The following is a 72,089-nucleotide window of genomic DNA, read 5'->3' on the forward strand; positions in this document are numbered from 1 at the left end:
TTTACGTTTATGCGTGGATTATAGGGCCCTGAATACAATCAGTGAAAGCAACCTATACCCGCTGCCCCTCATGAAAGACATGCTGTCACACCTATCGAAAGGGAAAATTTTTCTAAACTAGACTTAAGGGAAGCTTACTATCGAGTGAGAATCAAGGAAGGGGACGAATGGAAGACTGCATTTAACTGCCCCATGGGGTGCTATCAATTCAAAGTCTTGACATTTGGATTACAAGGGGGCCCTGCAGTCTTTATGCAACTAATCAATGACGTTCTAAGGGAGCACCTGTTTAAGGGGGTCCTTGTTTACTTGGACGACATTCTTATCTTTACCAAAACAAAAGAAGAACACGTCAAACTTGTCAGAGCGGTTTTAAAGAAGCTGCGAGCCGCTCACCTATATGCCAAACTCTCAAAATGCGAATTCCACCAGGAAAGGATAGAATACCTAGGCTATCGCATATCCCCACAGGGCATTGAAATGGACCCAGAGAAGGTCAGAGCAGTATTAGAATGGGCACCACCCCGCACAAGAAAGCAACTACAAAGTTTCCTGGGCTTTGCAAATTTTTACCGCCAATTCATCCCCTCATTTGCACAGATAGCCTTGCCACTCACTAATACTAAAAACGAAGGGAACACCCTCAGAAAACCTAGCCAGCCACTAACATGGACAATGGAGTGCCAAGCAGAGTTTGAGAGACTAAAGAGACTTTTTTCTGCCGAACCAATACTAAGGCACCCAGACATGGACAAGCCCTTCGTAATACAGGCAGATGCAAGTGATGTGGCAGTGGGGGCTGTGCTATTACCAGAAAATGATGATGCAGTATTGCAACCCTGTGCATATACATCCAAGAAACTCACGGAAACAGACCAGCGCTGGCCCGTATGGGAGAAGGAGGCTTATGGGATAAGTTGGGCATTACTCACGTGGCGACAGTTCCTGGAAGGCAACAAAATCCCCTTCCAGGTATGGACTGATCACAAAAATTTAGAAGCCCTGAAAACTTCCAGGAAACTCAACCAAACAAGCCCGCTGGGTCCAGCATTTTCACAATTCCAATTTAAGCTCAAAAATGTACCAGGAAGAAAGAACTCCTGGCAGATGCACTATCTCGCATGCCCCAATATACACAGCGCACGAACCAACAGACTCTAGACCAAATAATGGCAGAGTCCACAACACTGGCAGCGCAGTAACACAAGAACCCCAAGCCAAAATAAAACCACAAGGGACAGCCAAAACTGGGATTGAATTCAGAAAAAGTTTGGAAACAGATGATTGGTTCCAGAAAAACAAACATGTGTGCACAATGAGAGACGGATTGCCTGGGGTAGGGGACAAGTTATATATACCAACAACTCAAAGACTAACTTTCATGCAACTTTGCCATGACACAAAATCAGCAGGGCATTTTGGATTTGTAAAAACTTTACACTTAATTAAACGGCAATTTTGGTGGCAATCAATAAAAAAGGACATAGAAAGTTATGTTGCCAGCTGCCCAACCTGTGCATCAGCAAAGAGGTTGCAAGGGAAATCGCCAGGGCTGTAAACACATGGCAAGTCCCTAGCCCCCTGAGGGAAATAGCCATGGATCTTATAGGGACTGCCTATGGAAAGCAATGGGATACTGTTATCTGGACAGTCAGGAACTATTTTCCAAACAGGTGCCACTTTATCCCTTGCCAAAAAAATTCCCATCGCAAAGGCCTTAGCCAGAACTTTATCTCAGAACATTTACAGATTGCACGGGAACACACAAAGCAATCATCTCTGAGAGGGGAGTGCAATTTACGTCGGCATTTTGGAAGGAATTTTTATCCCTTTTAGGGACCACTCAGGGATTGACATCTAGCCACCACCCTCAAGGAGATGGTCAAGCGGAACGGTGCCAGTCGGTACTTGAGCAATATTTGAGATGTTTTTTAAATTTCCAGAGTGATTGGACGGACTTACTTCCTTTTGCAGAAGTTGCCTACAATAATGCAGTCCACTCCAGCACAGGCTACACTCCTTTTCAAATAGCCAACGGCCAAAGTTTCAACCCTATGCCAGAGTTAACCCCAAAAGAACCAACGATCCCTTCACTGAAAGAATGGATGGAAAACCTACAAAACACCTGGCCAATAGTCAGAAGTTAGAAAAGCACTAGATGAAGCTAGGCAGGCATACAAAGCACAAGCTGATAAAAAAAGGGTTGAGCCTACACCATTCATTATAGGAGAAATGGTGTACTTATCTACAAAATACCTAAAGTCCCTACAGCCCTGTAAAAACTTGGACCAAAATATATAGGACCTTTTCCAATTAAAAGAATCATAAATCCAGTAACAGTAGAATTAGAATTACCCAAAAATCTCAGGCAAATACACCCAATTTTTCATTGCCGCTTGCTGAAAAGAGAGCATCAGTCACCTCTACGGCCAAAATCCCCCCCCACCTCCAATCATGGTGGAGGGGGAACACACTTCGAATCAAAGAGATCCTTGACTCTAGAATATCATGGAACAACTCATTACCTAGTTGCCTGGAAACACCTCCCTGCCTGCCCAAAAATGAGTGGGTACCATAAACGTCACGTCAGAGCCCGAAGCTATTTAAGAGGTTTCAACACAGAGTATCACTAACAAGCCTAACTAAATTTTTTTAACTTGTGTTTTCTTCAGTGGATCTCTCTTATTGTTTAAGAGGGGCCGGATGTCAGAATCCATCATATTTCATCTTTAATGATCAAATATAGAAACTCCCAATTCTGCCTTCTTGATGCTGCCATAAGAGGAGAGAAGGGGGAGAACAAAGGGGCTTTATGGCCCTCACTTCCGTCAGTAGACTTCAAAGAGCTGAATGCTGAATGTGTGTTTATTGTAACCTATTGTAACCTCAAAGCGTTAGCATCCAGAGAACATTAGCATTAACAAAGAAGAGTATTTGCCTTTCATGTAGTTATCTGAAGTATCCATCCAGACGGAAGAAAGAAGAAACGGGGTGGAATTGTGATACTTGAAACTATCACTGGAAGGGGGGTTGATTGGGTGGGACTACTGGGGAACCCCTTAAAACCTTGAATGGGAGAGCTTGGACCCCAAGTCCTGTATAGCATGCCTGGCAACCATTTTCTCTGATAAGGATTCCTGTTGGAAGATTTCCAAGAGTTCTGTCTTCTTAAGTATGCAACGGTGGGGTGGGTCATTTTTCACCAGATATCCAGGAACTCCAATATCTAGTGCGGACCTTGTTCCCGGGCGACGTCCGAGCCGGTATGGCTTTCTGAAATTTACTTCTCACCATATTTTTTATGGGAGAGACACTCTTTGTCTGACTCCTCTGATGAGACCTGTCCAGTATGGTTGAACCTCTGGCATAGCTCTCATCTTCCTCAGAGTACACAAGCCCCACAACCACGTCAAGGTAGTGCCTCACTGGGGGATTATTATTATTATTATTATTATTATTATTATTAAACTAAATTTCATTTTTATGTGCCATTGTGCCCACAGTAAAAAAATGGCAATAAAGATTATCTTATCTTATCTTATCATCTTATTTTATCTTATCTATTATTATTATTATATTATTATTACTATTATTATTATTAAACTAAATTTCATTTTTATGTGCCGTTGTGCCCACAGTAAAAAAATGGCAATAAAGATTATCTTATCTCATCTCACCTCATCTTATCTCATCTCATCTTATCTATTATTATTATTATTATTATTATTATTATTATATTTCCCAAAGTGTCAATCCTCACTTAACAACCAGTTACTTAGCAAACCACTCAAAGTTACAATAGACTCCCCCCCCTTCCAAAAGGTACCTATGATTTGGATTTAAAGGTCTAAAAAGGTCGCCACCTCCTCCATCCCACAGTCATATGATCACATTTCGGGCCCTGGGCAACTGGCCGGCATTGATCTCTGTTTGCAGTGCCCCACAATCACATCAGCACAATTTGCAAGTTAAAAAGAGAATCCGGAGTCCAGCAAGAGACCTTGTCTGCTGTTGCCCCCCCATCCCGTGGAATGCTCTCCCCCCCAGAGGGGAATCAGCCGCCCACTTTCCTAGTCTTTCCAAAATATCTCAAGACTTGGGGCTCACAGACTAGTATGAAACCTTGGGGGTGCATAGCACCCTAAAAGCTCTCCCCCCCCCCAACTGCCTTTTAATGTCACATCTTTAGCTCTAGGTAGTCCTCAACTTAGTGACCATTTGAAGTTACAACGGCACTGGAAAAAAGTGACTTATGACCATTTTCCATGCTTACGGCCCTTGCAACCCCCCCCCCATGGTCACGTGATCAAAATTCAGATGCTCGGCCACTGGCGTGTATTTACGACAGTTGCTGTGCCCCGGGATCATGCGATTCTCTTTTTGTGACGCCCCTGACAAGCAAAGTCAAGGGGGTAGTGGGATTGACTGAACAACCATGTCACTAACTTTTTTCATTATTATTATTAAAAAGTTTTATAAAAATTACAATATAAACCAAAATCAACCCACCCAAACCCCCCCCTCTCCCTCCCCCACTTCCCAGAGCTGAGTACAGGGTTACAAATATGATAATCATAATCTAACTAACATTAACCAACTATATAAATAACCAAGTCCATAATGCGCTTTAACTCCCCTTTAACATAAATATAAACAAATTGAAAATAAACATAATAATAATAAAAACATAAACAAGTTGATATCCTAATTATTAAACAATACAATCTCCAAATTGTTAAACAATACTAATACTAAAAATAATAATATCATAATAATACTCTAAATTCACTCATAGGCTAAAACCGTGTCACTAACTTAACAATTGCAGTGATCCACTTAACAACTGTGGCCAGAAAGGCCGTAAAACAGGGCAAAAGTCGCTTAACAAAAAACCAACCCCTTTTATTCTCACAGACCCGAGTCAATGTCCAAGGCAAACAAACACAGTTCACAGAAACTCGATCCTCAACATGAATAGATTGCCTTCGGCAACCAGCACCTCCCACACCTTCCCTGTTATTATTCAGCCCAGGCGTGGCTTCCTAATGCCTTCTCCTTTGCCTTTGGAGCTGCCCCATTGCATTCCTCTGTCCTACTCGCTTCTCTAGCCTGTGCTTTCGTGCATCTGGGATTTGTTCCAGCTGTTCTTCATCACTGTCCAACTCAGGCTCCCAGCACAGCTGTGTCTCAGCCTGAGCATGAGTAGAGGGGCCAGGCTCCTCGTCTGACTATAAGTCTTGGAGCTCCTCAGAGCCTTCCTCTAACTCTGATGTCACTCCAGGCCCCTCCTCCTCCTCCTCCTCTGATTCCTCAGACTCAGCTGCCGGATCCACTGGCTGGCGAGGAATCACAACACCAGGTTCCCTCTGGAGGAAAGGGAGATTTTGAGCACTTTGAAACATGATCAAGAAAACCCGTGAAATCTCACCTGAGTGTAGGTGCAGTTCTTTTTCTTGCACTTGCCACAAGTGAAAAGGTCTGTCTGGGTCCCTCCAGTTTTGGCCATCTGATGCTCCCGGATGGCTTCCTTAGTCATGGCTTTGCGGATCTCTTTCAGTTCATTGCTGGCCATTTCCTGTCCAGGAAAGAACGCAAAGGGTCACTTCAGTACCCAGCAGGCAAACGGGACAGCCGCCTTTGAAGGTAGAACACAGAAACATTTTAAACATTGAAGGCTCTTCATCCCAAAGTGCATAGCTAAAGGTCTATATGGGGACAAAAAAAACCAATAACTGGCACTTATTATTCCCTTAAGGCAGGGGTCCTCAACCGTGGCCACTTTAAGACTTGTGGACTTCAACTCCCAGAATTCCTGGCTGAGGAATTCTGGTCCACAAGTCTTAAAGTGGCCAAGGTTGAGGACCCCTGCCTTAAGGGAATAATAAAGCGAGTCACAAGGCAGCCGACAGCGACAAGTTCTAACGTAGTGGCCAAAATTGTGGAAACCTTTTGGGAAAAGTGTATTTTTGAGGTCTGATGGCTAATACCTTTTTTTGGGAGTAGTACCATAAAATTATATATCAATGGAAAGATAATTTAATCATGAATGTAATGCAACATAGTGTGTTCAATTATCTGTACTGTGTTCTATGAAAAGTTATAGCCAAATAACCAGAAAAAGGAAGCACAACTTGCTTAGGTTGAGATCAGGTAGCTTTCCTTTACCTGATTGTAGCCAATGAGCATGAGCGTTTGGAGAGCCAATCGGGGGTCATCTTGTTTTGGCAATAAGCCAATCAGATCACAGTAGGATTCAGTTATTGATGTCATGTATTGAAGCTGAGAGGCGGACATTTGTCAGTGTGTTATGTGATCGCTGTCAAGTTGGTTGGGGTTTTTGTGTTCTTTCATTTAGTGAGCTTGTAAAACGTAATAAAATTAAAGTAATGGTGCAAAGAGTTGACTGGTCGCCCAGAAAGCAATGTAAAATAGAATTATTAAGTGAACAAGGCTACAGTTATAAAGAAATTAGAAGAAAAATGGGTGGAAACTTAACCAAAGGTGGCATTTAATACCTCTAATACCATTTTCTTGAACACAGGTTCTCCTCAGGGCTGTGTCTTAAGTCCGCTGCTGTTCACCCTGTTGACCCATGATTGTTGTGCTAGGTTTGCCACCAACCATATTGTGAAGTTTGCAGATGATACAACAGTAGTGGGCCTTATTCAGGATGACAAGGTGGAAGCTTACCGCAAGGAGGTTGAAGGGTTGGTGAACTGGTGTAAGGAAAACAGCCTAGTTCTAAATACTGGAAAAAAAACAACATCATTGTTGATTTCAGAAAAGGCAGGCACAGCCACCCTTCTCTGTGCATTAATGATTCACCTGTGGAGATGGTTACCAGCATCAAATTCCTGGGTGTGCAGCTAACGAGTAGGCTGATTGGTTGCTCAACAGTGAAGCGAGCACAGCAGCACCTGCATTTTCTGCGCCGCATGAAAAAAGCACATCTTCCTTCCCTTGTCTGACCACTTTCTACAGGGGACAATCGAGAGCATCCTGTCATACAGCATCACAGTCTGGTTTGGAGGCATCACTGCTTCAGACAGGAAGGCGGTGCAGAGAGTGGTGAGGACAGCAGAAAAGATCATTGGCTGTTCCCTCCCTTCCATCCAGGACATAGCACAGAAGCGCTGCTTGAGCAGGGTCCGTAAGATTATCTGGGACACTACACATCCTCTTCACGACCTGTTTTCCTTGTTATCTTCTGGGAGGAGGGGGCTTCGTGGCATCCGAAGCAGAACATCCAGATTCAGCCAGAGTTTCGTTCCATACAGTATCCACCTTATGAACTCTGAAGCTTCCTCCTTCCGTTATGTATTCAAGATGGACAGTGATTAATAGTTGTATGTTACTTATAAGTAAGGGTGTAGGTCTATACATATGTTGTATATAGTATGCTTAAATGTGCGTTATGATGTGTACACTTTGAGAGCAAGCAACTAAATTTCATTTTTAAATGTGTGCCGTTGTGCCCACAATCTAAAAATGACAATAAAGGTTATCTTATCTTATCTTATCTTATCTTATCTTATTTCTACTGTACACTTTTCCCAAAAGGTTTCCACAATTTTGGCCACTATTATAGTTTGTGGTTTGAGTACCAAAGAATGTCAATCTACATTGAGCACATTCAACCGTGTTACTAACTGAACCACTGCAGTGTTTCACTTAACACATGTGACAAGAAAAGTCATAAAATGGGACAAAGATTCTCTTAACAACTGTCCCGCTTAGCAACAGGCATTTTGGACTCTGCTGTGGTTGTAAATCAAGGACTACCTGTACTTTTGCTTCTCGGTGAAAACTACCAAGGACTGTAGTAGTCCAGCAATAGATCGAATGGATCCAATACAGATGTTTTAAACCAGTGGTTCTCAATCTTTTCTTTACGGTGGGCCCCCTTGCAATAACCTTTTGTGGCCACGGACCCCCAAGACTTAAATGAGGATTTAAAGCTTAACATTTCTTCAAAGCCTTTGCAGCCCCCCCCCCGTGACACGCAGATGTCCCGCCCCCCCCCCAAGAGGTCCCTAGACCACAGGTTGAGAACCACTGTTTTAGCCTCCCTCCCTCACCTCTGAGGTCATCACTGCAATTTGTTCGGGGGTGATCACTCCACACAAGACATTCTTTCGGAGGTCGGGATTCTTGGAGTCCTTGAGGTTGGAGAGACGGCTCCTGATCCGATTTTTATACTTCAAGTCTGTGTTCTTCACATCTTGGAATATGAGTTCAGGTGCCGTTAAGGATCACCAACACGGAGAGGTTTGTGTTTACTGTAGCTCCAGCCAGAATCTTATCAACACATCAGGAATGTCTGTGGAGGCTAAAACATATAAGGAGCGGTTGCTGGAATTGGGTATGTCTAGTCCAGACATACACAGACATACACATACACAGACATACACAAGGCCCGGGGGCCGGATGCAGCCCGCGAAGTGGTTTCATGTGGCCCGCAAAGCCATCCTGGAAACAGTGAGGGAACGGCCCCCGCTGCCTTGGCCCTGGCCGGCCGGGAGCCAATGTACAATTTTGTGGTGGCCATCAAAGCTGAAACGCTTTCAGTCTTAGCTCCACAAGGCTGTCTGGAAACAGCGAGGAACCAACCCCTGCTGCATTGGCCCTGTCCCCTGGGTGCATGCTGGGAGGTGTCATCCTTTGTGAGGAATGAAGAAATGTACCATCGCCTGGAAGTGGTCAGCAAATGGCCCTCACCTACTTCACATATCCGGCTTGATGGGCTCCGGGGGAGGGGTTTCGGCAGGCAGTGAGGCTCCTCCAGTGGACCATGCCTTGGCGCTTGCCCCGGTCCCACCTCCTTCTGCCAGAGACCCTCAGATCTGTCCCACTCCTGCCCAGGCCCCCACAGGCACCCTTGACACGAACGATGTAGAGATGGCCACGCCCACCCAGTAGGCCACACCCACTCCATCTATGCCCACCCAGTAGGCCACACCCACCCGCCCCCTCCCCAACCACAATATTGATGTGGCCCTCAATGAAATTGAGTTTGACACCCCTGGTCTAGTCTAACGAAAAGAAGGACGAGGGGGGACATGATAGCAGTCTTCCAATCTCTCAGGGGCTGCCCCAAAGAAGAGGGAGTCAAGCTGTTCTCCAAAGCACTTGAAGGCAGGACAAGAAGCAATGGATGGAAACTCATCAAGGAGAGAAGCAACCTAGAACTAAGGAGAAACTTCCTGACAGTTAGAACAATTAACCAGGGGAACCACCTGCCTCCAGAAGCGGTGAATGCTGCAACACTGGAAGTTTTCAAGAAGAGACTGGACAACCATTTGTCTGAAATGATATAGAGTTTTCTGCCTGAGCAGAGGGTTGGACTAGATGACCTCCAAGGTCCCTTCCAACTTGATGATGATGATGATGAACCCACCCAAAGAGACGGTCCTCAAAACCTTCAGGACTGAGATGGACATTTTATCAAGTGTCACCATCAATGGAGAGAACATCTGCTGGAGTTTCCACATGCATGATACCTTTAGAAGCAGCAGGAAATAATAATAATAATAATAATAATAATAATAATAATAATAATAATAATAATAATAATGACATAATCCATATGTCTGAGAAACTGAACAAGACCAACAGAAGAGAATTATTTCTAGCGCAAGAGTAAACAGTGGAGTCCTTGGTGCTCTCCGAGCTCGAGTGTTTTCTTGCAGACGTTTCATGACCCAACTAGGTAACGTCATCAGTGCTAGAAGGGAGTGTTGGGTGGGGTGATGATGATGGTGGTGAGGAGGAGGGGGAGAGGGAGGAGGAGGAGGAGGAGGAAGGGGAGGAGGAGGAGGAATAGGACTGTGGAGTCTTTGGTGCTCTCCGAGCTTGAGTGTTTTCTTGCAGACGTTTCATGTCCCAACTAGGTAACGTCATCAGTGCTAGAAGGGAGTGTGGGGTGGGGTGATAATGGTGGTGATGAGGAGAAGGAGGAGGAGGGGGAGGAGGAGGAGGAGGAATAGGACTGTGGAGTCTTTGGTGCTCTCCGAGCTTGGGTGTTTTCTTTCAGACATTTCATGACCCAACTAGGTAACGTCATCAGTACTACAAGGAAGTGTGGGGTGGGGTGATGATGGTGGTGGTGAGGGGGAGGGGGAGAAGAGGAGGAGGAGGAGGGGGAGGAGGAGGAGGAATAGGACTGTGGAGTCTTTGGTGCTCTCTGAGCTTGGGTGTTTTCTTTCAAACATTTCATGACCCAACTAGGTAACGTCATCAGTGCTACAAGGAAGTGTGGGGTGGGGTGATGATGGTGGTGGTGAGGGGGAGGGGGAGAGGGAGGAGGAGGAGGAGGAGGCCGACTGTGGGGTCCTCCATGGTCTCTGAGCTTAGTTGACTTCTTGCAGAAATGTCATGATCCAACTAACATCAGCAGTGCTAGAAGGAAATGGGGTCTGCTCTCATTTTACGTTTGTTTGGTTGGCCTATGCAGGCAGAGTTGGCTCTCCTCTTCCCTTTGCTAGCACTGATGATGTCACCTAGCTTGGTAATGAAACGTCTGCAAGAAATCAACTAAGCTCAGAGACCACGGAGGACCTCGCCGATAAAAGGACCAATATAAAAACAGTTGAAAACTGAACGAGACTTAGGGTAAATAGAGACTAAAAACCAAGGAGACAGATGGCAAGGGTGGTGCCGTCTTTCTCCCCCCATCGACAGCCTCCAGCAAAAAGTACCCCCAGTTGAGGCCACCAGCCAGCAAGAGACAGGTTTTAAGGCTTTTTTTCCCCCAGAAAGCCAAAAGGATGGAGGAGGAATCTCACTTCTGGCGACAAGATGGAAACCAGAGCAGAAAAGAGTCTTTATGTAGACCCCGCCGGCCGAAATTCATCGGCTGACCGAGTCCGCAGCAAGTGGGATAGACTCTTCTCCTTTGTCCTGTGTGACCTGTTTATCTACTCTATAAAGCAATCCTTTTTGTCCTCTAGATGAGGGACAAAACACCCACATAATTGTGTTTCCTGAGTTTTAAGAGATTATTGTGTCAAAAGGAGCATAGCAGTAATATGGGCCAATCAGATAGGATACTACGGATAATACACTTAAGCTGAATTGATATAGTGCAAGAAATGGTCAATTTTTAAAAGATGCCATTAGGCAAGAAGTAAAGTGCTGGGGAGATATACTGTTGGCTAGTTTTTCTTCATTATACTTTCCTTCCCCCCAGAAATCTTAAAGAGGGAATGATCTAAAAGCAAATAGGCAACCGAGGCATGTGCTGCTCCAGAAGCCTCCAGAACGGTCCGCGCTGCTGCATTCTGTACTGTTGCAGCATCCAACTCTTCAAGGGTAGCCCCATATGCGGCACGTTACAGTAATCTAACCAAAAAATGATCAGGGCGTGTGAGGGATCTATCCTGAAGAATTCTCAGCCCTTTCAAAAATATCACGTCGCTCAGGGGCCCAGGAGAAAACTAGTATACTGCTTTAATAAAGAAAAACAAGAGTTGGAAGGGACCTTGGAGGTCATCTAGTCCAATCCCCTGCTCAAGGCGGGAAACCCTCTACCATTTCAGATAAATGGCTGTCCCATCTCTTCTTAAAGACTTCCAGTGTTGGAGCATTCACCATTTCTGGAGGCAGGTGGTTCCACTGGTTAATTGTTCTCACTGTCAGGAAGTTTCTCCTTAGTTCCAGGTTACTTCTCTCCTTGGTCAGTTTCCATCCATTGCTTCTTGTCCTGCCTTCAGGCGCTTTGGAGAAGAGCTTGACTCCCTCTTCTTTGGGGCAGCCCCTGAGATATTGGAAGACTGCTGTCATGTCATCCCTATTCCTTCTTTTCATGAAACCAGACATATACCCAATTCCAGCAACCGTCCTCCATATGTTTTGGCCTCCAGTCCCCTGATCATCTTTGTTGCTCTTCTCTGCCCTCTTTCCAGAGTCTCAACACCTTTTTTATATCATGGCAAGATATAAAGAGTCTGGGAAAAGGGCCTTAAAAATAATAATTCAGAGATTCCGTTGGAAATAATCTCTGATCAGAATCCTGTATTTTTTTTTTTTTAGGTGATACCCTCAGATGTTTGGGATTCAAGGGTCAAGGCCTTTCACACATCTAATGAGAGTAAGGGGACTGCAGGCCAAAACATCTGGGCAATATCAATCTCTCTTTGGTTTGGTTTCCTGACACCATAAACAACGAAAGGATATATTCTTCAATCTGGGCAGAAAGTTGCTCACAGTCAGCACCAATGGCCATATAGTCATCTGTAAGAAAAAGGAGCATAACAGGAATATTTAAGAGTAGATATTGCACGTAGTGCTCCACTTACGGCCACAATTGAGCCCCCAAATTTCTGTCGCTAAGTGAGATAGTTGTTAAGTGAGTTTTGCCCTATATTACGACCTTTCTTGACACAGTTGTTAAGTGAATCACTGCAGTTGTTAAGTAAATCTGGCTTCCCCATTGACCTTGCTTTGTCAGAAGCTTGCAAAGGTTGATCACACGGCAACCGTCATAAAGATGAGGCAGTGGCCAAGCGTCTGGGGGCGCTGTAAGTCGAGGGCTAGCTGTAATGCCTATTCAAGAAAGCCAAGCTGAGGTCGACAAAAGGGGATCACATGACACCATCATGTCATAAATAGGAGTCGGTTGCCAAGTGTTCCAATTTTGATCACGTGACCCTGGGGATGCTGCAACGGTCGTAAGTGTGAAAAATGGTCATAATTCACTGTTTTCAGTGCTGTTGTAACTTGGAACAGTCACTAAACAAACTATTGCAACTCGAGGACTACCTGTAAATCTACAAATGATGAAATTAGCTAGTTGGGTAATGAAACGTCTGCAACAAAACTATCAGGCTCAGAGAGCGCCAACGATCCCAGAGCTCCTTCTCCTTCTCCTCCTTCTCCTTCTCCTTCCGTTTCTCCTCCTCCTCATCCTCCTCCTCCTCCTCCTCCTTCTCTGCACTCTGCACTCCTTTCTAGCACTAATCATGTTATTTAGTTGGGTAATGAAATGTCTGCAAGAAAGCAGTCAAGCTCAGAGAGCAACAAGGATACCACAGTCCTTCTCCTTTTTCTCCTCCTCCTCCTCCTCCTCCTCCTCCTCCTTCTCCTTCTTTTTCTCCTCCTCCTCCTTCTCCTCTTCCTCCTCCTCCTCTTTCTCCTTCTCCTTCTCTTTCTCCTCCTTCTCTTCCTCCTCCTTCTCCTTCTCTTTCTCATCCTTCTCCTTCTTCTCCTTCTCCTCTTCCTCCTCCTCCTCCTCCTCCTTCTCCTCCTCCTCCTCCTCCTTCTTTTCCTCCTCCTCCTCCTCCTCCTCCTCCTTCTCCCCCCCCCTCCTCATCTGCCGCAAACCAAACTTCCTTCCAGCACTGAAGATGTTACCTAGTTGGGTCGTGAAACATCTGCAAGAAAACCACCAAGTTCAGAGAGCACCAAGGACCCCGTCGTTCAACCCTCAGCTACAAATATCCCCTTGTACAGGTAGCCCTCAACTTACAACCATTCATTAAGTCAAGAGGAGGAGAAAAAGTAGAAGGAAGAGGCAGAGGAGGAGGACAACTGTGGGGTCCTTGGTGCTCCCTGAACGTGGCTTCCTTGCAGACATTTCATGACCCAAGTAGATAACACCATCCATCTCCTTTTACCTAATTGGGTCATGAAACTTCTGCAAGGAAACAGCCAAACTCAAAGAGCACCAAGGAACCCACAATTCGACAGTGAACTAAAGCAGCATATTTATACATATCTCTGTACAAACGTTTAGGAGGCAAACGATTAACTAATTAGTTAAGAGGCACGGTGGCGCAGTGGTTAGACTTCCCACCAGGCTCAAGGTTGACTCAGCCTTCCATCCTTCCGAAGTCGGTAAAATGAGGATCCAGATTGTTGGGGGCAAGAGACTGACTCTTTAAACCACTCAGAGAGGGCTGTCTGACTGTCTGTCTGTCTATCTATCTATATCTATATCTGCCATGGTGGTGCAGTGGTTAGAAGGCAGCATTGCAGGCTAACTCTGCCCATTGCCAGCAGTTCAATCCTGACTGGCTCAAGGTTGACTCAGCCTTCCATCCTTCCGAGATCGGTAAAATGAGGACCCAGATAATTGGGGGGGAGAGCAATAGGCTGACTCTATAAACCACTTAGAGAATCTGCGAAGTGGTATATAAGTCTAAGTCAGTGGTTCTCAACCTTTTTAATGCCGCGACCCCCAACCGGTTGTAAGTTAAGGACTACTCAACCGGTCGTAAGTCAAGGACTACTCAACTGGTGCAGCACCGTTTGCAGACTGGGGCTTTTGGCGGGCTCAGCAGGGCAGAGACAGCCTGGACAATTCCTATTGGCTTTTGAAAGCCAATAGAATTAGACTCTATTCAAGAGAGTCTATTCTATGGCTTTCAAAAGCCAATAGAATAAAAGGGAGTAGCACAGCTAAGGAAAAGGGGGGGAAAAAATGGCGGACTGCGTTGTTTGGCGACCCCCGTGAAATGGTCGTTCGACCCCAAATGGGGTCCCGACCCACAGGTTGAGAACCACTGGTCTAAGTGCTATTGCTATTCGCCCTGAATCCAGCAAGGAACAAGAGAAACATAACAGGTGGCTGTATTTAACAGAGTTTTTAACTATTAGAAGGAAAAAATGGTCTGCAGAAGAGAAAATTAGGAGACAAGGGCCATGCTCATTTCTCCCATGACTTACTGTCCGTCTGGAGAGCAGAAGTTAACATTTCTCGGCATTTGCTCCGGACTGTGTCACACGTGATGGGCACGGGGGGGAAAGTTGTGATTTTGGGCGTGGTGGGACTTTTTATGGACTCCTGCCTTTTGATAGAGCTGAAAGAGAAAAACAAACCTGTCAGAATTTCGAGGTATCATTCTAAATTTCTAGACGTTTTGAAAGCCTCCCTCCTATTTGACCGGGAATATTACTTATTCTTTCCGAGTCTTTGTATAGATTTTATTAGTTTTTATGGGGTTAGGAATAAGGTCGGGTCAGAGTTGGGGTTGGGATTTAGGTTAGGGTTAGGATTAAGGTTAGGATTGGGGTTTTTCCAAATAACATTCTCAATATTTAGCAAACAGCATAATGTCTGGGTTCGTGTGTTTAACAAGCAATAATAGATAATAGTTAATTATCATAAACAATGTTAATTAATCACTCTATAGCCTTCTTCTTGCTAATATTCAAAATTATACATCACATTCCTTTCTCTCTAATTCGTCTTTCTAGCCATTGATAGAAATTATCCCATGTTTTAAAATACACTGAGTCTTCTTTCTCTTTTATCTTTAAAGTCAATCTATCCATTTCTGCACACTCTAGAATTTTCTTAATTAGGACTTCTTCAGTTAGGAAATTTTCATTTTTCCAATGTTGGGCAAATACAATTCTTACTGCCATTAGTCGATGTAGTATTAAGTGTCTGCAATCTTTGTCATAATTAGCTCCTATTATTCCTAATAAAATTAATTCTGGTTTAAAGTCTATTTGTTTTTTAGTCTTCCGAGCCTTTGGAAGATAAAAATTAATTTCCTTATCTTTCTTACCCTGTTCGCCAGATAAGTGGATTACTTCGACTTACCACGGTTCATTTAGTGACCGTTCAATAGTACAACAGCACTGAAAACAGGGACTTACAACCATTTTTTTCACTGCAGTGATTCACTTAACAACCGTGGCAAGAGAGGTGGTAAAACGGGGCAAAACTCACTCGACACGTGTCTCACTTCACAACAGAAATTTGAGGCTCAATTGTGGTCGTACGTCGAGGACTACCTATACATGATTATACTCACTAAAAGATATTAGGTGTATTTAAGAAAAGAGTTTTGGAAATGCAACTGACAAGACAGTGAAAGTATAATCAGGAGCACACTAAGGATTTAAATCAGGGGTCTTCAAACTTGGCCCTTTTATGACTTGTGGACTTCAATTCCCAGAATTCCTCAGCCAGGCACACGTGTGCCTGGCTAAGGAATTCTGGGAGTTGAAGTCCACAAGTCATCAAAGGGCCAAGCTTGAAGACCCCTGGTTTAGAAAATTAAGCACGGTGACGTCCATTTTTATTTTTTTTTAACAAATTGGCAAAAACAGAGGAACTAAAATTTTAAAGAGTTAAAAAAAAAAAAGCCTTTATAGCTACAATCCCTTCTCCTTCTTAGCTTGTAATAGTAATGCCTTTTTTTGCCGTTGTATGTGCTTGGCCCTGATTTGAAGCAGTCCCATTGTAAAATTTACTCAGCAGCTTCCTTATCATTAAAATTCTTGGCTTAAAGGCTGACTTTCACTCAGATTAGGAACATCCATTTTTTCCTGATTCAAAAAATCCAGCTAAGACAGCACCCTGTTCCCACTATGGTCAACGCTATAAAGTAGTCCTCAACTTACGACCACAATGGGGCCCAAAATTTCCACTGCTAAGGGAGACGTTAAGTGAGTTTTGCCCCATTTTGCAACCTTTTTTGATGCAGTTCTTAAGTGAATCACTGCAGTTCTTAATCTAGTAACAAGGTTGTTAAGTGAATCTGGCTTTCCCCATTGGCTTTCCTTGTCGGAAGGTCGTAAAAGGGGATCACATGAGCCCGGGACACTGCAACTGTCATAAATATTAGTCAGTTGTCAAGCCTCTGAATGTGAGGGGAACATCTGGGGCAGGGGTAAGCAACCTTGGCTCTTTTATGACTGGTGGACTTCAACTCCCAGAATTCCTGAGCCAGCCATGCTGAGGGGAAAGGGAGAGGTTCCAAGCTGAGCCAGGCTGGCTCAGGAATTCTGGGAGTTGGAGTCCACACACCTTAAAGTTGTTGAGATGGAGAAATAATGGACTAGACCAGGGGTAGGCAACCTTGGCTCTTTTGTGACTCATGGACTTCACTCCCAGAATTCCTGAGCCAGCCTGGCTCAGCTTGGAAACCTCTCCCTTTCCCCTCAGCGTGGCTGGCTCAGGAATTCTGGGAGTTGAAGTCCACAAGTCATAAAAGAGCCAAGGTTGCTTACCCCTGCCCATGGGGATGCTGCAATGGTCATAACTGTGAAAAACGCTCCTGTCACTTTTTTCAGTGTAGTTGTAACTTCAAATAGTCACTAAATGAATGTGTTTTAAGTCAAGGATTACCTTTATTTCTGGGAAACCTTTAAACAGGACAAGAAGGCTATTGTTCCTGTAAAGGTGGCCTTAGCCTGGAAACCAAGCAAACCAACAGATCCTCTCCATAAAACATTTCTTTAATCCTACGTTAAGCTTTTTTGCCCAGGAGCCATTTTTATGACAAGACATTCCTCAGGTAACACTCCGCGTAAAGAGCTGGTTTTCTTTATCTGGCCTGAGCAATCTTAGACCTAAACTTTAATTCGCAAAGATGTTTTAGAAGGACCATGAAAATAATAAGCCAAATTGTGAATCACGCACTGGGGGAATGCAACACAATTCTTCAGACTGACTCTACGCAACGTCATTGGATCAATGATTAACCCAATATATGGACTGTATGTGCAGACTGCTTTCTTCTGAAAAATATTATGAAAAACAAGGAGGGAGGGAAGAATAGCCAATGATACAATGGCATTAGGGCCCAGTTTCTTTTTTTACGAAACTAAAACGATCCATCAAAGATAATAAAGGGAACGTTTGGACTCTGGTAAACTTCACAATGTGTTTGTGAGCACGAGATCACAACTCCTGTTCATTTCAAATTGTCAAATTATTCAGAAAAGAGATCATAAGGCATGTTGTTTAATAGAATAGTTTAATAAGGCATGTAGTTTAATAGAATAAACTTTCTATAACAGGGGTCTTCAAACTTGGCAACTTTTTAAGACTTGTGGACCAACTCCCAGAATTCCTCAGCCAGCTACGGCTGGCTGAGGAATTCTGGGAGTTGAAGTCCACAAGTCTTAAAGTTGCCAAGTTTGATGACCCGTGTTCTATAACATTGACGTTGGTTGTTCTCGATTTATGACCACAACTGAAACCAGAATTTGCATTGCTAAGCTAGGCAGTTGTTCATACATCCCATTTTCCAGCGTGTTTTGCCATGATGTTAAGCGAATCCCTGAGGTCATTATATGAATCATGTGGTCGTTAAAAGAATCCAGATTCCTCCAATGATTTTGCGTGTCAAAAGCCAGCTGGGAAACTCACCAGTGGTGACCACAGGACCCGGGGACACTGCAACTGTTGTACAGACATGCCAGTTGCCAAGTGCCCCAATTTTGATCATGTGACTGTGGTCATACTGTGACAGTCGTAAGGGCGAAGATCAGTTAGAGGTCGCTTTTTAGTGCCATTGTAACTTTAAACAGTCGCTAAATGAATAGTTGTAAGTTCGAGACTGCCTGTATATCCAAGATTTCACTTCTATCCAGATTGAAAGGGGTCCTTCCAATTACTCTGTGAAGTAGGTCAATTTTATGGGCTTCAGATGCTGGGATGTGCAAGCTTCTTATCTTATGATAAGATAGCAGTTTAGCTTTCCTAAGTAAGGAATCCCCCCCCCCCAAAACAGAACCTGGGCAGTAGATACCTGAAAAGGCAAGTAGGGTGCATAAAACGTATTAACCAACCTGGTGCAGCACCAACCTTGTTGAATTTAATTCACGGCAATGCATATAATGTAATACACCGCTAATACCAATTAGTCTGAGCCTCGGGAGCACTAAATCCTTAACAGACCTCATTTAAGTGGCTTATCTACTTAACCACTTCTGGCTCAAGAGGATATATATAAGTCAGTCTGAACTGTCTTCGACTCAGCAGTACTAACTGTTAATCTCCGGAAGGATCTCTGAGTAACTTCAACACCTGCTGTGCAAAGGCTCTGTTCAGCCTTTAGCCCTGCACATGCTTAAAACTGAGGAAAACGTGTTTATGCTGATAACGAACGGGTCACTTGGAAAGTTAAATCACAACCCTTGTGGGACTTTCCTAGAGTCTAAGGATCTTCAAACCTGGCAACTTTAAGACTTGTGGACTTTAACTCCCAGAATTCCTCAGCCAGCCCTCAGGGCTGGCTGAGGAATTCTGGGAGTTGAAGTCCACAAGTCTTAAAGTTGCCAAGTTTAAAGACCCCTGGCCTAGTCAATCGGACTACAACTCCAGTCACGCCTCAGGCAGGAGGCCCAAAAGCTAAAGCTGGCTAAGAATGATGACAGTCTTAATCTAACACAGATAGTCCTCAACTATCAGTTCATTTGGTGACCAAAGTTACAACAGCACTGAAAAAAAGTGACTTACGACTGGTTTTTTTACATTCCTGATGAGGTTACCTAGTTGGGTAATGAAACGTCTGCCCCTCCCACAAAACCATACCCGCTCCCCCCCCCCCAGTCTCCCTCTGGGCCGTCAACACGGAAAGGTTGAAGAACTCTGCCTGAACCAGCTTGCCCAGACTGAAGATGCTACTTTGGATAAGCAGCAAAATGTTTGGAATCAAACAGAAAAGAAATTCCAGTTGCCAGGACTCAACTCCCAGACACCGTGATGTGATGTTAAGCCATTCCCCCGAGCTTTGTCGTACATTGGTTTGCTTCCGTGAGTGTATCGACTCTTCTCACATTCAGCAATCAAACCAATTCCATATTCACATGAATTACGGTCTGTTTGCTTTATCATACCCTTTCTCTAAAGCCACAGATGTATAACAACCATCTGTCTGTGGAGATTTGTTAGTCCCAAAGGTGCTTTTTTTTTCAAGAGGCAACCGGACTTTTTTGGTTTTTCCTTGAAGACGTTTCGCTTCTCATCCGAGAAGCTTCTTCAGTTCTGACTGAATGGTGGAGGATGGAAGGATTTATATCCCTTGCAGTCATCTGGTCCTTAGCAGTGTTACTGAGACCACTTGGAGGCTTATGGTCTGTGGGTGCTCCGTCAGTGGAAGTTTTTAAGAAGAGATTGGACAGCCATTTGTCTGAAATGGTATAGGGTTTCCTGCCTGAGCAGGGGGTTGGACTAGATGACCTCCAAGGTCCCTTCCAACTCTGTTATTCCGTTACTTGTACTCTGATTCAGGGGGTCCTGACGATACAGGTAAACTTCCAAGTGGCCTCAACGAGTCTCAGAAAGAGCACTAACGACCAGATAATTGTAAAGAATATAAATCCTTCCATTCCTCGCTATTCAGTCAGAGCTGAAGAAGCTTCTTGGATGAAAAGCGAAATGTCTTCAAGGAAGAACAAAGGAAGTCCAGTTGCCTCTTGAAAAAGCACCTTTGGGACAATAAAAATCATTCATAACATCCGAACGTTACAATCGGTCGTGCTTCACTGAGTTACTGAGTATTTGCTCTAGTCACAGGGCTAGGCAACCTTGGCTCTTTTATGACTTGTTGGACTTCAACTCCCAGAATTCCTGAGCCAGCCTGGCTCAGCTTGGAAAGCTCTCCCTTTCCCCTCAGCATGGCTGGCTCAGGAATTCTGGGAGTTGGAATCCACACATCTTAAAGTTGCTGAGGTGGAGAAACAATGGACTAGGCCAGGGGTGGGGAACCTTGGCTCTTTTATGACTCGTGGACTTCAACTCCCAGAATTCCTGAGTCAGCCTGGCTCAGCTTGGAAACCTCTCCCTTTCCCCTCAGCATGGCTGGCTCAGGAATTCTGGGAGTTGAAGTCCACGAGTCATAAAAGAGCCAAATTTGAAGACCCCTGGTTTAAATATTTAATATTTAAATATTCTATTTTATTGTAAGGCTACATCAGGGGGAGGCAACCTTGGCTCTTTTATGACTCGTGGACTTCAATTCCCAGAATTCCTGAGCCAGCCTGGCTCAGCTTGGAAACCTCCCCCTTTCCCCTCAGCATGGCTGGCTCAGGAATTCTGGGAGTTGAAGTCCACAAGTCATAAAAGAGCCAAGGCGGCCTAGCCCTGCATCTAGTGGGATGTGACTCAAGGCTAAATCGAACTGATTATACACACAAGGAATCTGTCTCCGGTACCGAAGCTCTCAGTGTGCAGGTAGTCCTCGACTTACAACAGTTTGTTTAGTCACAGTTCACAGTTACAACAGCGCTGAAAAAAGTGAGTTACGACCATTTTTCAGAGTTATGACGTTTCCAGCATCCTTATGATCTTTTGATCAAAATTCAGATACTTGGCAACTGCTTCATACTTACGACAGTTGCTGAGTCCCAAGGTCATATGGTCCCCTTTTGCGACCTTCTGCAAAGCAAAGCCAGTGGGGGAAGCCAGATTCACTTAACAACCGTGTTACTAACTTATCAACTGCAGTGATTCACTTAACAACCGAGGCAAGAAAGGCTGTAAAATGGGTCAAAATTCACTTAACAACAGAAGATTTGGTCTCAATTGTGGCCGTAAGTCAAAGACTACCTGTACATGCAAAGCAACAGAAAAATGATAATCATAATTTGACACAACTTGAAATTGACTAATCTTAGTCTGAAACAATCTTGTCCACGGAAATTCACAATTAGCCCATTGTCTCATAAAATAATCATACCAATAAGAGGGAGGAGGAAGAAAGATAATAATAATAAGCATAAATATTACTGCAGCCATATTACATGGGAAATACACATGGACATTAGGCAGCACCCTGGGAATTATGTGTTCAGCGGAGTAATGGCCGAACCAACTGGCCAATCACTTCTTAGGTGTTCAGATTATGTAGAATCATTTTTAACATTAAATATCTATGTGTTTCTATCCAGAAAATGCTTCAATCAACATCATGGGAAATTAATAGGACTACTCCGAGCCCTTTGATTGGGAATTGCAAGCCCCTAATTTGAGGTGTTGATTGACACACGCAGAATCGTGGGCGAATCCTACGAAGGAATGTGGAATAAATGTACATTGGTACACTTGGAGGCGAGGAATTGCAAGATTTAGGACAGGTGGCGTTGACAGTAATTTTTTAATCACTGGCCAAAGGATCCTTATCCCTTTGTGTGGCATTGTGAGACTACTTAGTTGAAAGAAATTTATGTACATAAACAGAAAACTGGGTTAATAAAGAAAGAAATAAAAGTACAAATGAAATAAAGCAACAAAAGGAGAAATGGTCTTTATTAATAAAAGGAACAGCGTGAGAAAGAAAGAAGAAAGTTAATCAAATCATAAACAAGAATAAAAAGAAATGCACCAAGTCCACTGTGTTTTGCAGGTGTTTATTTTTTTTTCCATTTGTAACTGTAAGATTCAGAATAGGACATTATAACCTATTTGTCAAAATGGAGCCACCATCGCTTCTCGGGAACCTTTGTCAATAGAGAAGTAACATTTCCCCATTTGAAAAGCTAAGTAGGGAAGCCATATTAATATTAATAATAATAGACATCTGGCTAGAAACTGGGAGGATGTGAGTTCTAGTCCCGCCTTAGGCATGGAAGTCAACTGGGTGACTTTTTGGACAATAACAAGGAAACTGTGAGTTTCTAGTCCTGCCTTAGGCATGAAAGCTGTTGGGTGACTTTGGGCCAATTACCAGGAGATTGGGAGTTCTAGTCCTGCCCTAGGCATGATAACTGGCTGGGTGACTTTGGGCCAATCACTAGGAGATTAGGAGTTCTAGTTCTGCTTTAGGCATGGAAGCTGCTGGGTGACTTTGGGCCAATCACCAGGAGATTAGGAGTTCTAGTTCTGCTTTAGGCATGGAAGCTGCTGGGTGACTTTGGGCCAATCACCAGGAGACTGTGAATTCTAGTCCCACCTTAGGCATGAAAGCCAGCTGGGTAACCTTGGGCCAGTCTCTCTCTCAGCCCGGCCTACTTCACAGGATTGTTATTGTGGGGGGGGGGGAATAGCAGGAAGAAAGAGTATTGGCTATGCCTTGAACTGTTTATAAAACAAATCATAAAGGTGGGAGATGAATTAAATGAACATTTGAAACAAAACTTGGATGGGTTAATTGGGCAACGGGCACAATACCACTATCTCTGGCTAAGAATTACCTTTGGTCTCGCGAATCACCCGTCTGTTTTGAAGAAGACTCTGGCAGCGAATTCTTCTTTTTTGCATCTCTCTTATCTTCGGAGGCATCTGGACAAAGTTAAAGAGGAAGAAGGACAAGCAGTAAAGAATGAACGTCGCCCTAAGGAAGCCTTGTGCCACTAGTCAGCTGCTAGGACGGCCCGTTCCTTGGTCATAAGGTCTTCTTTCAAAGCAGTAGATAACAGCATCATCCACGTTTCTCTGTCTGTTTAACACCTGAGGGGGCTTGGAAGAATATCTGTCATGATGTGGACAATGACGGAGAGGGGATGCTATTTTGGGGGGGGGGGGCAATTAAACGACCGAACAACAAACCAGCTTTCGCCAGGAAAAAGGATCCACTTCTAAACTACATCTTTTTCCTGGAAATTTTTGTTACCGTATATTCCGGCGTATAGGGCGACCCGGCGTGTAAGACGACCCCCGAGTTTGACGCCGGGTCGCAAGACGATCGACGCCGAGTTGCAAGACGATCGACGCTGAATCGCATGCCTAGAAAGTCATCTTATACGCCGGAAACTACCGGTATTTCCGGCGTATAAGATGATCGACGCCGAGTCGCATGCCTAGAAAGTCATCTTATACGCCGGAAACTACGTTATTTCCGGCGTATAAGATGATCGACGCCAAGTCGCATGCCTAGAAAGTCGTTTTATACACCAGAAACTACCTTATTTCCGGCGTATAAGATGACTCAGCGTATAAGACAACCCCCGAGTTCGGAGGCTGTTTCGACGCTCTCAAAAGTCGTCTTATACACCGGAATATACGGTACTTCTCCGAAGAGATACAGCAGGGGGGACGTTCAAGGTTAAGGCTGTGTCTCTCCGTAACTGGAGACTCTTTTTAGTTTGTCCTCTGTTTGGACCTGAAGCGCGTTCCTGTTTGATTGCTTTGACTTTTGGAAGGTGCACAATTGATATTGGTTTCTTTTTACGACCTACAGCAGTGATGGCGAACCTTTTAGAGACCGAGTGCCCAAAAACTGCCCCCCCGTCCCCACTCCGCCCTGCCCAATGGACCACCCACCACCTCCACGGCCCGCCACAGATCACCAGGTAGCCCAGCAGCATCATGGCAGCCATGCCCTCCGTCCATGCCCCGCAGCATCATCTGCGCGCGACGGGGCGCAAGGGTGGAGTCTTGTCCCCGCTGCCCGGCTACCATGTCCTTGGTTGCGCTGCTTTGTGTGGGCCGTGCCCAGGGGCGACTCTCCTCTGAGGGGGGCTGCTGGTGAGGAGGGGGCCGTGGGAGGAGGCAGGGCTGGGGAGACGGTGTGTGTGCCCAAAGAGAGGGCTCCGAGTGCCACCTCTGGCACCTATGCCACAGGTTCGCCACCACTGACAACAAAAATTGAACTAAATTTAATTTGGAAGTAAATATCGTTACAATTTGAGGGTAGATTATCAGAATCCCAGTATTCATGGACTTAGTATGAAGTACAGGTAGTCCTCAATTTGCAACAGGTCATTTAGTGACAGTTCAAAGTTACAACAGCCCTAAAAAAAGTGACTTATGACCGTTTTTCACATCGACCACCACTGTAGCATCCCCATGGTCAGTGGCAACCGACTCATATTTACGACGCTCGCAGTGTCCTGGGGTCATGGGATCCCCTTTTGCGACCTTCTGACAAGCAAAGTCAATGGGGAAGCCAGATTCACTTAACAACCGAGTTGTTAAGTGAATCTGATTCCGTTAAGAAAGGTTGCAGTGATTCAGTTAAGAAAGGTCGTAAAAATGGGGCAAAAATCACTTAACGAATTTCTCACTTAGCTACAATCCATTTTGGGCTCAATTGTGGTCGTTAAGTCGAGGACTAGCTGTAGTGGAATTAGGAATTCATGAACAATACTACCATAGTGCTGTAAGGTTAGTTAGGACTGGGGAATTCTGAGAGTTTACAGCAGTGTTTCCCAACCTGGCAATTTTCAAATGTGTGGACTTCAACTCCCAGAATTCCCTAGCCGGTCTTGCCCTAATTGTTTGCTGGTGGGGGGGGGATTCTGGGAGTTGAAGTCCACATATCTGAAAGTTGCCAAGGCTGAGAAAAACTGGTTTAACGGTTAGGAAGGACCGGCCCCGATGGCTCTAGCACAGTGCTTCTCAACCTTGACAATTTTAAGGCATGTGGACTTCAACTCCCAGAATTCCACAGTCAGCAATGCTGGCTGTGGAATTCTGGGAGTTGAAGTCCACATGCCTTAAAATTGTCAAGGTTGAGAAACACTGTGTCTAGCAGTTAAAAGTGGGCAGACAGGAAATCTGTACCTTCAGACTTGCAAACTTCTGTTAACGTAGCCTTACAATAAAAGCAGATTTAGTTCATCTGGTCAAGTTTCCTCACCGGTTGAACCAAGAAGGCTAACCAGGTTTATGTACATGCAAACAGAAATTAAACTACTTTATTTGGCCAATTTGTTGGAAATGTAAACATAACATAGGCACGTATTATCATATTTGGTGGACATGTGGGAAGGCAAAGGCTTATTGGAAAAATATACATATGTAGTTAGAAAAAATACTGGGCGAACAAGTGGATTTTAAACCTGAACTTTTTCTACTAGGCGTTATGCCTGAAAAGACTAATAAGCAGAAATTATATTTAATGTTACACATTACCACAGCAGCGAGAATAATTTTTGCACAATACTGGAGGAATGAAGGATTGCCATCAGAAGAAATAATCAGGAAAATACTGGAATGTGCAGAGATGGACAGATTAACTATGAGGTTGAAAGACACAAACTACTATCAAATTTGGAATTTATTTTACTCTTGGTTAGAGAAAAGAATGAAGGATTAGGAATTGAACATGTATTAGCTTAGCAAACTCCAGACAACTTAGTTGATTGGAAAAATTAACATATGTTGATGGGGAAAAAAAATAATAAAAAATAAATGAAAAAAAAAAAGAAATTAAACTACTTTATTTGGCCAAGTGTGAATTGGACACACGAGGAATTTGTCTTTCATACAGAAGCTCTCAGGGTCCACGCGAAGCAATAGAACAGTATTTCTCAACCTTGACAATTTTAAGGCATGTGGACTTCAACTCCCAGAATTCCACAGCCAGCAATTCTGGGAGTTGAAGTCCACATGCCTTAAAATTGTCAAAGTTGAGAAACACTGCAATAGAATAATCATCATGGTCATAATAATACCAATAAGAGGGAGGAATAAAGAAGATTGTAAGAAGGGTAAATGATTATGACGGGATTCCTGCCTTCACATTTTGCGTGAGCACGACGTAGCTTAAAACCCAAAGAAGCTGGATCTTGATTTATTCCACAAGGTGTTTTTTTTATTATTATTATTATTTGATTCGCCCATAGTATTGGCTGCTTCTTACCTAGGAGTTTCTTCCAAGCTTTGATAAGCGATTTGGAGAGTGCAATCACTTCCTCATCTGTGCTTTGTTTGCGAAGGGCATTCACCGACATCCCGATTCGGGTAGACTGCAAAATATCAAACAGGGACGGGTTCTCGTTTAAGCAAATCGCTTAAATCAAATTCACTAGCTAGACTAAATTGCCCCAGGCAGGAGAAGAGGTCAAGTTACTTGTCATTATTACCCAAAGGTCAAGTTACTTGTCATTATTTGACAATTTGCACTGATTCCATAATACAGCAACTTTATAATTGCCCAGGTGGTCCTCGACTTACAGCCAGCTGTTCAATTAATGACCGTTCAAAAGTTACAACGGTGCTGAACAAAAAAAGTGACTGATGATTACTTTTCACACTTATAACCGTTCCAGCATCCCCAGGGTCATGTGATCAAATTTGGGGGTGCCTGGCAACCGGCATTTATTTATTATAGTGTCATTTGCAATCTTCTTTAGGAAGCTTCTGATAAACAAAGTCAAGGAGGGGGGGGGAGCCAAATTCGCTTAATGACCACATGATTCACTTAACAGTTGCGGTGATTCACTTAACAATCATGGCAAAAAAAAGGTCAGAAAATGGGGCATCACTCACTTAACAACTGTCTTGCTTAGCAGTGGAAATTTCGGCCTCGTCTGTGGTTGTGAGTCGAAAACTACCTGCATAGTTCTATAAACCTTATCTCCGTCCCATTTTCCCCCCTGCTCCATACAGAAACATTTTTTTTAATTTTTTATTTTTCCAAACTCTCCCCCATACATATACCGTGATATTTATCAGATGTTAACATACATTCTTTTTACGTTCATATATAAGATGCTTTTAATAAAATGAAATAAATACATACCCATGACTTTTGGTGTTGCTCGCCCATTTCCCCTTCCACTGTATTCACACTCCTTCTTCTCTACCTTCTTTCTCCCTTTCTTCTCTTCCCTACTTCCCTCTTCTTCCTCTCCTCTTCTCTTTCCTTCACCGCTCTCCTCCCCTTTCTCCCCACTTCTCCTCTTCTCCTCCAACCTTCCTTCTCCCCTCCTTTACTCTTTTCTCTCTCCTCTCCTTTCTTCCCTCTCATCCTTCTTCAGATACAATTCAGGGGTAATGTCCGAGCAACTCCTCTCTCCAAATTTCCCTGTCTGTATTATATACAATAAGATTAATTTTCTCTTACATTAATACTTCTATTTATCTAACCTCCTCGGTATATACTTCTATAAATATTTATACAACCTCCAGTTATTCAATACTGTGTCACCTGGGTCTCCCTCTTTATCATATACAGAAACATTTTGTTTTCCATGCTGCTGGACACTTAATCGCAACCTGAAATGGATTTTGAAGACCACAGATCTTATATAGTGGAACAAATTAATTAGAAGCATGTATCACAAACTAGGAGAAGGGTAGAAACAGTCAGACAATGCAGGACTTGAATGTACTCATGATCAAGTAAATGTTTTTTTTTTTTCCAAAGTAGTCAAGTCAAACTGAGAATAAGTTAAAAAGAAAAAAAAAGAGTCAGCACCGTGATTTACCTGCAGCAAATGAAGTGTTATCGGCATACTTTTCAGTTCCTTCAGCAAGTCCATTGCCCCTTCCTCGAAAACAAAAGAAATTCCACAAGTTATGAGACATCCAACTTCCAATTGTTTAAATTGTTTTGATGAGGTGATGTATTCCCAAGTCTAAGCAGAAATAGAGGGGCCGTTACCAATCAGACGGGGGTGTACACTATAGGAATGGGAAAAGCTAGTTCAATCAAAATATACAGTATATCTACTGAAATCATATATATGAAACAAAAGAAAAATCAAAATGGGATTGCCTAACACTAAACCTTTCAAATTAGGCAAGATTGTAGGTTTCCGAGGACTTTTAATCGGTGGGATCCTTAACACGCTCTGAGCTGGGTTGTTTTCTTGCAGACGTTTCATGACCCAACTTGGTAACATCATCAGTGCTAGAAGGGAATGGAGTTGGTGGTTTCTTCGAAACAGTTCAGAAATAGCCCTTGACTTACAACCATTTGTTTAACGACCACTGGAAGTTACAACAGCAGGGGGAAAAGTGATTTATGGCGTGTCCTCACCCTTGCAACAGTCACACTATGTCCAAAGTCAAGTGATCAAAATTCAGCGGCTTGGCAACCAGCATGCATTTATCACAGCTGCAGTATCCCAGGTCACATGTGACCTTCCCAGCTGGCTTCCAACAAGCAAAATCAAGAGCGGGACTCCGCCTTGCTTAGTGACTGTGGGATGAGCCAAGGTGGCGCAGCAGTTCGAGTGCAGTACTGCAGGCCACTTTAGCTGACTGTGTTTAGCAAGTCAGCGGTTCAAATCTCACCGGCTCAAGGTTGACTCAGCCTTCCATCCTTCCGGGGTAGGTCAAATGAGGACCCAGATTGTTGGGGGCAATGTAAAATATATATATATATAATATATATATATATATATATATATATATATATATATATATACACATTGCTTACTGGTGTACACCGCTTAGAGAGTGCTTGCACTTAAAGCGGTATATAAGTCTCGTAAATAAATAAATAAATAAATAATAAATAAATAAATAAATTCACGTAATAATTGCCGTGGATTTTGCAAGGATTTATACTCCTTGCCGGGAGAAACATCAACAAGCTAAGATATGCAGATGATACCACTCTAATGGCAGAAAGTGAAGAGGAACTAAAGAGCCTCTTGATGCAGGTGAAGAAGGAGAGTGCAAAAGTTGGCTTGAATCTCAACATTAAGAAAACCAAGATCATGGCATCCGGCCCTCTCAATTCCCGGCAAACAGATGGGAAAGAAATGGAGGTAGTGACAGATTTTATCTTCCTGGGCTCCAAGACCACAGCAGATGGGGACTGCAGCCAAGAAATTAAAAGACGCTTGCTCCTGGGGAGGAAAGCTATGGCAAATCTAGACAGCATACGAAAAAGCAGAGACATCACCCTGCCAACAAAAGTGCGTATAGTCCAGGCCATGGTTTTCCCAGTTGCAATGTATGGCTGTGAAAGTTGGACCATAAGAAAGGCTGAGTGCCTAGGAATTGAGGCCTTTGAACTCTGGTGCTAGAGAAGACTCCTGCGAGTCCCCTGGACTGCAAGGCGATCCAACCGGTCAGTCCTAGAGGAGATCAACCCCGACTGCTCTTTAGAAGACCAGATCCTGAAGTTGAAACTCAAGTACTTTGGCCACCTAATGAGAAGGACTCACTGGAGAAGAGCCTAATGCTGGGAAAGATGGAGGGCAATAGAAGAATGGGACGACAGAGAATGAGATGGCTGGATGGAGTCACTGAAGCAGCAGGCAACAGCTTCAATGGACTCCAGAAAATGGTAGAGGACAGGAAGGCCTGGAGGAACGTTGTCCATGGGGTCGCGATGGGTTGGACGCAACTTCGCAACTAACAACAACATACTCCTTGCAGACAGCTGGTCATTTGCCTTCTTTTAGAGAGTGAGACTACTTGGAGGTTTACCTGGGTCCTCAGGGTCACCTGAGGGGTGCAAATGGGTGTGGAGCCTTCTTGGCTACAGGATGTTTTCTGCCCTGGGCCCTGCAGAGAAGACAGCTCCATACACATTTGCACTACTTCCAGCTGTCTGCAAGGAGTATAAATCCTTCTGTTCCTCCACCCTCCAGTCAGAGCTGAAGAAGCTTCTTGGAATGAGAAGCGAAACATCTTCAAAGAAAAACAAGAAAGTCCAGTTGCTTCCTGAAAAAACACTTTTGGGATAAGCAACATCACACCTTAATAAAATCATGGAGAGCACTGATGCAACCTTGGTTGAGTTCAAGAGCCTGAGCAGTTGGATCAAGTTAGTCCTTGGGGGAGTGAAAAGCATTCAGGAACTTGGGGGGGGGTGTCTCCAAATCTGCAAAACGCTGGGCGTGACGTCATGATCCCCACCCTTTGCGGTGCGCCTGTGACACCATCCCCAAGCCGCTTTGACTTCAGACCACCCTCTTTGTCCCAGATTGACCTCCCCTGTCCAAAAGAAAGAACACAGGCAGTCCTCGACCTACAACCGAGCCCAACATTTCTGTCGCTAAGCAAGACATTTTGATGGATGAGTTTTGTCCCATTTTACCAGCTTTCTTGCCACAGCTGTGAAATGAATCCCTACAGTTGTTAAGTTAGTAACACGATGGTTAAATGAATCTGGCTCCTCCATTGATTTTGCTTGTCCAAAGGTCGCAAAAGGGATCACATGATCCCAGGACACTACAACTGTCAATAAATACGAGTCAAGTTGCCAAACATCTGGATTTTGATCACGTGACCAGGGGGAATGCCGCAACGGTTGTGGGAAAAAGGGTTATAAAGTCACTTTTTTCGGTGCTGTTGTAACTTCAAACAGTCACTAAATGAACTGTCGTAAGTCGAGGACTACCTGTACAGAATAACAGAGCTGAGACCTTGGAGGTCCTCTAGTCCAACTCCTTGCTCAAGCAGGAGACCCTGTACCATTTCAGACAAGTGACTGTCCAGTCTCTTCTTAAAAGCCTGATTTGGTCAGAAGACCACCAGGAGATTTCAGGGCTGGGAACCAGAAACCCACCCTAGAAGGAAGCAGCAACAATCCAGTTCCATGCCACTGGGAAGAAAACTACATGGATGTCATTAGCAATTTGAGGAAGCCTTTCTCTTTGCTTACAGTAGGTGGCAACCCCATGTCAAGTTTGGATTGGCTCAAAACAATGAAGCTACCTGGATGGAAGACCACCAGGAAATCCCAGCCAAACAGGTCAAAAAAAATCTCCCAGGGAAAAAGCAGTTTTTTTAAGGACAAGCAGCATCCCCCGGAATCGAGATCAACCCAAAGGAATCTGGAAGCACGCAAAGAAACGAGCAGGCAGGATCCCAGCACAGGGATCCTTTTTTTCCTAGAGCGCCCCACGGATTCAGCCCAAGAAAACCGCGGGAGGGCGCGAGAAGTTAAAAAACGGACAGAAGCGGACGGCGAAGGGGGCCAGCCAAGGCTGCAGCGATCGGGGAGAGGGGGGGCGTGGCTCAAAAGGGGCGGGCGAAGCGCTAGAGAAGTGGGCGGGGCCACGAGCGGTTCACGGCAAGAGCGAGGGCGTGGCTAACGGCTGAAGCATTTAAATGGCGGCGGGGGGCGGGGCCAAACGGCTGTCTTGGGCGGGGCCCGTTCTCCAGGCGATGCGGCGCGGGCGTTGCCATGGCAGCGACGAGGACGGACTGGGTTTTCTTTTGAGAAACTGGAAACGCCGAGCAACGTTTCGGAGGCGGCGTCGGCGGCGGTGGTGGAGGGAGGGCCTCCGGACGGGCTCCTCCGCGGGCCGGGAAGGCGCGGGCGGCGTCGGTGCCCCCCACTCACCACGCTCTTCTTGGCGACCATCTTGTCGAGCCGCTTGGCGATGCGCAGGACCTCCTCCTCCTCCCCGCCCATGGCGCCGGCTCTCCGCTCCGCGCAGGGTCTGCGGCCCCGGGGAGGAGGGAGGCGAGGAAGCCCGTCCCCGGGACGCTGCCGGCTGAGCCGCGGCGAAGAGCGGGCGCGCTTCCTAGGTGACCAGGGCAACGCCTCTTCCGTTTTGGACGCCCGCCCAAGGCATGCTGGGAAGCGAAGTTCGGCCTCTCCCCTCTCCCAGAGGGCCGCGCGCGCCACACCTGGGCGTTCGCTTCGCAAAGCATTTCGGGAACGGTAGTCCCGGAAAGGAAGCGGTTTAGGCTTAGCTATTGAGGAACGGACTCCAAATCCCAGCAATCTCGGCTGCTTCTGCGGGGGGGGGGTGGTTTTCGCCAGGTCTTTCCTTTGCGAGCCCGCCCACCCCCCCCCCCGCGGAATTTTGCAGGACGGACTGTTATCTTGTAGAAAACGAAAGAGACTTTTACGAATTCCAGAGGGTTTAGCAGAGAGATTTATTTGCGCAAGGTTCAGAAGCAGTGAAGACAAACAATTCTGAACGCTGAGGGAGGGTTCAAACTACAGTTTTATACATTTCTTTTCTCAGGAACAAAGGGGCACAAATAGAAATCTATATTGTATTACTTTAGGTTAGTTTCTCACAGGCATACAATGGACAGTTATGCTACATACATTGTTTCCAAGTGCAATGTGCATTTGGTTAGTCACAGATTGCTAACACAGCTTTATTCCAGTAATAATGCAGACACATCATTGTTTTAATGATTTTTCATTATTATTATTATTATTCCACATTATTCTATATTATCCTACTTTAGTTAGAGCTTGGCCTTGCAAAGAGTCTGTGGGCCTTAATTACGCCTATGCTGCAGTGTTTCTCAACCTTGACAATTTTAAGGCATGTGGACTTCATCTCCCAGAATTCCACAGCCAGCATTGCTGGCTGTGGAATTCTGGGAGTTGAAGTCCACATGTCTTAAAATTGTCAAGGTTGAGAAACACTGGTATGGGGTAAGATGCTAAGCTAATCTAGCCAGTTGGGTGACCTTGCAACCGGTCAAGGTCTTTTAGGTCGGGAAGAAGATGGATGATTGATTAAATGCCATCAAGACATCGTTGCCTACTACCGACTACAGCTAGTCCTCGATTTGCAAACACAACTGAGCCCAAAATTTCTGTTGCTAAGCAAGGCAGTTGCGAAGTGAATTTTGCCCCATCTTAACGACTTCTCTTGCCACAGTTGTTAAGTGAATCGCTGCAGTAGTTAAATTAGTGACAAGGTTGTTAAGTGAATCTATCTTCGCCATTGAACTTTGCTTGTTAGGAAGGTCGCAAAAGGAGATCACATGACCTCAGGATGCTGCAACCATCATAAATATGAACCAGTTGCCAAATGACTGAGTTTTGATCACGTGACCAGGAGGATGCTGCAAGGATTGTAAGTGTGAAAAATGGTCATAAGTCACTTTTTTCAGTGCCGTTGTAACTTTCAATGGCCACTTAATGAACTGTTATGAAGCTGAGGACTACCTTTAGCCAGATTTTCTCCATGACCTAACCTGGTCCTTCAAATCCCAACTGTCCACCTATCACCATGGCAACTGAGTTTATCCACCTTGCTGCTGGTCATCCTCTTCTCTTTCCTTGCAACTTTCCAGCATTAGAGCCTTCTCCAGAACTGGATCTCCACAAAATGTGTCCAGAGTAGGATAAGGAGGGAATGCCAGAAAGCAAGAAAACGGCAAAAAGTGTTACACAATGCGATCACGTAACACAGGCTCCTGCAAATGTTGGTGGGAATGGAGTAGTTGGACTCCATTCTAGTCTATTGTTTCACCTCTGTTATACCACACTGTGATCCAGAATATGAGCTGTTACTCCTACCTAGTCAGAATTACAGTCACTTATATATGAGCCAGCAGTGTGCTGCAGCTGCCAAAAAAGCCAACATAGTGCTGGGCTGCATTAACAGAGGGATAGAATCAAGATCACGTGAAGTGTTAATACCACTTTACAATGCCTTGGTAAGGCCACACTTGGAATACTGCATCCAGTTTTGGTCACCACGATGTAAAAAAGATGCTGAGACTCTAGAAAGAGTACAGAGAAGAGCAACAAAGATGATTAGGGGACTGGAGGCTAAAACATATAAGGAACGGTTGCTGGAATTGGGTATGTCTAGTTTAACGAAGAGAAGGACGAGGGAGAACATGATACCAGTGTTCCAATATCTCAGGGGCTGCCACAAAGAAGAGGGAGTCAAGCTATTCTCCAAGGCTCCTGAAGGCAGGACAAGAAGCAACAGATGGAAATTGATCAAGGAGAGAAGTAACTTAGAACTAAGGAGAAACTTCCTGACAGTTAGAACAATTAACCAATGGAACAACCTGCCTCCAGAAGCGGTGAATGCTCCAACACTGGAAGATTTTAAGAAGAGACTGACAGCCATTTGTGAAATGGTGTAGGGTTCCTGCCTGAGCAGGGGGTTGGACTCGATGACCTCCAAGCTCCCTTCCAACTTTTTTTTTATTATTATTATTATTATTATTATTATTACTCTTTGATTTTCCTAACAGAGCATTAGAGGTCTCTTCTGATGTTTTATCTCCCAAAACCCGGAGAACCAAGAAGTGACACAATAAGCAACGAAGGCTCAGTCAAACTGCCCCACCAGATCCTCAGGAAATAACCCAACCTTTCTCACAAACCCATTAGCCTCTATTAATCATCTGGGTGGATGAGTTTCTCCCTTTGGGATTAGAAGGACATTGGCAAGCTAAAAAGCTATCAGATGGTGACTCAGCCACAACCGACGACCGACAATCATATCCTCTGGTATCGGATCGTATCACAACTGCCTGATCTTGCCAACTACTAGTCCGTTGACCTTGCCTCCAACTTAATGAGTGACAAACATTGCAAAGGTTGCACACCTTGAGGTTGTTGCTGGCTGGTGTCAGAAATAAGGGGAGGATATGAACTGGAAACTTCAGCTTGGGATGAGAAGAAGGTAACATTGGGCTAACGAGGACTGGGATGGTTGATTCAGGACTAGGGATAACATGATAGCAACCTTCCAATATTTGAGGGGCTACCACAAACAAGAGAGGGTCAGCTTATTTTCCCATAAGCAAGACAAGAAACAACTGATGGAAACTAATGAAGGAGAGAAGCAACCTGGAATGAAGGAGAAACTTCCTGACAGTGAAAACAATTAACCAATGGAATGGCTCGCCTTCAGAAGTTGTAGGTGCTTCATCACTGGAAGTTTTTAGGAAAAGGCTGGACAGCCACTTGTCTGAAATGGCATAGGGTCTCCTTCTTGACAGGGAGTTGGACTAGAAGACCTCCAAGGTCCCTTCCAGCTCTATTTTGAGTGAAAGTCCAACCTTTCATTTCTCGGTGAGAGCATCAGGAGCCGGGAAATGCCCGCAGATGGCACTGTTGAGACATTGAGGAAATATCTACTCAGATGCTGATCCTTCAGCATTGGCTGAGTAAGAGTCATATTTTTCCCAAAGTCCATATACAATTAGAAGGAATTGGACAATTCCTTGAATGGTAGAGTGGGTTTCACTCTTCTATTCTTGCTCCTGTTTTTGTTGTTATTGGAATTTATCTTTCTGTCTGTCAGCTCACGGCAAGGGTCTTCAAACTTTTATGACTTGTGGACTTCAACTCCCAGAGTTCCTCAGCCAGGCATGAGGAATTCTGGGAGTTGAAGTCCACAAGTCATAAAAGGGCCAAGTTTGAAGACCCCTGGCTCACGGTATGGAAGAAAGGAAGTGCTCAGGACTGAGTCATGAGACTGCTTTTTTGGAAGAACTCAAAAATGGATCGCTGTTCAACCATTGTGACCAAGCCCCCTTGTAGCTGTCATGAAAGTCTCTGCGTGTAGAAAAAGCACATTCACAAGAGATCCCTGGATCCCAGATCGTAAAACTTGATGTACTTTGGCTTAGCCCTTGCTCAGATCACAACAGCATAGTGCAACAAGGGCTCAGCTGCACAGATGGTGCAGTGCTGAATTAGGCTGTTGTGTCATTGCCAACTCAAAAAATGCTTTGAGAATGGAGAGGTTGACTCTCGACCTCAGCCAGGCCAAAGGCATGGGAGGAGCAGAACAGATCTGACTGACTGCGACCCATTATCTGCCATACAGGTAGCCCTCTCGACCAGTCATTTAAAACAACTCTTCGAATTTACGGCAGACCCAATAAAGGGTCTGACCCAGACCTGAAGTTCTGGCGGTTGGTTCCCCCTACAGTCACGTGATGGCTCTTCAGACACTCATCCCCATGCAGAGGGACTGTTTGCAGCATCCCACAATCGTGTGATCACATTTAAAACCGCACGAATTCACTTAACCGATGCAAAAAAACCATCAAAATCATTTTACGATCCTTACAACTTAAAAGCTTCATGGGCCGGCTCCATTACAGTCGTGACTCAAGAACTACTTGTACATAAAAACAGATGGAGCTTCAGCTGAATTGACGTGAATGCCCTCTTTGACTTTTTTGACCATATCCTCCACACACTTCTGGACCAGGGCAATCAGGTTTTCGTCTAGTGCAGTGGTTCTCAACCTTTTTAATGCCGCGCCCCCCAACCGGTCGTAAGTCGAGGACTTTCCCTGCCCGGGAGCGCCGCGCATGCGTGGTGCCGCCCCCTGTGCCGGCCGAGGCATAGCTGGCAAGCGGCAGAGACGGCGCAGGCCGACCACCGGCTGGGCCACCAGCTGGCCCAGCCCAAGGGAGGTAAGGCACCCGCCGGGCCCCACACGCACCAGCAACCCTCCTTGCGCCCGCCGGCCTCCCACCTCCCACCCCTGGCCCTCTTTTACTTACATTTTTAGTAGTTGCTCAGCAGGGAGGGGTGGAAGCTTCCAGACAGCTCGCCTTCGCTGCAGACAACTTGCAGCACTGTTTGCAGAATGGGGCTTTTGGCGGGCTCAGTAGGGCAGAGACAGCCTGGACAGTTCCTATTGGCTTTTGAAAGCCAATAGAATTAGACTCTATTCAAGAGAGTCTATTCTATTGGCTTTCAAAAGCCAATAGAATAAAAGGGAGTAGTACAGCTAAGAAAAAGGGGGGGGGGAAATGGCGGACTGCATTGTTTGGCGACCCCCGTGAAATGGTCATTCGACCCCAAATGGGGTCCCGACCCACAGGTTGAGAACCACTGGTGTAGTGGCTGAGGTACTAGGCTAGAAGGCAGGAGACTGTGAGTTCTAGTCCTGCCTTAGGCACGAAAACCATCTGGGTGATTTTGGGCCGATCACCAGGAAACGGGGAGTTCTAGCCCCACTTTAGGCACAAAAGCTGACTGGGTGATTTTGGACCAATCACCAGGAGACGGGGAGTTCTAGACCAGCCTTAGGCACGAAAGCCAACTGGGTGACTTTGGACCAATCACCAGGAGACGTTGAGTTCTAGTCCTGCTTTAGGCACAAAAGCCGACTGAGTAACTTTGGGCTGATCCCCAGGAGATGGTGAGTTCTAGTCCTGCCTTAGGCACGAAAGCCAACTGGGTGACTTTGGGCCGATCCCCAGGAGACGGTGAGTTCTAGTCCTGCCTTAGGCACGAAAGCCGACTGGGTGACTTTGGGCCGATCACCAGGAGACGGTGAGTTCTAGTCCTGCCTTAGGCACGAAAGCCGACTGGGTGACTTTGGGCCGATCACCAGGAGACGGTGAGTTCTAGTTCTGCCTTAGGCACGAAAGCTGACTGGGTGACTTTGGGCCGATCCCCAGGAGATGGTGAGTTCTAGTCCTGCCTTAGGCATGAAAGCCAACTGGGTGACTTTGGGCCGATCACCAGGAGACGGTGAGTTCTAGTCCTGCCTTAGGCTGGTTGGGTGACTTTCAGCCAGCCCCTCCCTCACAACCCACTTCACAGGATTGTAGGGAAAACAGCTGGCTACGTTCACCACCTTGAGCTGTTTGCAAAAAATAATAAAGGTGGTATAAAACAGTCCTCTTCCGTCCCCCTCCATTTGGCAGGCAGGAAGTAAGAGAGAAACGCAGCCAATGATCGATCTGCCCTTTGGCAAACCTGCCCTTCAGACTTTCGGCTTTTGTTTAGCTTTTTTGAAAAATCCAGAGAAGTACCTGTGATTTATGTTCCCAGCTCCCCAAAGGTCCAAAGGCTTTATTAGTGTTGCTGCTGAATGGAAGGTGTTCCCGGGGCGTTCCCTGAAACGGGATAGAACAGGAACCAACGGGAAAGAAAGGAACAATTTAAAAAGGAAGGAAGGAAGGAAGGAAAGTGTATGCAGAGCCCCGAATAAAAAGCAAAATATAATAAAATAAAATGGCTGGCTCTCACCTTTCCTGCCATTCCCATGCCAACTGAGATTGGTGCCAAAATCTCTTCCTCTAATTCTCTGATTCTCCCGACAGATTGACTTTGCACGGCTGAAATCCTATTTACAGTTTGTTTAATGGCCGTTTCAAGTTACAACGGCCCTGAAAAAAGTGACTGATGACCGTTTTTCATACTTATGACCGTTGCAGCATCCCCGTGGTCACGTGATCAAAATTCAGGCGCTCGGCAACTGACTCATGTTTACGACGGTCGCAGCGTCCCGGAGGTCACGTGATCCCCTTTTGTGACCTTCCGGCATGGAAAGTCAATGAGGAAAGCTAGATTCACTTAACAACCACGTTACTAACTTAACAACTGAAGTGATTCACTTAACTGTGGCAAAAAAGGGCATAATATGCGGCAAAATTCACTTAAAAAACATCTCACTTAGTAACACATTTTTTCCGTAAGTTGAGGCGTACCTGTAGACTTATTTGGATAGAAGTGCTTCTGACTCAGCGGGGCCTCTTTCTTAAAACTGTTTTATGAACGTTGATTATGAGGTAAAAATACAAATAGGAGCAAAAATTAGGGAAGTACAAAGAAGAAAGAAGAGGGGTCCACACAGACGGAAAGAAAGAAAAAGTTGCCGCTTCTAACTTTTTTTGGTGCAGTAGAATAGAGCAAGCAGGATTGCAACCTCAGTTTTTTGCTTTTCATTTCTAAACACAGGTAAATCCTCTGCTTACAACAGCTCATTTAGTGACCAAAGTTACAAGGGCACTAAAAAAGTGACATATCTGTTTTTCACACTTAACGACCATTTCAGCATCCCCCCCACGGTCGCGTGATCAAAATTCGGCCACTTGGCAAACTGTCTCATATTTATAACGGTCGCAGCGTCCCAGGGTCACATGATTCCCCTTTTGCAAACTTCTGACAAGCAAAGTCAATGGGGGAAACCAGATTCATTTAACAACGGTGTTGCTAACTTAACGACTGAAGTGATTCAGTTAACCCAGGGGTAGACAACCTTGACTCTTTTATGATTCGTGGACTTCAACTCCCAGAATCCCTGAGCCAGCCACGCTGAGGGGAAAGGGAGAGGATTCTAAGCTGAGCCAGGCTGGCTAAGGAATTCTGGGAGTTGAAGTCCACGAGTCATAAAAGAGCCAAGGTTGCCTACTCCTGTGGACCTAGACCAGGGGTAGGCAACCTTGGCTCTTTTATGACTTCAACTCATGGACTTCAACTCCCAGAATCCCTGAGCCAGCCACACTGTGGGGAAAGGGAGAGGTTTCCAAGCTGAGCCAGGCTGGCTCAGGAATTCTGGGAGTTGAAGTCCACGAGTCATAAAAGAGCCAAGGTGGCCTACCCTTGGCCTAGTCCAGTGTTTCTTCATCTCAGCAACTTTAAGACGTGTGGACTCCAACTCCCAGAATTCCTGAGCCAGCCACACTGAGGGGAAAGGGAGAGGTTTCCAAGCTGAGCCATGCTGGCTCAGGAATTCTGGGAATTGAAGTCCACGAGTCATAAAAGAGCCAAGGTTGCCTACCCCTGGGTTAACCCCTGGGGCAAAGAACAGTCATAAAATGGGGCAAAACTCGCTTGACAAATTGTCTCGCTTAGCCACTGAAATTTTGGGCTCCCTTGCAGTCGTAAGCCCGGGAGTCGCGGTGTTCCTGCTCCTCAGCCACACGGAATGGCTGCCTGGGGTGGTGGGGCTGGCAGTGCCAGGATCCTCCTGCCCTGGACTGATGCTTTGCCAGCTCACCCTCCTGCCTCTTCCTAGAGGGCTGCTCAGCCCATGGAGTCCTTCAGACATGCGGTAGCAGCTGAAGTGGCGTCCCCAGGACGCACCTCCTGAATAGCAAAGTTGCATGCCAACAATCCCAAATGGGGGGGGAGAGGATGGGAGGAAACCCCACCTCTGCTGGAGCCGACCCATTGCAGTCGCAGCAGGAATTCCCAAGGAGAACAAGCGCTGACGGGAACCGGCGCTCCTGACCTTTTCACTTCTCAGCCAGCCAGCAGTTTTTCACTGACTTTCCCTCTGGCTTTCAATCTCTGAGCATGTTCTGTGTGTGTGTGTGTGTGTGTGTGTGTGTGTGTGTGTGTGTGTGTGTGTGTGTGTGTGTGTGTGTGTGAGAGAGAGAGAGAGAGAGAGAGAGAGAGAGAGAGAGAGCACTATCATGAATATGTTTGATTTATTGGTTAACCCAGGTAATATACATAATGGTTTTGATTTGTTCAAGGGGATATTGTATTATTAAGTCGATGATTTAATATGGTGGGGAATAGACCACTTTTAGGAAATAGAATAAGATTATACGCCAATAGATAAAATGTGTCTTTTTGGATATTATATCTTGTTATGAATTGAGACAAGGGAAATCTTGGCTATCCAGAGCCTGAAAATTATAAATATCAAAGCTCAAATCGGAATATTGGTGGGAAACTAAAAACTGGGCAAAAATGAATAACAGGATATGGATTGTCTATGAGGATTGAGTGTACAAGCTAAACATTTGTTGATAAATGTAATAATGATGTTCTTATTGAGTTGGTATAACTAGAATTGCGCTAGCTTGAATACGAGACGGTAAATGTTAAGGGAAAAAGAGAAGAAATATCTGATGTTGTAACCTGAGATTTGCACTAAAGATTTTGTTATCGAACTATTGATTAACCCAGTCACCACATTGCTTGTTAAATACTTAAATGTAAAACTGGAAAATTAATAAAATGTTACAACAAAGAACAAGCACTCACAACATGGATGTTCTTTGCTTGCTCTCTTCCTTTCCATACCACTTTAGCGCCTTAGAGTTGGACTACTACAATTCGCTCTGCATGGGGCTGCCTTTGGAGACTATTCGGAAGCTACAACCGGCACAGAATGCAGCAGCGTGGACAGGGTGGGCCATGTAACACTGAGGTTGCACGAGCTGTGCTAGTTGCCGGACGGCCTGTCCAAATCAAGCTGCGAGTTATGATAGGTGGTCCTCAACTTACAACAGTTCGTTTAGTGACCGTTCAGAGTAACCACGGCACTGAGAAAAAGTGTCTTATGACACTTGCACTTGTTTTTCACACGTGCAACCATTGTAGCATTCCCATAGTCCAGGCATATGAAACTCGCGGCGCACGGGCCACATGCGGCCTGCACAAGCCACACCCACCCCAGCGCCGCCCTGGCGAAAAATTCCCGATACGTCACCCAATGGCCCATGTTGCGTGTCAGGCTTGATACCCCTGCCATAGTCACTTGATCAGATCCGGACACTTAACAACCAGCTCATATTTATGACAGTTGCAACGTCCTCAGATCACGTTGCGATCTTCTGCCAAGCAAAGTCAACGGGGAAGCCGGCTCCACAAAGCAGTGCTGTTACTTACTAGCTCGAGAAGTGCAGTGATTGGCTTAGCCACTGTGGCAAGAGGCAATGAGTTCTAATCCCACCAGTAATGAAAGCTGGGTGGCTGACTTTGGGCCAATCACCAGGAGAATGTGAGTTATAGTTTTGCCCTAGGCGTGAAAGCTGGCTGGCTGATGCTCATAACAGTTGGCTTGAAGGAAGGTGTACATTTAGCCAGGCTAACCACAAAGGCTAAGATCTACAAGTAGTCCTCAGCTTAGGACTGACCACCTAGAGACTGAAGTTATGACAGACCCCGCCCCTCCCCCAAAAAAGTATTTGAAACTCAGATTCAAAGTTCCAACGGTCACCCCCATCTCCCAGTGATTAGATGATCACATTCTGGGAACTCACCAACCAGCTGTGCTCTCCTGCTCACTCACTCACACACTCACACTCACACACACACACACACACACTCACATAAACACACATACACACGTAATGGTCATTTAATGCAGAGTTCTCCAACCCTTCGCAGCCCGGAGGGGAGAGCACTTCCAAATTACTGCGTGTGCATGCACATGCACGCAAGCAAATGGGGCCATGCCCATTGGCGCAGTACTAGCGACCACGTTCACACATGCGGCATGCGCTGGCACCATGCGCATGCAAATGGGCTGCATAAACCCCGCGCTAGCGGCCCGTTCACGCATGCACAAATGGGGCACGCCCCCCATGCTAGCATTCCCATTTGCACCTGCACGAATAAGCAAACAGCCATGGGCACTAGCGCGAGTTGGGGGGAATGCACACCCACACGTGCGCGTGTCCTGGCCAAACATTTCTGTGGCCCATTGGCCAAGAGCCCGCAGCCCATAGGTTGGGGACCCCTGATTTAGTGGGTTTATTAATATTCCCCAGCAATTCCCTTCACCAAAACCTCAGAACTGTCCCAGTTAAGTCCAGCCAAAAGTAGACCGATACTAATCTGCGGAGCAATGACCAATGTGTTCACCAGGCACTTGGAAGTTTCCCAAATGCAATGAACCCGCCCGGCCAAATTACATCCACAATACGGGAGAGTTCACAAGCTCCAAGTCAAAGCATGGTGTCAATCCAAAGCAAGGCAGGAATCACAACCAGGAAGCACACATCTTCTAGGAAATGGACACCTTGTTCCCAGCATCGCCTCCATCTGTCTGCTGTGCTAAATAGCCAGCTTTTGGTGCAGCCTATCAAGAAGGGCGAGGCTTTCTCTTTGTGAGCAATCTGGCTGCCTTTCTCTGCTCCTGCCTTTTTCTCTGCCCTATGTGTTCTTGGATCAGGTGGAGAAAGCAGTTACTCTTCTTCATCACTGACCGACTGCAGCTGCGTGCTCTCCCCACCTGAAGCCTCGGGGCTGTCCTGCTGTGGCTGTGCTTCAGCCAAATTCCTTTCAGCCAGCTGCTTGGAACCATTGATCAACTCCTCTCCGAAGTGCCTGGAACAGGTTCATCCTTCTCCGAATTGACATCTGGAGAGGTATCTGGGAAAGTGCCAAATACTTCACGTCATAGTCCCAACTGGCATTTATGGCTGTTAACAATGTCCTGCAGATACTTGACAGCAATTGACGTTTTTTGTTGTTGTTTTTGCTGGAAACTGATATTTATCTCCTGTTTGCAGTGGAAAAACCTGTCCATTGTAAAGAATGGGTTTGCTTTGTGACCGTGATGTTCACTTTATAACCTCCCAAAAAGGTCATAAAATTGGGTGCAGTCATTCACCCACTTACCCACTTAATGACCAGCACGATTTACAACCGAGTTTGCTTCTAAATCTTGAAGATAGGCAGAGGCAGAGGAGGGAGGAAGAAGGGGGGGGAAGTACTGCATCAATTTTATTTCTCCCAGCTTCTAATTTTCCCAAACATTGAATTTTTTTCCATGGGTTCTGAGATATATATATATCTTTCACCTTCAGTTTATTCCCCATTTTTTAAGATAGCCCTAAAATCAGTATGTATCTCAGTATGCAACTTCTTGTATGCCCTCCTGTTTGCCATCTTAGCAAACCTACACCAAATCTGCAAATAATTTCCACATATGGGATGCATTCCTCCATATTACATTCACAAAAATATGCATTTTTGTAGCGATTTTTCTCTAGCTTGCAATGAGCTAGATTGGCTGCGGGCGGGGTATGCGGGTGGGTGCATGCATGTATGGACTCAAACAGGCAACAGCATATAAGCATCTCATTACAGTGATCTAGTGTTTCACCCAAGGAACCCACCCGTTTTCATTTTTCCTACTGCCTCAGTTTCCCAGAAAAGCGGATGACCTTGGTGGATGTTTTAGAATTTGGCAGGGGGTAAAATTCTGAGTGGGCACCTATTCGATGGCAATAGAATAGGAATAGTGTGGTATGTGTATGTGTGCTATTGCTGAGGTGGGGGGGTTATTATTTTATTATTTTTATTATTTGTGTTGCTTTTATGTCGTGTTTTTATTTCCTGTAAAACGCCTTGAGTCGCCGTGAGCAAGTAGGGAGCAATATAAATTTTCCTAATAGGAATAGGAAGGAGTAAAGTGGAGTAGAGTAGTGTGGAGTGGAATGGAGGCGTGGAGGGGTGGAATAGAATAGAATAGAATAGAATAGAATAGAATAGAATAGAATAGAATAGAATAGAATAACAGAGTTGGAAGGGACCTTTGAGGTCTTCTAGTCCAACCCCCTGCTTAGGTAGGAATCCCTATACCATTTTGGACAAATGGTTGTCCAATCTTTTCTTAAAAACTTCCAGCATTGGAACATTCACAACTTCTGGAGGCAGGTTGTTCCGCTGTCAAGAAATGTCTTAGTTATAGAATGGAATGGAATTCTTTATTCACCAAGGGCTAGGCAACCTTGGCTCTTTTATGACTTGTGGACTTCAACTCCCAGAATTCCTGAGCCTGCCATGCTGAGGAGAAAGGCAGAGGTTTCCAAGCTGAGCCATGCTGGCTCAGGAATTCTGGGAGTTGAAGTCCATGAGTCATAAAGCGGCCTAGGCCTAGACCAGGGGTAGGCCACCTTGGCTCTTTTATGACTCGTGGACTTCAACTCCCAGAATTCCTGAGCCAGCCACGCTGAGGGGAAAGGGAGAGGTTTCCAAGCTGAGCCATGCTGGCTCAGGAATTCTGGGAGTTGAAGTCCACGAGTCATAAAAGAGCCAAGGTTGCCTACCCCTGGCCAAGTGTGATTGGAAAACACAAGGATTTTTTGTCTCTGGTGCAGCAGCTCTCAATGTACACGCAAAGCAACCGAGTAATAACAACCCCAGTACCTAATAAGAGCGGGTAGCAGATAAGATGAAAAGAATAACAATAACAATATTACAGCCATGGAGATATATAAAAGTAATCCTCAACTTACAGCAGTTTGTTTAGTGACCACTCCAAGTTCCTACAGCACTGAAAAAAGAGACATAAATAGGAGTCAGTTGCCGAGCTGACTCTGGATTCCGATCACCCTGGGGTTGGCTGCAAGGGTCACAAGTGTGAAAAACGCTCATAGGTCACCTTTTTCAGTGCATTGTAATTTCGGTCACTAAACGAAATGTTATAAGTTGAGGACTGCCTGTATACAAGGCAGAAGGCCTCTCCCTGTCTTCCTCCTCCTTTCCCTCATTGTATAAGTCAGTGTTTCCCAGTCTGAGCAAGCTTAAGATGGGTGGACTTCAACTCCCAGAATTCCCCAGCCAGCAACGCTGGCTGGGGAATTCTGGGGGTTGAAGTCCACCCATCTTAAGCATGCTCATACTGAGAAACACGACTAGTATATTAGTGGTTGTGTCTCTTTTACTAAGATGCAGCAGCCCTTTGATGCGGCCAGCTCCGATTTAGCATCCAGAAAAATATAACTCTGCTAGGCCGAAGTCTTCCTTCTGCTTTGGTGCACTTGTGAAGACGGTCGGCCTCCCCAGCAGGCCCTCCCCTCCCCTTCCTCTCCTCACCAGAGCGCTTTCTCCTCTCTGCCCATCGGGTGTCCTTGACCCAGAGAAGTCCGATGTTTGCATCCTTTCCTTCTGGTTTTTGCAAAAACCTTCCTCCAGCGGCGCCACTGCAGAGCTGGCTGTGGGAAGGCTGGGCCTCCCGAATTCTCACCAGAGATTCCCTCCCCCCCAATTCAGGCTTCCTGACACTGTTCTCCCCTAAACATCCAGAGGTGGCCCACCCCAATCAGAACAGAGCTGGAAGGGACCTTGGAGGTCTTCTAGTCCAACCCCCTGCTCAAGCCAGAGCCCCTCTACAAGGCGAGACCCCCCAGGCACACATATTTCCCTGCCACCCAGCAAAGCAAGAAGAGAAAAATTGCGTGGAGGCCCCTCTGACAAAGAGTTTTCAGATTTTTGACTTTGTCCTTCTCCAAAATGTTGTGCTTTCCGTGGATCGCAGTTTTTTAAAAAAGTTGGACACTTTAAGATGGGTGGTCTTCAACTGCCTAGAATGCTGGTTTGGTGGAATGCTGGAAACCCCCCCACCCCCCTCCCCCATCCAGTAATGGCCAACTTTGAAAAACAGTGCTGTAGATTTTTTTTAAAAAAGACATTTTGCACAGTCACAAACCAGGATAGATTTTTTTCTCTTTTCATCCTATATTCAAGTTTATTATAAGATAAAAATACAAAAATGAATAAAAGTTAGAGCAGGGTGCAAAGAGAAAGAGAGAGACATAGAGGGAGGAAGGGAAGGAAGGAGGGAGGGAGGGAGAAGAAAGAAAGAAAGAAAGAAAGAGAAAGAAAGAAAGAAAGAAAGAAAGAAAGAAAGAAGGAAGGAAGGAAGGAAGGAAAGAAAAGAAAGAAAAAGAAAGGAAGAAAGGAGGAAGAAGAAGAAGAAGAAGAAGAAGAAGAAGAAGAAGAAGAAGAAGAAGAAGAAGAAGAAGAAGAAGAAGAAGAAGAAGAAGAAAGGAAGGGAAAGAGAGAGAAAGGAAGGAAGGAAGGAAGGAAGGAAGGAAGGAAGGAAGGAAGGAAGGAAGGAAGGAAAGGCAGGAAAGGGGGCTGGGAGGAAGGAAGGAAGGAAGGAAGGAAGGAAGGAAGGAAGGAAGGAAGGAAGGAGTGACTTCTGCATTTTTCAGGGCAAGAGAATACAAAATAAAAAAAAAGAATTACAACTTCAGCCTTTGGCTTCACATTTCTCGACATTTCAAGGCCCTTCTGTAACAACCAAATCATTCTAGTCATCAGACCTAAAATCAAATTTTCATCTGATCTTAGGGAATTCTGGGAGCTGAAATCCACACATCTTAAAGTTGCCGAGGTCAGGAGACTCTCAGCTTAAGACGATCTCCAAAATCCCTTCCCGTTCCTTCTAGGATTCCCAGGATCGCAGCCTTCCGTCTCGGTTCGCCTGATGCAAACGACTAAGAACCCCAACCGCTTCCCTCCCTGGCCTGCACAATTCCCAGAAACGGCCGGCCTTTTTGTTCAGAAGTCCCTCGGGAGGTGTGCCAGCCAGCCGGCACCAGTGCAAAGAAAAAACGGCCTTCCACGGTAGGACCAAAGGAAGCTTGTGATGGTCCCCGAAGGGGCTTCCCCCAGCATGGACAAAACGGGCAAGGCGAGTTGGACTTGCAAGCGGAGAGAAAGGATTGTTTCATAAGAATGACGGGAAGGATCAGCCCCGCTGGCTAGGAAATTAATGCTTCGGCAAGGCTTCAGCTGACCGTTTCCCCCTGGGCAGGCTTCCTCTGAAAGAAGGTTTCCAAAGCAGAGGCAGATTCAAAATGAATCTCAGCGTAGCAAAAAACACAAGGCTTTACACTTAGGCAAGAAAAACCAAATGCACAGGTACAGCATAGGTGATACCTGGCTCAACAGCAGCAACTGTGAGAGGGATCTTGGAGTCCTAGTGGATGATAAACAGGAGCCAGCCATGTGCTGCGGCTGCCAAAAAGGCCAACACAGTGCTGGGCTGCATTAACAGAGGGATAGAATCAAGATCACGTGAAGTGTTAATACCACTTTACAAGGCCTTGGTAAGACCACACTTGGAATACTGCATCCAGTTTTGGTCACCACAATGTAAAAAAGATGCTGAGACTCTAGAAAGAGTACAGAGAAGAGCAACAAAGATGATTAGGGGACTGGAGGCTAAAACATACAAGGAACAGTTGCTGGAATTGGGTATGTCTAGTTTAATGAAGAGAAGGACGAGGGGGGACATGATAGCAGTCTTCCAATATCTCAGGGGCTGCCACAAAGAAGAGGGAGTCAAGCTATTCTCCAAAGCACCTGAAGGCAGGACAAGAAGCAACGGGTGGAAACTGAACAAAAAGAGAAGCAACTTAAAACTAAGGAGAACTTTTCTGACAGTAAGAACAATAAACCTGTGGAACAACTTGCCTTCAGAAGTTGTGGGTGCTTCAACACTGGAGGCTTTTAAGAAGGGACTGGACAGCTACTTGTTTGGAATAGTATAGGGTTTCCTGCCTGAGCAGGGGGTTGGACTAGATTACCTCCAAGGTCCCTTCCAACTCTGTTATTCAGCTGAGGTGGACTTAAGAGGACAGGGTTGCTGTTCTTCAACCTACCGTAGAATTAAAACCCATTGAACGGGAAGAGATTTTGGTGAAGCTGAGCTGGTTTTGTGTAGTGGTAAAGGCATCAAGCACTAGACACTGGGAGTTTGGGCATTCTAGTCCTGCCTTAGCCATGAAAGGTCGTTAGGTGACTTTGGGTCAATCACGGGAATTTGCACATTCTAGTCCTGCCTTAGCCATGAAAGCCAGCTAGGACCCTTTGGGCCAATCATCAGGAGACTGTGAGTTCTAGTTCCGTCTTAGGAATGAAAGCTGGCTAGAGGATTTTGGGCAAATCACCAGGAATCTGCAAATTCTAGATCTTGCCTTAGGCATGAAAACCAGCTGGGTGATTGTGAGGATGCTACGAGACGGTCGTAAGTGCAAGGAGCTGTCGCCGTCATTTTTTTCAGGGTACTTGTAACTTTAAAAGGTCACTAAACAAACAATTGTAAGCTGAGCAGTATCTTCAGAGTACTGAGCAGTATCTTCAGAGTGCAAAGAAGAGCAACAAAGAGGATCAGGGGACTGGAGGCTAAAACATATAAGGAACGGCTGCTGGAATTGGGCATGTCTAGTTTAATGAAGAGAAGGACGAGGGGGGACATGATAGCAGCCTTCCAATCTCTCAGGGGCTGCCCCAAAGAAGAGGGAGTCAAGCTATTTTCCAAAGCCCCTGAAGGTAGGACAACAGATGGAAACTCATCAAGGAGAGAAGCAACCTGGAACTAAGGAGAAACTTCCTGACAGTGAGGACAATTAACCAGTGGAACCACCTGCCTCCAGAAGCGGTGAATGCTCCAACATTGGAAGTTTTTAAGAAGAGACTGGACAGCCATTTGTCCGGAATGGTATAGGGTTTCCTGCCTGAGCAGGGGGTTGGACTAGATGACCTCCAAGGTCCCTTCCAACTTTATTATTATTATTGTTGTTGTTGTTGTTGTTGTTGTTGTTGTTATTATTATCGTAAACCATTCTAATCCTCAAATCCGGAAAGCAAACTTTCATTTCTTTCAGTTTCCAGCAAAAAAAAAAAAAAAAGGTCCAAGTAGAAACAAACTGGACAAAAACTTTTCTTTGACGAAAGTAGTCATTTTCTCCATCTCAGCCAATTCCGATTCAAATCTGCTATGTTTCCATCTCTGTGCGTACAAAAGTGCTGTTGTTGTTGTCGTCCCCTAAGGATACAAAGTCCCATGTTTTCTTTCAATCTGTAGCTCCATCAAACCTAAATGGGAAGCCTCTGATTTCAATTATACATTTATTTGAGCAAATTCTCAAAGTCCATAATTGGGTCCCAATATTTCTTAGCTTTCCTAAGCCTGCTAGAAAATGCCTTAACATCAGTTCCATTTCCAACATCTCTTTGATCCTCCCTTGGACAATTTATCAGTGTTGCAATCAAGATAAATTTAAAGAAAATACTCGGGATCCAGTTTCTAATGAAGGGATCTCTTTCTAGTGCTTGTCTTTAATTTTGTGTGTGTTTAGAAAAACGCCAGCTCTGAACAGTCACATTCTCCTTCTTTCATCTTTCATTAGAAAGCTTACTTTCATCAATCTTTCGCCCACTCTTTCTCAGCTTGGCAATTTTAAGACGTGTGGACTTCAATTCCCACAATTCTCCAGCCAGCATGTCGGGTGGGGAATTCTGGCAGTTGAAGTCCACAGGTGCTGGCAGAGGACTTGTGGGAGTTGAAGTCCACACGTGCTGACTGGGGAATTAGTAATAGTAATAGTAGTAAAGTTGGAAGGGACCTTGGAGGTCATCTAGTCCAACCCCCTGCTCAGGCAGGAAACCCTACACCATTTCGGACAAATGGCTGTCCAGTCTCTTCTTAAAAACTTCCAGTGTTGGAGCATTTACTGCTTCTGGAGGCAGGCTGTTCCACTGATTAATTGTTCTCACTGTCAGGAAGTTTCTCCTTAGTTCTAGGTTGCTTCTCTCCTTGATTAGTTTCCACCCGTTGCTTCTTGTCCTGCCTTCAGGTGCTTTCAGAGAACAGCTTGACTCCCTCTTCTTTGGGGCAGCCCCTGAGATATTGGAACACTGCTATCATGTCCCCCCTCGTCCTTCTCTTCGTTAAACTAGACATACCCAATTCTCGCAACCGTTCCTTATATGTTTTAGCCTCCAGTCCCCTAATCATCTTTGTTGCTCTTCTCTGTACTCTTTCTAGAGTCTCAACATCTTTTTTACATCGTGGTGACCAAAACTGGATGCAGCATTCCAAGTGTGGCCTTACCAAGGCATTGAAGAGTGGTATTAATACTTCACATGATCTTGATTCTGTCCCTCTGTTAATGCAGCCTAACACTGTGTTGGCCTTCCAGATGTTCACACATGCTAGCTGAGGGATTCTGGGAGTTGGTCCACACGTGCTGGCCTGGGAAGTCTGGGAGTTGAGGTCCACACATTCTGGGAGTTGAGGTCCACACATGCTAACTGAGGGATTCTGGGAGTTGAAGTCCACACATTCTGGGAGTTGAAGTCTATACATGCTGGCTGGAGAATTCTGGGAATTGAAGTCCACACGTGCCGGCCTGGGAATTCTGGGAGTTGAGGTCCACACATCTTCAAGTTGCTAAGGTTGAAAAACACTGTCCTAGCTAGTCAGAAATAGCCATCAGCCATTTACCAGCCATCAGCCATTTATCCCCAATAAAACCAGAGGGGCTAGCAACACTCTAAGCAGGCCTTCTGGTCTATTCCTCCCATCATTTCCAAAGCTCAAAGTCATAAAAATGCATTTCTTGACTTCCTTTACAGCCCTAAATATTGTTTATGACCGTAACTGGCTATATTCTACTATCGAGGATGTATAGCAAATGACGTGTTGTCATCTGGCAGACTTGAGTTTATTTTGAGATTTGATTTATGCAGCGAACATCTGTCTTCTCCCCCCCCCCCAATTTTTTTTGGCCTCCTCAAGATCTTTCTGGCGCTTAAGCTCTGAAATGTCAAAACCCATCATTCTGGAAATCGCATGGACCTCACGCACGTGGCCAGTTCCAGCCTGATTGTAATTACCTGGTTTTTCCAGGAATCTTTTCTTCCTTCTATTCCCACCACCTCCAGTCCTGAAAGACAGCCAGCTGGCAGGCCTGAGGACTAGCACCTTGGCAAATCCAATGGCTTCTCTGCGTGGCTGGCAACAGCGACTTCTTTGAAGCACCTAACCAGCAATCCCAAACCTCCACTACTTTAGGCGGAAAACAACGCTTGTTGCGTTTGCATTGCTGGCCCCAACTATCTCCCAAAGTAAAAGTTTTCCTTTGGGAAAACTACGACGCCTCCCCCCAAAATAAAGCATCTTCTCTGTTTGATTTTGACAGCCTCTTCCTGGCTTAGAGGGGCCTGTGGTGTGCCTCCCTCCATCCAGCCACGGCGCACGGGCTCCTCCGTCTCCCATCATTGTTGATTCGACAATAGTCTGTTTGTATTTTCTCCTTCCCAGAAAGGCTGCCAACAACACATCTGTCTCCAGCTGATAGCGAGAAGCTTTGGAAAAACTCACGCTCCATCTGATAAGCCAGCAGGATTTCGGCTCCTTCACCTCTGGCACACCCACCGGGGAGGGGAGGGGCAGGGGCAGCAAGCCGTCGGCCTTAATTTATTAACTTATTAATTGATTTCTCGTTTGGCTTGCCGAAAACACACAAACACAGACATAAGCACGCACATGGAGGAGAACCTTCGGGAGGGACCTTCGGAAGGTTTGAGATTCCATTCGGCATCCCGTAGTAAAAAGGTGAGCAGGAACATGGAAGGCAGGAAGGGGCACCCAGGTGCAGGGGAACCTGTAGCCAGGACTGCAAATAAGATAAGGCAACCTTATTGAAAAATGAAATTCTGATGCCCTCAAAAGAAAATAAATATATAGGACTTTCCTGCCTGAGCAGCAGGTTGGACTAGAAGACCTCCAAGGTCCCTTCCAAATCCGTTGTTATGGTTATATAACCATACACATACATGCACACACGTATACATACACATATGCATAGATAGATAGATAGATAGATAGATAGATAGATAGATATAGATATAGATATAGATACAGATATAGATAGATGATATAGATAGATAGATAGATAGATAGATAGATAGATAGATAGACATAGATATAGATTATATAATAGATATTGATGATATAGATATAGATGATATAGATAGATAGATAGAGAGATAGATAGAGAGAGAGAGAGACAGAGACAGACAGACACACAGAGAGAGAAATAAAGGTAGAAATAGATAGATAGACAGATAGATAGATATAGATTATATAGATATAGATGATATATAGATAGATAGATAGATATAGATGATATAGATAGATGGATAGATAGATAGATATAGATAGATATAGAGATAGATAGAGATAGATAGATAGATAGATAGATAGATAGATAGATAGATAGATAGACATAGATATAGATATAGATTATATAATAGATATTGATGATATAGATATAGATGATATAGATAGATAGATAGATATAGAGAGATAGACAGATAGAGAGAGAGAGAGACAGACAGACAGACAGACACACAGAGAGAGAAATAAAGGTAGAAATAGATAGATAGACAGATAGATAGATATAGATGATATATAGATAGATAGATAGATATAGATGATATAGATAGATAGATAGATAGATAGATAGATAGATAGATAGATAGACAGAAAGATAGAAATAGACATAGATATAGATGATATATATAGAGAGATGATATATATATATATATAGAGAGAGAGAGAGAGAGAGAAAGATATGAGATAGATAGATAGATAGACAGATAGATAGAAATAGACAGATATAGATGATATATATATAGAATGATAGATAGATAGATAGATAGATAGATAGATAGATATACAGATAGATGATATAGACAGACACAGACAGACAGACAGAGATAAAGGTAGAAATAGATAGATAGATAGATAGATAGATAGATAGATAGATAGATAGATAGATAGATAGATAGATAGATAGATATAGATATAGATATAGATATAGATTGTTGCAAGCATTCGGCAAGCTAAGCATAATCTTCAAGAACAGCCTCCCCCTGGGCCTGAAGAGAAAAATTTTCGACCAGGGTGTGTGCTACCTGCTCTAACGTAGGCCAGTGAGACATGGACCCTAACCTCACAATCGATAGAAAAGCTACAAAAAGTGGCTCAAAGAGCCATGGAAACACACGTGCTGGGCATCAGCAGACGAGACAGAAAAACCCACCGATGGATTAAAGAACAAACAAAAGTATACACAACATCACCAAGTCTAGTCAAAGAAACAGGCTGGTCATATAGAAAGACAAACTGGTGGACCAAGGTGGTCACAGAATGGATCCCACTTGATCAAAAGCATCCGTGTACTGTGTCGTACATTAAGGACAATCTGTAGTAAAAAGTACAGTTTTCCCTGACTGGTCATGTCTGACTCTAGGGCTCATCTCCATTTCTTGGCCAGGGGAGCCAGCATTGTCCAAAGAGCCTTTACGTGGTCATGTGGCCAGGATGGCTATGTGCCCAAGACCCACAGAACACCGTTACTTTTCCACCAAAGTGGTACCTATTTATCTACTCGCATTTGCATGCTTTCAACAGCAGGAGCTGGAGCAAGGAACTGGAGTTTACCCCATCGCTGGGTGCTCGGGTCTCAAACCAGGGGTATCAGCTGAGCCATTGCTCCTTGGCCTAGAATAGAATAGAATAGAATAGAATAGAATAGAATAGAATAGAATAGAATAGAATAGAATAGAAGCTGGAAGGGACCTTGGAGGTCTTCTAGTTCAGCCCCCTGCTCAAGCAGGAGAACCTATACCAGTGGTGGCGAACCTATGGCACACATGCCAGAGGCGGCACTCGGAGCCCTCTCTGTGGGCACATGTGCCACTGCCCCAGCCTTGCCTCTCCCCGTGACCCCCTCCTCACCAGCAGCCCCCCTGGAGTCACCCCTGAGCGTGGCCCATGCGGAGCCAGGCAGCATAGACAAGACTCTGCCCTCACGCCCCATCACGCACAGTTGATGCTGCGGGGCGCGGGCAGAGGGTGTGGCTGCCATGGCGCTGCTGGGCTGCCTGGGCGATCTGCGGCGGGCCCTGGAGGTGGTGAGTGGCCCTGTGGGCAGGCGGGGTAGGGACGGGGCAGGGGGCGGAGCGGGGGTGGGGCCAGTTTTGGGGCACTCGGTCTCTAAAAGATTCGCCATCACTGCCCTATACCATCTCAGACAAGTGACTGTCTAGTCTTTTCTTAAAAACCTCCAGTGATGGAACGCCCACGATTTCTGGAGGCAAAGCGGTTCCACTGGTTGATTGTCCTCACTGTCAGGAATTTTCTCTTTAATTCCAGATTGCTGTTTTCTTTGTTCAGTAATAGTAATAGTAATAATAGTAATAATAATAATAATAATAACTATTATTATTATTATTATTATTATTATTATTATTATTATTATTATTAAAACAGACAAGCACCTGCAACATAACACCCCAGACTTAACAATTGTCGATAAGAAAGACAAAAAAGTCTGGATAGTGGACGTGGCAGTGCCTGGAGACAGCCGAATAGACGAGAAAGAACTGGAGAAGATAACAAAATACAAAGACCTACAAATAGAAATAGAAAGACTGTGGCAAAAGCAAGCAAGGGTAGTACCAATAGTCATAGGCTCCTTGGGTGCAATCCCAAAAAAACTGGAGCACCACTTGAACACCATTGGCATTGACAAATTCGCTATTAGTCAATTGCAAAAGGCGGCCTTATTAGGAACTGCTTCCATCCTGCGACGATATCTGTAATAACATCAAACATCCACATCTGCCTATCCCAGGTCCTGGGTAAGGACTCGATAGGTAGACAAAAATGCCAAATCCAGTCTGAACATCTGGCTGACTGTGCGATGATCAACAACAACAACAACAATAAGTTATAACAATAATGTTGGAGACAGCTTGCAGGCAGCTGGTCATTGGCATTTTTAGAGAGTCGTTGAGGCGACCTGGATCATGCAGTCAAGGAGAGAGAAAAGAGTAAAGGAGGGGAGAAGGAAGTAGGAAGGTTGGAGGAGAAGAGGAGAAGTGGGGAGAAAGGGGACGAGAGCGGTGAAGGAAAGAGAAGAGGAGAGGAAGAAGAGGGAAGTAGGGAAGAGAAGAAAGGGAGAAAGAAGGTAGAGAAGAAGGAGTGTGGATACAGTGAAAGGGGAAATGGGCGAGCAACACCAAAAGTCATGTGTATGTATTTATTTCATTTTATTAAAAGGATCTTATATATGAATGTGAAAAGAATGTATGTTAACATATGATAAATATCATGGTATATGTATGGGGGAGAGTTTGGAAAAATAAAAAATAATTTAAAAAAAAGGATCATGCAGTCACACTGAAGAAGTGACCTACTTTTTTCAGTGCTGCTGTAACTTCGAACGGTCCCTAAACAAACAGCCTATATTTATTTATCAAATGTAGAGTCTCTCTGTGATGGGCAGGGTCTAAGTGAAACAAATAAAAATAAATAAATAAACAGGCACAAACCCTCAGGCCCAGGGGGGGGAGGGAGCCGAGCACGAGTTAGCGCCAAGCTCCATGCCCTTCCCAGCCTTCTAAGTGCCCTGTGGGAACTTGGCTGTTCAAACCGGGCTGGGCGCGATTGTGCGGTGGTGCCAAGGTTCACACCCAAATCCGGGCCTTTGGTGAAGAAGGAAAAGTGCTTTCACTGTTTGAATTTTTCTCCAAAGTCTCGTCCTGCCAGGAGCCAAAAATAAAAGGAAAGCGTCCTCTGTTTCAAAGCAATCCCACCCTTTTTTTAAAAAAAAGAAAAAAAAATCTTGTTTCTCCAGAATCAGGAAAGCGACAGTCCATCAAAATGGCCCTGACATGCATCCTGTCCGTCTTGCAGAGGGTTATTTATAAAGAAGCTGCAGAAGTGATAAGTTCTTTGCCCCTATCACGCTGCACAACGGTGGGAAACGTGTTGGTATCTTCACATTTTCTTTCTCACATCCTCACAACCCTCTGGAGCCGGATATGTTCTTGTGCCACCGAACTCTTTCAGCACGCATAGCCCCAAAAGGGCCACCCGGGTTCAGCGTAGGTAGAAATGGGTGGCATCTTGGGGGGGGGGGTTTGGGGGTTAGGACCACTCAGGAACCCCTAATCTGCTTGAACCCAGAGGGGAACTGCAGATCTCACAAGGGGGAGAGACAAAGCGCCAGCCTTCCTTCCCCTGGATTTTAGATGCTTTGTGATATGTGGTTAAAAACATGTGATCACAGGTGTCAGTGGCTTTAATTTCATGTTTTTTAATTTTTTTAATTTTTTTTTTTTAATTCCAATAGCTGTTTGAAGCTCCTGAAAGGAAGGCTTGTGAATAAGGGAACATTTTATAGAAAGTGATAAGTTTGCAGGTAATAGAAACAGCACCCATATGCAGGGAGGGAGCGAGGGAGGGAGGAAGGAAGGAAGGAAGGTATGAAAGAAGGAAGGGGGAGAGAAAGGAGGGAGAGAGAGAGGAAGGAAGGAAGGAAGGAAGGAAGGAAGGAAGGAAGGAAGGAAGGAAGGAAGGAAGGAAGGAAGGAAGGAAGGAAGGAAGGGGAGAGGAAGGAAGGGGGAGAGGAAGGAAGGAAAAAAGAAGAGGCAGGCAAGCAGGGAGTGGGGAAGGAAGGAAGGAAGGAAGGGAGAGAGAGAAGGAAGGGAGAGAGAGGAAGGGAGGGAGGGAGGAAGATATGAAAAAAGGAAGGGGGAGAGGAAGGATGGAGAGAGGAAGGAAGGAAGGGAAGGTTTTACTATTGACTTCCCATTGAAATCAATAGTGGTTCCAAGCTACACATACACCTTTCATGTACCAATAACTCACTTCCAAATGCATTCATTCTCACATTCAGGAAATTCACTCTGGTTCAGCGGGGAATCCAGTGGTGGGATTCAGCCAGTTTGCACCACTTTGGCAGAACCGGTAGCTAATTTTTTGTTGTCCAGGCCCAGAATGGACTTCCGGAAGCGGCATCCATAGAGAGAACCGGTTGTTCCCATATTTGAATCCCACCACTGGGAGAATCGAATGACTTTTCAGGAAGTTACTCATTTATTGCAGCTGAGGCCGACTTCTTTACTGCAGCCACGAAGATCGTTTCAGCTATTATGATCCTTCCTAGGGCATCATTTTATTCTCACAATATCCCCGGCATTTTTGCCAGTTTTTGCTAAGCCTTCATATTTCAGCCTTCCCAAATGATCTCAGCTTCCTCCCCCCTGAACATGTTTTTGGCTGGTTGTCCTGCATCGCACTGGAAGGATGAAAAGACCTGGCTAGGGGGAGACCAAGGTCTTCAGGGACTTTGGCTGGACTTTTCGGGAGTAGGATACCCCCCAGACCTCCGCCAGACCTAGTGGCAACTTAAGTGCTCCAAGTTTTCATCACAAAAGGGCTTTATTTCCAGCGAAGGAAGCTGGCAGAGTCATAAAATGGTGAGGTCAGTGCTCAAATGTCCTGACATTGTGTGTGTATATCCTGAATGACCCTTTTGGCAATCCTGACCCATGAGAGAACCTCTTGCTAACTGGAAGGGAGCAATGCTCTTCGCCCGGGATCAGTTTGGCAAAGGACAAAGGTGTCGCTGACGGCACCGAAAACTTTCCCGTAGAATTTTGTTCCTTTCCTCGGTCACGTCGTCCACTGGGCTTCAGGTTGCTTCAGCTCCTTCTGAGGCTGCGTATTCGATGAACAACTGTTCATTTAGTGACCGTTCAAGGTTACAACGGCGCTGAAAAAAGGGACTTATGGCCGTTTCTCACACTTACGTCCGTTGCAGCATCCCCAGGGTCACGTGATCAAAATTCGGACGCTTGGCAACTGGTTCACATCTATGACGGTTGCACTGTCTGTCCTGGGGTCACGTGAACAGCTTTTAGGCCCTTCTGATGGGGAAGCCAGATTCAGTTAACAAATGTGTTACTAACTTAACAACTGCTGTGAATCACTTTAACACCTGTGGCTAGAAAGGTGAAAAATGGAGAAAAACTGACTTAACAAATGTCTCACTTAACAACATAAATTTGGGGCTCAATTGTGGTCGTAAGTCGAGGACTACCTGTAATCTTACCCGTAAATAGGCAAATACCTCTTCTGGATCCAAGTTTGCTTTGCCAAACAACTCTCTATTAGGTTTTCTCAGCTGTACTCCATTTAGCCTTAGCAACCATTATGTGTTGACTTCAAGTCCCAGAATTCCCCCACCAATATGGATGGACTTCAACTTCCAAAATTCCCTCATTGATATGTGTAGGACTTCAACTCCCAGAATTCCTTCATTGATATGCGTGGACTTCCAAGTCCCAGAATTTCCCCACCAATATGTATGGACTTCAACTCCCATAATTCCCTCATTATGTATGGACGTCAACTCCCAGAATTCCCTCATTGATATGTATGGACTTCAACTCCCAGAATTCCCTCATTGATATGTATAGGACTTCAAGTACCAGAATTCCCTCATTGATATGTGTGGACTTCCAAGTCCCAGAATTCCCCCACCAATATGTATGGACTTCAACTCCCATAATTCCCTCATTATGTATGGACTTCAACTCCCATAATTCCCTCATTATGTATGGACGTCAACTCCCATAATTCCCTCATTGATATGTATGGACTTCAAGTCCCAGAACTCCCTCATTGATATGTGTAGAACTTCAAGTCCCAGAATTCCCTCATTGATATGCGTGGACTTCCAAGTCCCAGAATTCCCCCACCAATACGTATGGACTTCAACTCCCATAATTCCCTCATTGATATGTATAGGACTTCCATAATTCCCTCATTGATATGTATAGGACTTCAAGTCCCAGAATTCCTTCATTGATATGTGTGGACTTCAAGTCCCAGAATTCCTTCATTGATATGTGTGGACTTCAAGTCCCAGAATTCTTCCAATAATATGTGTGGGCTTCAACTCCCAGAATTCCCCCATCAGTGTGTGTGGACAACACCCTGCTTATCCGTGTGTTGGTTGTGTTCTGGTCTTTTTATTTCCTTTGTAACTTTTATATTGTCTCTTTTGACTGGTATGTAAATGTGATTTTTTTTCTATATGTAACACTGGCAGGGCAAGCTAGTTTATGTATAAACAGGCAGCAAAGGCCACACTCTCAACACTGATCATGTGATTCAGTTGGGTGATGAAATGTCGGCAAGCCACCACCCTAGTTCAGAAAGCATTAAGGGCTCCACAGAACAAGAACCCCAGATAAGCATGGATTAACACCAGACAAATAAGCAGAAAACAATACCCCAATCAAGGTACGACCAAGAACAGAATAATAACTTTGTTGTCACTTTGAACGTACGCTAAACGGCCTACATTAAAATGAAATTTCGTTGCATTCAGCTCTCAAAGGGTCACCGCCTCCGATATACACTACATCAATAGGATAAAAATAAATAACTAAATAAATACAGAATTATGCATATACCCACATATATTATATGACACAGAGAAACAACAGTCTAGTTCGGGTTATGCATACATGTGCATGGCGAGAAAAACGAATCTTGCGAGTTTACCAGACGGATGGCGTAGGGAACAAAGCTATTGCAGAATCGGGCAGTCCTGCTATAAATACTTCGAAACCTCCTCCGGGGGGGGGGGGGGCAACAGAAACAGACCATGAAGTGGGGACGTGTGTGGGGTCTCTAACAACGCTTTGAGCTCTAAGCACACAGCACTTATAAGCAGCGTCCTGAATACCAGGGGGCGAGCTTCTTATGATCTTCTCGGCTGTCCTCACCACTCTCTGCATGGACTACCAAGGTGAAAACCACACGTCCAAAACTGGCAAGGAAATCTCCTGTATATAAACAGGGAGCAAACCCCACACTCCTCAGCACTGATGATGCTACCTAGTTGGTAGCATGAAACGTTTGCAAGAAAATAACCCAGCTCAGAGAGCGCCAAGGACCCCACCATTCGATCCTGATTTACAGAAACGTCTCTACTCTAAGAACATCCTTCAACAGATAGTTGGAGGACACAAGCGGTCCTTGTGAGACAACCTCCATTCCCCCTTCCCAGCTCCAGAAGAAACTCATTTAATCAGGAATGTGAAGCTCTGAAGAGTAAATTCTGTGCAAGTGGAACTCCTACCAAACGCATTTCTCTCGCCCAGCCAAGGCACTCTGCTTGCGCTCTTGGCAAGCCGGCTGCATTGCGTCGAGGCAATTCCTTAATGCTGAAACCGACCAACAAGCAAACACCCCACCAAAAGAGCAGGGAAAAAAGAAAATAAAACATGCTTCTGGGCATCTGGAAATGATTGGCAGGAGCGTAATGTTGTCCTCTGGAAAGGAAGGGTTGTCACTGCAGTAAATCTTGACTAGAGTGGGGTAATAAACGTCGGGCTGGTCCAGAACACAGTAGAGAGGAAATCTGAGCAGAGTCCAAATCTCCCATTGAGATGGAGAAGGGATGTTCAGGGCAGCTCCATCCCAAGACACCCGTGTGGGAAGGAAGAGGGAAAGAGGAAGAGGGAAGAATATAGGGAAGGGAAGGAAATAGAAAAGGGAAGGAGGAAGGGAAGGGGAGAGGAGGGGAGGAAAGAAGGAAAGGAAAGGAAAATAGGAGGGAAGGGAAGGGAAGAGAAGGGAAGGGAAGGGAAAGGAAGGAAAGGAAAGTAGGAGGAAAGGGAAGGGATGGGAAGGGAAGGAAAAGAAAGGGAAGGAAAAGAAAGGAAAGGAAAGGAAAAAAATAGGAGGAAAGGAAAGAGAAAAGAAGGGAAGGAAATAGAGAAGAAATAGGAAAGGAAACAGGAACGGAAAAGGAAGAAGAAAGAGAAGAAAGGAAATAGGGAAGGAAATAAAGAAGAAAAAGAAATAAGAAATAGGAAAGGAAATAAAGAAGGAAAGGAAATAAAGAAGAGAAAGGAGAAGAAATTAAAATTAATTGAAATTGAAAATTGAAAATTAAACAACCAGGTTTGGGGCCTCTGGTGAAGAGCACACCATCACATGTGCATAAAGGACACCCTTGCACATTGCTTCATCCCCGGAGGTTTTTAAGGAGAGACCACTAGACAGCCGCTCCTCTGAAATGGTATAGGGTTTCCTGCCTGAGCAGGGGGGGTTGGACTAGATGACCTTCAAGGTCCCTTCCCACTGTTATTATTATTATTATTATCTCTGAGCCCCGTTTCCTCCTTGCAAGGTGTGGTCCTCGCCCAAGAGTCTAGAGTTAGAGAAACCGTGTGTGTGTGTGTGTGTGTGTGTGTGTGTGTGTGTGTGTGTGTGTGTGTGTGTGTGTGTGTGTGTGTGTGTGTGTGTGTGTGTGTGTGTGTGTGTGTGTGTGTGTGTGTGTGTGTGTGTGTGTGTGTGTGTGTGTGTGTGTCTCTGTGTGTGTGTGTGTGTGTGTGAGAGAGAGAGGGGGGGGAAGGGGGAGAGCCGCGGTTCCAACGAAGCCCGCGTGGCTTCTGCCGAGCGCTCGGGCCGTGCCAGACGCCAGCGCCGCTGCGGCGGGTGATGGGAGAGGTCACCAGATGGCTTTTACAACGATCTTATCGCGGCCCAGGAATAGCCAACATTTCCTCTCTCTGGGGCGACGCCGCGAACACAATGAAAGCGAAGCTGCGGAGGGAGGGAGGGGGGAGGGAGGGGGAAGGCAGCGCGCCAGCCCCCCACACACCGCCCCTCGCCCCACCGCTGCTCCCACCGCCGCGTCTCCTGCGCCTTCTTTGGCTGGCCCACCTGCCCCCTTTGGTGGAGGGGGGGGGGACGGACGGAGGGACGCCGTTTTCTCTCTTTTCTTTCTCTCTCTTTCTCCGTCTCCCTCTTCCTCTCTCTCTTCTCTTTTCCTTTCCTCTTTTCTCTCCCTTTCTGCCCCTTCTCTCTGTATGTCTCTTTTCCCTCTCTCTTTCTTTCAATTTTTTCTCTCCCCCTTTCTCTTCTGTCTCTGTTTCTCTTGTTTTTTCTTCACTCTCTTCTGTCTTTTTCTCTCTCTTCTTTCTTTTTCTCCCTCTTTTTCTTCCTTTTTTTCTTTTTCTCTTTCCATTTCTCTTTCCCACTTTCTCTCCCGCTATTTCTCACTCTCTTCCTCTTTCTCTCCTCCATCTCTTTCTTCTTCTTCTTCTTCTTCTTCTTCTTCTTCTTCTTCTTCTTCTTCTTCTTCTTCTTCTTCTTCTTCTTCTTCTTCTTCTTCTTCTTCTTCTTCTTCTTCTTCTTCTTCTTCTTCTCTTCTTCTTCTTCTTCTTCTCTCTCTTCTCTCTCTCTCTCTCACACACACACACACACAAAGAGAGAGAACTTGGTTGTTTTCTTGCAGTTATTTCATGACCCAGCTAGGTAGCAATTTCAATGCCTGTTGATATTACCTGATATTACTGATGATGTTACCTAGCTGGGTCATGAAACATCTGCAAGAAAACAACCAAGCTCAGAGAGCACCAGGGACCCCATAGTTCTCCTCCTCTTCCTCCAACTCCTCTTCCTCCTCCTCCTCCTTTCCACACACCCCATTCCCTTCTAGCACTGATAGTGTTACCTAGTTTGCTAATGAAAGATCTGCAACAAGATCAGAGAGCACCAAGGCAGCCACAGACCTCCTCCTCCCTCTCCACTTCCACCACCACCTCCTCTTGCTCCTTGCAAACCACACTCCTTTTTAACACTGATGATGTTATTTAGTTTGCTCATGAAACATCTGCAAGAAAACTACCAAACTCAAGAGAGCACCAAGTACCCCACAGTTCAACCCTGAGCTAGAAACATTCTCTTCTGTTGGAACTTACAGATCCGTTCCATCTGGAGGCTGTCTTGGGTAGGGGAGAAAAGACTAGTTTAATACCAGGTTTAGCTCACAGCGTTGATGCTTTTGGAGTTTACTGTTGGAGAAGACTCTGGAGGATACCACAGACAGCCAAGAAAACGTGGATCATTGAACAAGTCAACCCAGATATCTTCTTACTCAAGACAGAAGGGACCCAGGCTCAAATGGTCCTTACGCGAAGACCCAGCGCCCTGGAGAAGGCTCCAATGATGGAGAAGGTGGAAAAAAAAGAGAAGAGGACATCTAGTAGCAAGTGGATGGACACAGTTAACTGTGAGGATGGAGATACCCTTATAAGAGTTGAACAGCCAAATGGGGTCAAATCACCGTGGAAGAAATCAGTGTGGTTGCTAAAAATTGACATCAACTTGATGGCACATCAGACAATCAATCAAGGCAAAGACTCAACTAGGCTTTAGGCCTGGGAACGGTAGAAGGAAAGAGAAGAAGAGGAGGACCACAGCAAGGGAAATGGACTCGGTTACAATCAATCAGAACAGAACTGGAAGGATTCCTAGTCCAGCCCCCTGCTCAAGCAGGAGACCCTAACCTCCTGCTTTCCCCTCAGCATGGCTGGCTCAGGAATTCTGGGAGTTGAAGTCCACGAGTCATAAAAGAGGCAAGGTTGCCTACCCCTGCCCTATACCATTTCAGACAGGTGGCTGTCTGAAAACCTTCTTCTTCTTCTTAAAAACCTCCAGTGATGAAGCACCCACAACTTCTGGAGGCAAGCTGTTCCACTGGTTGATTGTCCTCACTTTTAGGAAGTTTCTCCTTAGTTCTAGCTTGCTTCTCTCCTCCATTATATCCAGTGTTTTCTGTCCTGCCTTCTGATGCTTTGGAGAATAGGTTGACTTCCCTCTTCTCCAGGAGAGCTCCTCAAGTATTGGAATACTGCTATCGTGTCACCCCTGGTCCTGATGATGATGATGATGATGATGATGGCTGCTCCCTTGGAAGACTTGAAGGACCAGGTTAGGGACAGATCCCTTTGGAGCAGGGGTCTTCAAACCTGGCCCTTTTATGCCTTGTGGACTTCAACTCCCAGAATTCCTCAGCCAGCCTCCATTTTGTTTGTTAGATTTAAGACAGGGGTTTTCAAACCTGGCCCTTTTATGCCTTGTGGACTTCAACTCCCAGAATTCCTCAGCCAGGCGCGCGCACGTCCCTGCCTGGGGAATTCTGGGAGTTGAAGTCCACAAGGCATAAAAGGGCCAAGTTTGAAGACCCCTGAATTAGAGAGTGCTGACTCGTGCATGAGGCAATCTACATTCCGATTGGTTGCTGTGGGTATGAAGGAGGTGTTTCCTTTTTCCCCGCCTTTTTTCCTCTGTGTGTTCTGTATACTGTTTGATTTACCTCAGTATAACTCCTATGTGCCTGACTATCTTGTGTTTTTCCTTTCTGGATGATGATAAAAATGTAAATTTAAATGTGCCTGGCTGAGGAATTCTGGGAGTTGAAGTCCACAAGTCATAAAATGGTCATGTTTGAAGACCCATGCTTTGGAGGAATTCTACACAGTCACTAAGTCAAAAAAACACCTGTAATTCTCAACCTCATAGTCTACCAGAATGCTTAAGGGGTTTTTTGTGGCTCCTTCCAACAATTTGCCCCTATTCCTGTAGTCCGTTTCCCAAGCGCTGAGTTGGATTTCACCCTGTCTTAATAGTGTTGCCAGATTTGGCAACATTGCTTTTAGATCCTAAGGGCTGGAACAGATGTTTTGCACTGGCCGATACAGAGTATGTGTCGAGACATGAAATCTGAGCATGTGGTAATTCCTCCATTGGTGAGAACAATTGTGTGAGGCCAGATTGTGGCAATTACAATCTCATCCCCTACCCACCAGCCAGCCGAATTGAACAGTTCAAACTGCAGCTGTGAGAATGCAGGTGACAGTGAGTTCTAGTTCCGCTTTAGGCATGAAAACCACCTGGGTGATTCTGGGCCAATCGCCAGGAGACGGTGAGTTCTAGTGCTACCTTAGGCATGAAAGCAATTGGGTGACTTTGGACCAATCACCAGGAGATGGTGAGTTCCAATCCCACTTTAGGCATGAAAACCAGCTGGGCGACTTTGGGCCAATCACCAGGAGATGGTGAGTTCTAGTCCCGCCTTAATATGAAAGTGATTGGGTGACTTTGGGCCAATTACCAGGAGACGCTGAGTTCTAGTCTCGCCTTAACATGAAAGTGGTTAGGTGACTTTGGGCCAATCGCCAGGAGATGGTGACTTCTAATCCCGATTTAACATGAAAGTGGTTGGGTGACTTTGGGCCAATCGCCAGGAGATGGTGAGTTCTAGTCCCGCCTTAACATGAAAGTGATTGGGTGACTTTGGGCCAATCGCCAGGAGATGGTGACTTCTAATCCCGATTTAACATGAAAGTGGTTGGGTGACTTTGGGCCACTTTCTTTCAGCCCATCCTACCTCATTGGGTTGTTGTTTTGGACAAAAAAAGGAGGGGGATGGCCTATTAGGTGTATTCACACCTTGAGTTACTTATAAAGTAATCAAGTGTGAATAAAAATCTAATCAATTCATTAAATGAAATAAATGATTACACTCTCAAGCTGTGCCAAAGGTTGGCATTGGTTAGAAATGTGATAAAAGATGGTGTATTAAATATATAATGCATCAACCTAACAAGTGATGGCATCTGGGTGTTTTTGGTGAACCTCAGGAAGTTAATCCAGATGTGGATAGTGTTTTATAAGGGGATGGAACACCATTCAGAAATACTAGAAATATGAGCCGAGGTGGCGCAGCAGTTAGAGTGCAGTACTGCAGGCCACTTTAGCTGACTGTGTTCAGCAGGTCAGCGGTTCAAATCTCACCGGCTCAAGGTTGACTCAGCCTTCCATCCTTCCGGGGTAGGTAAAATGAGGACCCAGATTGTTGGGGGCAATGTAAATATATATATATATACATTGCTTACTGGTGTACACCGCTTAGAGAGTGCTTGCACTTAAAGCGGTATATAAATCTCATAAATAAATAAATAAATGATGATGATGTTGGAAAGGACCTTGGAGGTCATTGAGCCCAACCCCCTGCTCAGGCAGGAAACCCTACACCATTTTGGACAAATGGCTGTCCAGTCTCTTCTTAAAAACTCCCAGTGTTGGCGCATTCACCGCTTCTGTAGGCAGGTTGTTCCACTGGTTAATTGTTCTAACTGTCAGAAAGTTTCCCCTTAGTTCTCGGTTGCTTCTCTCCTTGATTAGTTTCCATCTGTTGCTTCTTGTCCTGCCTTCAGGCGCTTTGGAGAATAGCTTGACTCCCTCTTCTTTGGGGCAGCCCCTAAGATATTGGAGCACTGCTATCATGTTCTCCCTCGTCCTTCTCTTCGTTAAACTAGGCATACCCAATTCCAGCAACCGTTCCTCATATGTTTTAGCCTCCAGTCCCCTAATCATCTTTTTTAATGTACATTTCTATTACCGTCTGTAACGGAATTCAATCTTGTTTAGTGACCCCCAATGGGGACCAGCAACTCAGTTGTTAAGTGGTGTCACTAAATGAAAACACAGCTGTGTTCCTGATCCGACTTCAGCTTTTCTTTGCTTTTCAGACCCGGAAAGGTGATCAACGCGAGGATTGGTGGTTAATTATTTTTCCATTGCTCTTGTTTCTGCGAACGGTCGCAAAACGAAGCTTTCACTAAACAAGCATTACCTATATTGCATTTGTATGCTCCACCCCTCTGAGATTTTTATTTATTTATTTGAAATAAACAAACATGCATGAAACAAGATGGTAAAAAAGACACCCATTTTGAGATGCACAGCCCTGCCTAGTTGTTTCCTTGAAATTAAACACGAGGAGACTTTAATTGTGTTAATCATCTGTGAGAATGTGAACGATTAACACCGGAGCTAACTTTATGCTCTAATAAAAAAATTGAAATGAAATGAAATCAGATGGAAGTTTTGGCATCAAGCCACCTGTTCCACTTTCCTAGTCCTTCTGTCTTGAATATGTCATCCCAGTGTGATGGTGGTCCTTAGTCCCTGTCCCCAAATTTATTATTTATTTATTACTGACTGTCTTCTTAGCAGCACCAGGTAAAAACAAAACAGCCATGGCCCAAAATCCCAGTTTATAGGTAATCCCCCCACTGGAATTTCCATTGCTAAGCAAGGCAGCTTTTTAAGCCAGTTGCACCCAGTTTTACAATGGTTTGGGGGGTTTTTTGGCCACGGATGTTAAGCAAACCACCGCCGTTAAATGAATCATTCGGTCGTTCAGTGAATCCAGATTCCCCCATTGTGTTTTGGCTTATCGGAAGCTGGCTGGGAAAGTCAGAAAGGGTGATCACGTGACCTCAGGACGCTGCAACCATTGCAAATACACACTGGCTGCCAAACACCTGAATTTTAATCCCGTTACCGTGGGTTCACTGCAACAGTCATAAGGGCGAAGACCAGTCCTAAGTCACTTTTTTCAGTGTCGTTGTAACTTTGGACGGTCGCTAAACGAACAGTTGTAAATTGAGGATTAACCTGTAAATAACAAAATGATAGAGTTGGAAGGGACCTTCAAGGTCTTCTAGCCCAACCCCCTGCTCAAGCAGGAGACCCTACACCAGGGGTGGGGAACCTTGGCTCTTTTGTGACTTGTGGACTTCAACTCCCAGAATTCCTGAGCCAGCCATGCTGAGGGGAAAGAGAGAGGTTTCCATGCTGAGTCATGCTGGCTCAGGAATTCTGGGAGTTGAAGTCCACGAATCATAAAAGAGCCAAGGTTGCCTACCCCTGCCCTAGACCATTCCGGACAAATGTTTATGAAAAGGTCACCAAGCAGTGTTTTTATTCCGTAGTTTTTTTTTGTTTTCCTTTTCCTTGTTTCAATTCACTCCCTAACTTGGAAGAGGCTGAGGTGATTACACAGCACAAAGCTAGACGCTGGCAAAGTGCCCATCACCGCACGTCTTTCGGCTTTGTTTGGGGGGGGGGGAACCCACCTTCTGGAGCAGACTTCTCCCCGTTTTTTCCAACTTGGGCTGTCATTTTCAATTTTTCTGCAGCCTCCTCCGTGGCTAGCAAGCACCGTGATTCCTTCCTTCCCTTCGCTTTCCCCAGCGAAGAGCTGGTGCCCCGCAGGGTGACGGCCGCGGCTCGGGCCTTTCCTATTTTCTAATTTTGCAACCCAAAGAAAGCAAAGAGATATCCTGCTTTTAGGCAGCCGGGCCTTCGGCTGAGATTAAATGGGCAGGAGAGGGGCAAGATAAATATTTTCCCATGAAACCGCCTTTGCGGGCCACCGGAGCTCCCCGTGCCTCAGATTGGCGGCTTTCTATATTTACTTCACCTTGTCCTTCGGTCAGCAGAAACCACGTCCAAAGGAAGTCATGTGCTGATAGAGGGTGGAAGACTCGGAGCTCCGGAGGAGAATTAATAACTGAAACAATGCTAGACTCGCTTTGGAATACTTTTGCAATTCCCTCCTCCTTCTCCTCCTCCTCCTTCTAGTAATAGTAATAGTAATAGTAATAGTAGTAAAGTTGGAAGGGACCTTGGAGGTCATCTAGTCCAACCCCCTGCTCGGGCAGGAAACCCTACGCTATTTCGGACAAATGGCTGTCCAGTCTCTTCTTAAAAACTTCCAGTGTTGGAGCATTTACTGCTTCTGGAGGCAAGCTGTTCCACTGATTAATTGTTCTCACTGTCAGGAAGTTTCTCCTTAGTTCTAGGTTGCTTCTCTCCTTGATTAGTTTCCACCCGTTGCTTCTTGTCCTGCCTTCAGGTGCTTTGGAAAATAGCTTAATTCCCTCTTCTTTATGGCAGCCCCTGAGATATTGGAATACTGCTATCATGTCCCCCCTTGTCCTTCTCTTCGTTAAACTAGACATACCCAATTCTAGCAACCGTTCCTTATATGTTTTAGCCTCCAGTCCCCTAATCATCTTTGTTGCTCTTCTCTGTACTCTTTCTAGAGTCTCAACATCTTTTTTACATCGTGGTGACCAAAACTGGATGCAGTATTCCAAGTGTGGCCTTACCAAGGCATTGAAGAGTGGTATTAATACTTCACATGATCTTGATTCTATCCCTCTGTTAATGCAGCCTAGCACTGTGTTGGCCTTTTTGGCAGCTGCAGCACACTGCTGGCTCATATTTAAGTGATTGTCTACTAGGACTCCGAGGTCCCTCTCACAGTTACTACTATTGAGCATGGTGCCACCTATGCTGTACTTGTGCATTTGGTTTTTCTTGCCTAAATGTAGAACCTTGCTTTTTTCACCATTGAATTTCATTTTGTTAGTTAGTGCCCAGTGTTCAAGTCTGTCCAGATCCTTCTGTATCTGAAGCCTGTCTTCTGGAGTGTTGGCTATTCCTGCCAGCTTGGTGTCATCTGCAAATTTGATGAGTTCCCCATCTATCCCTTCATCCAAATCGTTGATGAAGATGTTGAAGAGTACTGGGCCCAGAACAGAGCCCTGGGGCACCCCACTACACACTTCCCTCCATATAGATGCAGTTCCATTGAGGACCACTCGCTGAGTACGGCCGGTCAGCCAGCTACGGATCCATCTGGTGGTGGTTCTGTCTACCCCACATTTTTCTATCTTGTCAAGTAGTAGGTTGTGATCTACTTTATCAAATGCCTTACTGAAGTCCAAGTAAATTATGTCCACAGCATTCCTCTGATCCACTAATTTTGTCACTTGGTCAAAGAATGCAATAAGATTTGTCTGGCATGATCTATTTTTGACAAACCCATGTTGGCTTTTAGTAATGACTTTGTTTGCCTCTAGGTGTTCGTTGATTCGTTGTTTGATTATCTTTTCCAGGATCTTCCCAGGTATTGAGGTCAGGCTGATAGGTCTGTAATTTCCTGGATCCATTCTCCTTCATCTCTCTCCTTCCTTCTCTTTCTTTCTCTTTTTCCTTCTTGTCCTTCTCACTATTTCCATCGCTCTTCCTTCTCCTTCTTGTCCTGCTCTTCTCTTCCTTTTTCTTCTCCTTCTCCTTGTCTCTCTCCTTCCTTCTCCTTCTCTTTTTCCTTCTTGTCCTTCTTCTCGCTATTTCCATCGCTCTCTTTTTCTTCTCCTCCTCCTCTTCTCCTTTTTCTCCTCCATCTCCTTCAACTATCTCCTTCCTTCTCCTCTTTTTCCTTCTTGTCCTTCTTCTTCTCACTATTTTCATCGCTCTTCCTTCTCCTTCTTGTCCTCCTCTCTTCCTTTTTCTTCTCCTTCTCCTTGTCTCTCTATTTCCTTCTCTTTCTCCTTCTCTTTTTCCTTCTTGTCCTTCTTCTTCTCACTATTTTCATCACTCTCTTTTCCTCCTCCTCCTCTTCTCCTTTTTCTCCTCCATCTCCTTTGACTCTCTATCTCCTTCCTTCTCCTTCTCTTTTCCTTCTTGTCCTCCTTCTTCTCACTATTTCCATCACTCTCTTTTCTCCTCTTCCTTCTTGTCCTCCTCCTCCTTTTTCTCCTTATCCTTCCTCTATTCCTTCCTTCTCTTTCTCCTTCTTGTCCTTCTTCTCACTATTTCCATCGCTCTTCCTTCTCCTTCTCCTTCTTGTCCTCTTCTCTTCCTTTTTCTTCTCCTTCTCCTTGTCTATCTCCTTCCTTCTCCTGCTCTTTCTCTTTCTTTTTCCTTCTTGTCCTTCTATTTCCATCGCTCTCTTTTCCTCCTCCTCTTCTCCTCCTTTTTCTCCTCCATCTCCTTCAACTCTCTATCTCCTTCCTTCTCCTTCTCTTTTCCTTTCTTGTCCTGCTTCTCACTATTTCCATCGCTCTTCCTTTTCCTTCTCCTCCTCTTCCTTCTTTTCCTCTTCTCCTCTTCTCCTTTTTCTTCTCCTTCTCCTTCTCCCTATCTCCTTTCTTCTTCTTTCTCCTTTTTCCTTCTTGTCCTTCTTCTCACTATCTCCCCCACCTTTCCTTCTCCTTTTCTCCTTCTCTTCCTTCTTGTCCTCCTCTTCCTTCTCTTTTCCTCCTCCTCCTCCTCCATAATCATCTTCATCTCCTACAATCTAAAACAGGTTTTCAGACTTTCTAGTCCTCAAGGCCCCTTTTACATGGTTTTAATTATGGAGACCAGCCATTTCCAATTTCCAACAATCTTCTAAACCAATCTTCTATTACCACTAAAAAGCATCATTTAATTTTATTAAAGAAATGTGTGTGCATATACTGTACATGTAGAGGAGAAGGAGAGAAGAGAAGAGAAGAGAATTAACAAAATAATCTCAGTGGAGGTAAATAAAATATAGTTGTGACATTCATACAACGTATTTAATAAGAACACTCCCAATTCTAATATCTCCTACTTGTCTCCTTTTAACTTTGCTTATATTTTTCAGGCTTCATGTGCTGTGTGAATTCAGCCTATTATTTTACAGTTCATAGTATCATGTGAATCCATCTGGTAGGTGAATTCAGGTGCAAAGCTATACAGTAGTCCTCGACTTACAGCAGTTTGCTTAGTCACCGTTTGAAGTTGCACTGGAAAAAAGTGACTTATGACCATTTTTCACACATATGACCATTGCAGCATCCCCATGGTCACGTGATTTACATTCGGATACTTGACAACTGACTCTTATTTATGACGGTCGCAGTGTCCACGGGTCACAGGATCCCCTTTTGCGACCTTCTGACAAGCAAAGTCGACGGGGGAAACCAGATTTGCTTAACAACCTTGTCACTAATTTAACCACTGCAGTGATTCACTTAACAAATGCCGCAAGAAAAGTCGTAAAGCGGGACGAAATACCCTTAACAAATGTCTCACTTAGCAACCTAAATTTTGGGCTTCGTTGTGGTTATAAGTCAAGGACTATCAATATCTCCATACAACGATACCATGTCCAAGCTGTCTGGGAAATCTCACTGTCATTTAGAGAATAATAAATCTCTTCCTTCTTCCTGTCATTCTTTTTTTTATATCTACAATCCAGACTCTTGTGCAGGCAAATGTCAGTGTTGAAAGCCACAATAATCAAAATCCATGATTCATACCCAATAATCTAGCACAGGGGTAGGCAACCTTGGCTCTTTTATGACTCGTGGACTTCAACTCCCAGAATTCCTGAGCCAGCATGGCTCAGCTTGAAAACCTCTCCCTTTTCCCTCAGCATGGCTGGCTTGGGAATTCTGGGAGTTGAAGTCCACTAGTCATAAAAGAACCAAGCTTGCCTACCCCTGGTCTAAACCCAACATTGGGTCCTTCAGTGGCATCTTAGGACAGGGGTAGGCAAGCTTGGCTCTTTTAGGACTCGTGGACTTCAACTCCCAGAATTCCTGAGCCAGCATGGGGGAACTATGGCCCCCTCATGACTCGTGGACTTCAACTCCCAGAATTCCTGAGCCAGCCTGGCTCAGCTTGGAAACCTCTCCTTTTTCCCT

The 72,089-nt window shown here is 45.1% G+C and overlaps 1 protein-coding gene across 1 annotated transcript; it reads right to left on the minus strand.

Moving 5' to 3' along the window:
* Nucleotides 1–5,404: 5,404 nt before the first annotated feature.
* TCEA2 (transcription elongation factor A2) lies at nt 5,405–31,889 on the minus strand. Its single transcript, XM_039326954.1, has 8 exons — nt 31,656–31,889; nt 27,835–27,897; nt 26,265–26,370; nt 22,873–22,960; nt 14,665–14,798; nt 12,175–12,231; nt 8,079–8,233; nt 5,405–5,575 (listed from the first exon to the last, which is right to left on the minus strand). Exons 1-8 carry the CDS (start codon nt 31,725–31,727, stop codon nt 5,405–5,407), a joined length of 846 nt encoding a protein of 281 aa, XP_039182888.1. The 5' UTR covers nt 31,728–31,889.
* Nucleotides 31,890–72,089: the final 40,200 nt, after the last annotated feature.

Source organism: Crotalus tigris, unplaced genomic scaffold (assembly GCF_016545835.1).
Source record: "Crotalus tigris isolate CLP2741 ecotype Arizona unplaced genomic scaffold, ASM1654583v1 scf7180000024347.1601321, whole genome shotgun sequence".
Taxonomy (NCBI): Eukaryota; Metazoa; Chordata; class Lepidosauria; order Squamata; family Viperidae; genus Crotalus; species Crotalus tigris.

Coding starts and splice junctions, on each gene's coding strand:
- TCEA2 (XM_039326954.1), bottom strand. CDS start 31,727: ATGGGCGGGGAGGAGGAGGAGGTCCTGCGCATCGCCAAGCGGCTCGAC. Junction 27,898..31,655: donor TGGTCGCCAAGAAGAGCGTG/GTGAGTGGGGGG, acceptor TTTGTTTTCGAG/GAAGGGGCAATGGACTTGCT. Junction 14,799..22,872: donor GGTGATTCGCGAGACCAAAG/GTAATTCTTAGC, acceptor TTTCTCTTTCAG/CTCTATCAAAAGGCAGGAGT.